Source organism: Equus caballus, chromosome 13 (genome assembly GCF_041296265.1).
Source record: "Equus caballus isolate H_3958 breed thoroughbred chromosome 13, TB-T2T, whole genome shotgun sequence".
NCBI classification, from domain to species: Eukaryota; Metazoa; Chordata; class Mammalia; order Perissodactyla; family Equidae; genus Equus; species Equus caballus.
In genome coordinates, this window is record NC_091696.1 from 11,484,214 (window position 1) to 11,548,840 (window position 64,627).

The 64,627-nt window shown below is 54.7% G+C and overlaps 3 protein-coding genes and 1 long non-coding RNA gene across 10 annotated transcripts; 1 reads left to right on the top strand and 3 right to left on the bottom strand.

Moving 5' to 3' along the window:
- Positions 1-728: 728 nt before the first annotated feature.
- Positions 729-6,745, bottom strand: UPK3B (uroplakin 3B). 2 transcript variants are annotated; one of them, XM_070230818.1, is made up of 7 exons: positions 6,648-6,745; positions 5,669-5,885; positions 5,353-5,502; positions 4,850-5,084; positions 3,636-3,715; positions 2,684-2,813; positions 729-2,226 (listed from the first exon to the last, which is right to left on the bottom strand). In XM_070230818.1, exons 2-7 carry the CDS (start codon positions 5,751-5,753, stop codon positions 2,067-2,069), a joined length of 840 nt encoding a protein of 279 aa, XP_070086919.1. In that variant the 5' UTR covers positions 5,754-5,885; positions 6,648-6,745; the 3' UTR covers positions 729-2,066. The 2 variants fall into 2 exon arrangements, with proteins under 2 accessions (XP_070086919.1, XP_001916169.3); XM_001916134.6 differs by lacking the exon at positions 6,648-6,745 and adding an exon at positions 6,426-6,488.
- Positions 6,746-8,434: 1,689 nt separating this feature from the next.
- DTX2 (deltex E3 ubiquitin ligase 2) lies at positions 8,435-43,166 on the bottom strand. Of its 6 annotated transcripts, none has more exons than XM_014729913.3 (11): positions 42,977-43,147; positions 41,670-41,834; positions 30,182-30,530; positions 27,861-28,500; positions 21,698-21,798; positions 17,004-17,144; positions 14,040-14,113; positions 12,499-12,657; positions 11,662-11,823; positions 10,348-10,437; positions 8,435-9,112 (listed from the first exon to the last, which is right to left on the bottom strand). In XM_014729913.3, the coding sequence occupies exons 3-11, from the start codon at positions 30,447-30,449 to the stop codon at positions 8,885-8,887; spliced, it is 1,863 nt and encodes a 620-aa protein (XP_014585399.3). In that variant the 5' UTR covers positions 30,450-30,530; positions 41,670-41,834; positions 42,977-43,147; the 3' UTR covers positions 8,435-8,884. The 6 variants fall into 6 exon arrangements, with proteins under 6 accessions (XP_014585399.3, XP_005598729.3, XP_014585400.3 ...); XM_005598672.4 differs by having other exon boundaries at positions 41,670-41,756; positions 42,977-43,140; XM_014729914.3 differs by lacking the exon at positions 17,004-17,144 and having other exon boundaries at positions 42,977-43,166.
- LOC111776201 (uncharacterized) lies at positions 17,927-22,879 on the top strand. The gene is made up of 2 exons (XR_011424277.1): positions 17,927-18,512; positions 20,502-22,879. It is a non-coding gene; the product is annotated as an uncharacterized lncRNA (long non-coding RNA).
- Positions 43,167-52,471: 9,305 nt separating the features above from the next.
- Positions 52,472-60,818, bottom strand: ZP3 (zona pellucida glycoprotein 3). Its single transcript, XM_001493044.4, has 8 exons — positions 60,366-60,818; positions 58,585-58,703; positions 56,675-56,778; positions 56,421-56,598; positions 56,205-56,322; positions 53,327-53,418; positions 53,055-53,191; positions 52,472-52,705 (listed from the first exon to the last, which is right to left on the bottom strand). Exons 1-8 carry the CDS (start codon positions 60,747-60,749, stop codon positions 52,485-52,487), a joined length of 1,353 nt encoding a protein of 450 aa, XP_001493094.2. The 5' UTR covers positions 60,750-60,818; the 3' UTR covers positions 52,472-52,484.
- Between the last annotated feature and the right edge of the window lie 3,809 nt (positions 60,819-64,627).

Genomic DNA, 64,627 nt, shown 5'->3' on the forward strand with positions numbered 1-64,627 from the left:
CCTGGGGCAACTTCTGGTCCTGGCTGATCCTTTGGCCCAGGGTGGGTTCATTCATGTTTTCACCCAGCAAATGCCAGTGGACCCCTCTTCCTCTTGTCATACCCCTCCTGGGCAAGCCCCAGGCTGGGCGTCCGGGCCTCGAGGGCCTTCCTGTGTGGTGTTGGAGCCAGGCCTGGACAGGACAGTATGAGACAGGCTCTACCAGGGGTAGTCAGTGAGAGTGGGGGGCACTTTTAACTCTCCTCGGATTCCAAGATGCCAAGAGGGACCTGGGCTCACAGTGGCAGAATTTCAAAAGTGGTACCCAAAGGGGCTGGCTCCCATGGCCAGATGTCATGCAGGATTGTGGGGGTCTGAGCTCCTGATTGCATTTGAGTCTGCTTGTGTCTGCACCTGGAGTAGGTCTTGTGGCTGGTGGCGGTGCAGGCAGGATGGCAGAGACCATCAGGGACTAGGGGGTTGACCGGTTTTGAAAGCAAAGACTCCCCCGGAGCGTTTGCCTGGGAGGTAGTCCTGCTAAATCCACCTTAGTGGCCGGCTTCCTGACCAGCAGCACACGGGTGGGTTTCCCCGGCTCCCCTCTTCCAAAGTACAAGTCGGGATAGCAATCAAGGGGACAGCTCAGGGCAGCCCCGGGGGTGGTGGCGGGCCGGCTGGGCACAGTGAGGCCGGGCTGGGTCCACGCGCAAATGCTCCTCTCCCCATACCACGCGGGCACCGCTCGGAGGTGATGGAAGAGGCGGACCGTATTTATTTAGCTCCAAAGACGGGGCACCCCTACTGGCCACCGCCGGGCCCTCCGCGAAGGTCTGAGTGCTGGGAGCCCCGGTCACACTGGGAGACCGGGACCCGCCCAGGGACACGAGGTGGGCAGCCCGTGGAAGAGCGCGGGGGCAGGTCACGGAGCCTCAGTTTCTCCATCTAGACCGTGGCGTCTGCGAGGACTGGACGGCACAAGAGGCTCTCAGGCGGGAGCGCTGATCCCTCCGGCTTGATCCGCTCTGCGACGTCAGGTCACCAAACCTGAACCCGCGGCCAACAGCCCTGCGGGTCCGTGGAGAGGAGTGCGCATGCGCAGGGCCGTGCGGCTGCGGTGCACTCGCTCCCCCGTGTGGCCACGGCGGGCACCAGCGGCCTTGGGGCAGACGGATGCGCGGGGGCGCGTCTGAAGCGGGAACTCCCCGGTGATGGGGAGGGGGCGGGGCGCGCTCCTAAGCCTGAGAGAGCCCACTGGGGTGGTTGTCTGAGGGAGTGTGAGCCCCAGGGTATGTGACAATCTGAGGGCGTGACAGCCCCCCAGCAGTAACAGGTCACATCTGGACCGGTGGTAATCTGATGCCCAGAGCAGAGTGAATCGACCGACTGTGCCTGAGGTCCCATGTCTAACACTGCGTGGCATACAGCAGGCGCTCAATAAATGTTTGTGGAGTGACTGGATGAGCGTGAGTGGACAAGCAGTGAGCCATCTGTGTGCAAGGGGGTTGGAAGCAGTGCCCGGATGGTCATAATGGACAGACGTCTACACTCTGTCCACCTTCCAGCCGGGGAGGGCCACCCTCAGCAAGGGCTCACTCCCAGTGACAATGGAGGGGCCTCTAAAGGCTTGACTGCAGCCCCAGCCGCTGGGCGGTGGGACACAGGGACAGAGGGTGGCTCAGACCCCACACACCCCATGACGGGCCCGGCCAGCCCCCTGCCCAGGGCAGAGAAGGGCCCTGCAGGCGTCCTCCTGGGCCTGGAAGCTTCGGGTCAGGGCAGCCTCTCCACATCACCTCCAGTCTCGCACTCGCAGGAGGCCAGGCAGAACAGAGGCAGAGGTGGAAGAGGGGGCTGGACGCCCAGCCGGACCGTGGCCCTCCCCTCAACTCCCCTAAAGGCAACTTCAATTGCCTGGAGAAGGTGGGGAATGGGAAAGCCAAGGGCAGGGCTGCTATCGGTGACTCCAGGCCCTGGGGGGGGGGGGGGTGTGATGGGGTAGGGAGCATGTGGATGCAGAGGCTGGCAAGGAGCCTGGTGCACTGTCGCCCCTCACCCCCACTGCCCCAGGCCCAGCCACACAGGCCAGGCTAGGGGCTGAGGCTGGGGAGGGAGTCCAGGCTAGGCTCACAGCCCACAGGCAGGGTGGCGGCCTCGCTGGGCGGGATGTGGTGGGTCATGTAGCGCTTGCCCATGAAGGAGCCGATCCGCAGCTGTTCCGGGGCCTCCTCGGGCCACCACAGGCTGGAACTGGATGGGGAGAGGAGGGGAGCTGTGTCCCTGCTGGGTGGAGCCGGCTGCCAAGTCAGGGCCTCCTCCCCACTCCCAGATCCTCCCCCTGCAGCCTCTGATAGCCCTCTCCTCCCGGGTAGAACCAGCTGGAGGCACACCTCCTCCAGGTGGCTCCCTGACTACCCTGGTGTCGGTTCACTGACATCACGGAGGGCTCACTGGAAGGAAAACAAGGCCCAGGAGGACAGGGGCAGAGCGAGGTGGCTCCTTCTCTGAACCTGTCGTCAGAGGAGCTGCTCACCACCTCTCTGACGTCCCAGGTGAGAGACACTCAGTGGCAAGTCCCTGCACATGCCTGGAAGGGACACTGCCCGACTCCAGCCCACAGAGTTCGCAAAGGGCTTCCAAGATCTGGGGCCCGTGAGAGAGGAGGAGTTCTGGGTAGAAGAGGGGCCCACGGGATGTCACCACTCACAAGCGCACAGTGGAGGCAGCCAGGAAGGCCAGGAGTAGGAGGCAGGCCAGAGAAGAGAGGATGGAGGTGATGATGATCATGTCACCACTCCGCCGCCCTGGCCACGTGTCGATGGAGCCTGGGGACTTCCCTGCACACACAGCGGCTGCTCAGAGGCTGCCCCTCAACCCCAGGGCAGTCACCTCCCCACCCATGTCACACCCAAGGCCTGGCTGCTCACATCCCCAGACAGCCTCTGGAGCCCACCCATCAGTCCATCTCAGCATCTGTGCTCTGCCAGCCTGGACCACCCACAGCTCCGGCCTCCACCCTGGTCTCACTGGGCTGTTCCCACGAGTGCGCCGCCCACTGCGCAGCCCATAGCAGGCAGAGTGGTGGCAGACCTCAGAACTGATCGTGTGGCTCCCTGCTATCTGGAGCCTGGCATTCAAGGCCTTCAGACAACAAGGCCCCCCACCACCACCCCTGACCTCCAGTTTGTCTTCTGAGCATCCCACACACCAGACACTCTGGCCTTCCCACATGCAGTTTCCTCGGCCTGGTGAATCCCTAGCCCCTTGGGGTCCTGCTGAGGGAAGCCCCCCAAAACCCATGGCCCTGACTCTGACCCCGGCCTCCTTTCTGCCCTGGCCCTTCTCCTGACCGCTGGCCATGGGGCTGGCTCCCCATGAGAGGCTGTTGCTGCCCACAACTGGGCTGGAGCCTAGCACCCAAGGGTTGGCAAACATTTAGAGGTGGACAGAGCTGGTGCCTCTGCCGACGGGGCTGACCGGTGCCCTACCCTCCAGCGCTAGGTTCTTTTTCGGGGGTGGGCCTGATTTGGACACTGCCTCCAGGCCCCCAGTCCCATAGCAGCAGGGGGATGGACTGGCCAACGATGACCATTTTGTAGGGGTGACCAGTCCACACAGGCCAGACTGGAGCCAGACACCCCCTCCCCCACCAGCACTACCTTGGTGGAGAGCGATGGGGTCGGACCACCTGGTCTCGGCCTGGGGTGAGCCCCTGGCATCCGTCAGAAGGAACTTCACCCTGGGGAGAGGAGGAGGGTGAGGCTCAGAGCCTCAACTGCCCCAGGCAGGGCACCCACCGAGGCCAGGCTCCAGGCAGCTCTCTGTGCCAAGCTGTGGGCCTTTCCCATGGGGAAGCGTGGGAGCACACCAGGACCAGCCATGAACTGGCCCAGCCCTGACCTCTCCGGCCATGGTGACTTCTGCCAGCAGACACCCTGTCTGGTTTAGGGGCCCCAGTCACCAAATGTTCCATAAGGGGTGCTGCAGAGTGGCTTATGGGGCTGGGGCCCCCAGGCCTCCTGGAGAAGAATCGCTGGCCGTGTGGAGTCATGAGGCTGTGGAAGGCCCCCCAGTAGGGGCGGGCACCCCGGGCAAAGGCCCAGGGAGGGGTGTGGTCAGGGCGTACTCAGAGCCCAGGATCACAGGCAGGGGCGGGCTGAGCATAGAGGGCGCCAAGAGTTGTATCTTTGAGCAGGGTGGGGAGCTCTGGAGGGTTTCTGAGCATCGAGGGAGCTGGTCTGAAGGGGAGCGGCTCTGGTGGCTGCTAGGGTTGGGGCGGGAGGTGAGACTGGAGGCCAAGCTGGGGAGTGGCCACGGGGCGGGGAAGGTGGACCTGGCAGGGCTGGGGGAGAGGGCAGAGGGAGGCGGCGGGTGGAGGAGCTGGTCCAGCCCACACCTTGCCTGGCCTTCCCTGCGCCCCTGCCGGTTCTCCCAGCTGGACCTGGTCCCCCTGAGGACACTGGCCTCCTCCTGTGGTGGGGGCAGCCCTGGTCTGGACACCGGCTCTCCTACCCTGGCTCCACCCTGACCTTGACAAGCCACTTGGTGCTCTGTGCCTGTTTTGTCACCTGTGGAAGTGAGTGGTAGTTTCTCTCTTGCTTCCCCACCTCACACCCCCGGCTGGGTCTCCACCTCCGCCAGCTCTGTGGTGTCCACCTCCTCCTCATGGGCCCCCTGGAAAGGCTGCGTTCTGCCTGCCCCCCCACTCGGATAAGCACCAGCGTGAGACCCCACAGAGCAAGAAACTGAGGCTTGTGTAGGGGAGGGACCAGGACAAGGGCCTGAGGAGAGGCTAAGGAGGGCAGGCTTGGTGCCCCAAATCCCTCCTCTTCCAGCACAGGCCCTGTCCCAGGGTCCGGGCAGGGTGACCCACCTGTACGGCCCAGGGCCGGGGAGGGGGGCGTTGCAGTAAGGCGGCTGGTGGAGGTCAGCAAGGCAGCCAGGGTCATTGCCCACCCGCAGCACGGGGGCGCTGCTGCCATCCACGGGGTCCTCGCAGGGCAGCTGGTCCAGGGACAGGGGCAGCGTCATATAGTGGCCATCGGTCAGCAGCTGTGGGGAGGCTGGGATCTCAGCCAGCGTCTGCGGGTTCTGGAAGTCCCTGGAGGCTGCAGGAGGGAGGGACAGACAGTGGGGCTGGAGGGCATAGCCCCTGGCTGGGTCCAAGGCCTCTGGTCCTGGCCCTCCATGCCTCAGGGCCCAGAGACACAAATCAAGTCCCTTTGTCACCCTCTCAGAGCTGCCTGGGGTAGAGCCCAACTCCCACTGCAGCCCTATTGTAGAAGGTGATGGTGAGGGAGGGAGGGGCTCCCAGGAGCCTGCAACTCTCCTTGGCCCCACCCTCACCCCAGGCCCCAGACTTGCACCAGGACACACCATTGCTGAAGGCCACCACCAGCCAGACGGTGTCGGCACCACCGGCACGCCCGTCCAGGACACAGCGCGGCTGCTCCAGGGAGAACGTGGTGGCCGTGACCTTTCCTTCCAGGTCCCAGGCTGTTATCCGCGGCGTGTAGGGGATCAGCTCTGTGGCCATGGAGAGAGGCGTGAGGGTCCCAGGCTGCCGCCCCACCCCCGCCCCTGGGCTGCCTCTCCCAGTCGGAGGGCATGGGCTCCCAGGGTCCAATCTCTCCAGCAGGTCCCCCAGCCCCAGCGTCTGGCCAGGCGCATTCATCCTGGGACCCCCACTCACCCAGGCTCATGCAGGGCTGGGGCCAGACCAGCGCCACCACGAGGAGCAGCAGCCGAGGGTGAGGCTGTCTCTGGAGGAGCCCCATGATGGCCGCCTGACCACAGGCCTTCTTCCACTTCCACAGCCTGGGGCTGGTCTGGCTGCCTCCTGCTGCAGCCCCCACCCTCTCCTTGGGCCTGGAGGAGCTGGTTAGTCAGGCTGCCAGGCTGGCCGAGAGCTGGAAAGACCTGAAAATGTAAATGAACCCCCCCACCCCTCCCACCAGGCCAGCCCACCGCGGGGAGGGGGCTGGGTAGCGATCTAGTGCAGGGCAGGCCAGTGCCAGGCCCCACAGCCAGGGCTGAGGGAGAGGCCGCCGAACCCCTAGATGCCAGCCCAGCCACCCCAGAGTCCCAAGTCTGAATTTGGGCTCTATGCAACCTCCCAGCCCTGGGGAGGACGCCAATCTCCAGAATACGGGCTCAGGGCCACATGCCTGAAATTCTTGCACCCCAGGTGCCAGGAGCCTCCCCCGGACTTCCATCCCCGCCCAGGGAGCAGGCGCAGGCCCAGGAGCAGGGCGGCCCCAACCTGCTGGGCTCCAGCCCCATCACAGCCCCTGGCCCTGATGCCCTCCCTCCACATTGTCCCTCACTCCTCAGCTCCCCTGTCCAAAGAAGCTAGAGTCAGAGAACTGCAGAGCCCTTGACAGCTGACAGGCCCCCCACTTACATTACTGCCGTGCTTGTATTTTTTTATCAAGATGTAATTTACATACCATAAAATCCATCCTTTTAAAGTATACGGCTCAGTGGTTTTTAGCATATTCACAAGGTTGTGCAATCACCACCACTAATTTCAGAATATTTTCATCACTCCGAAAGGAAACACCATACCCTTGAAAAGTCACTCCCATCCCTCCCTGCCCCCCGCAACCACTAATCTACTGTCAGCCTCTATGGATTTGCCTATTCTGGACATTTTGTATGAATGGACTCACAAGATACGTGGCCTTTTCTGTCTGGCTTCTAGGATGTTTTCAAGGTTCATCCAAGTTGTAGCGTGTATTGGGGCTTCATTCCTTTTTTATGGCTGAATGATATTGCAGTGTGTGGAGGGTTTTGTTTTTTTTTTTTTTGGAGGAAGATCAGCCCTAACATCTGCTGCCAATCCTCCTCTTTTTGCTGAGGAAGCCTGGCCCTGAGCTAACATCCGTGCCCATCTTCCTCTACTTTATACGTGGGATGCCTACCACAGCATGGCTTGCTGAGTGGTGCCATGTCCGCACCTGGTATCTGAACTGGCGAACCCTGGGCCACCAAAGCAGAACGTGTGCACTTAACCACTGCGCCACCGGGCCAGCCCCAGAGGGACTGTCTCATGGGTACTTGGGTTGTGGCCCTTTTTTGGCTATTATGAGTAAGGTTGCCGGGAACATTCACATACAAGCCTTGGGTGGACACGTTTTCAGTTCTTGGATATACACCTAGGGTGGAACTGCTGAGTCAAACGGTAACTACTTTTTGAGGAACCACCTGAGTGCTCTCTGAAGCGGCTGCTTTGCATTCCCACCAGCAGCGGATGAGGGCTCCCATTTCTCCACATCCTCACCAGTGTTCCCCATTTCTCGTTTTTTTGGTAAGAGCCATCCTAATGGGTGTGAAGTGGTATCACTTTGTGGGTTTGATCTGTTTCCCTAAGGACGCTGAGCATTTTTTGTGCGCTCGTCAGCCATCTATCTTGGAGAAATGTCAAGTCCTTCAATCATTTTTTAACCTGAGCATCTGCCTTTTCCTTCTTGAGCTGTAAGGGTTCTGTATATGTTCTGGAGACTAGACTCTTACCAGACAGATGACTTGGGAACATTTCCTCCCCTCTGATTCTCACGTCACTCCCAGGGTGGGAGCCAACAGGGCGGCACTCAGATGCCCCCCCGACTCCTGTGCTCTAAGCCAGCGGAGCGAGCCTCACTGTGGAACCTGACGGGTCTGGGGTCCAGCCAGGTCTCCCCGCCGTCCCCAGGACCAGCTCCTCTGCGAGGCACAGTGGGCTCGGGGCCCAGGGCCCACAATACTCTTAGGGACCCACAAAAATGTTTTATTTCAAACTCGGAAGGAAACCCGCCCCCCCACTTAGGTTAAAAAAAATGCTCTTATATATAATGTATTCATCTTTATACCAAACACACCGTAAAACAGAATTTTCTTACACAGAAAGGGGGCTTATAAAGGCAGAAGTGCCCCTGGCCACTTCTAACAGGCCCTGTGAGTCCCTCCAGCCCCAGGCCACAACCACACTCCCTTGGCAGACAAGTCTGGGAAGATCTGATCCTCCTAAGAGGGTTGAGAAGAATTAGAACTTTGAGGACAGCGTCAGATGAACCCTGCCCCGGGTTCCAGCCCCGGCTCGAGCACTAGCTGGTAACCTTGGGCCATCACTGCATCCTTGAACCTCATCTTCCTCATCTGTAAAATGGAGACAGTGGCACCCACCCCAGGGGAGAAGCGTTAGTAAACCCGAAGCCTGGGGCAGTCAACGGGACCGTGGGCTCTGAGGGGCTGGACCGCACAGTGCAAGGAGACCGGAGTGGGCTGTGGGCTCTCCGGCCCTCACCGCAGCCTCAGTGTCTTCCTCTGGGAGACGGGGGTGAATGGGCAGCCTGTAAGGTCCCTACCTGCTCTGATGCAGCAGGACGTGCCTGCTGGCCTTCACACATCAGATCTCACATGCACACTCACACACAGACACAACCAGAACCTCTGCACTGACAAACATTCCCAGGCCTGATGACTTTGGCTATAGGGCATTTATTGCAAACAGAACATGTGAGGTATGAGAAGCTGACCCAGAACCCATGCCTGCCCCTGGCTGGGGACGAGGCGGTCTCTCCTCACCCTATGCCAGGCCCCAGGCACTAGGGCCCCGAAGCAGCCTGCTGAGGACAGAGGGCCCCGTGCACTGAGGTAGCTGCAACTTAAGCCCCCACGAGGACAACTCCCCAGCTTGTCCACTTCCCACGCAGGTCCAGGCCCAGGAGGGGAGGAGGAGGGGGAAAGGCAGGCAGGAGAAGCTCTGGCTCCCAGAGGAGCACACCCGTGCCCCCAACAATGCTGCAGCCTGAGCAAAGGCACCTGCCGCCTGCCCACCCCAGGAGCAGCCCCACCGGCAGGGGGCGAGGAGCAGCTGGTGCCAGAGGCAGGTGTGGCGGGGCAGGGAAGGGGCCAGGCAGGCTGGTGGTCACTGCTGCTCCAGGCAGTCCTCGGTCACCCCCTGGGCGGCCAGCTCGGCCAGCACGTTCTGCAGGTAGTTGGGGTCAGGGTAGCCGTGGCCTGTCACATTGCGGTCCATCTCTGTCTTGTGGTGGATCTCGTTCCACACCACTGTGTCGGTCTCGCCCGTGGTGCTGGACGTTCCTACTGTGAAGATAAGTCGCCTCTTCCAGGCCACCTTCAGCAGCTCCAGGACCTGCCCGCAGAGGGGAGGGGGAGGGCAGCCTGGTGAACAAGCACTGGCCCGTGCCTTCTGTTTTCCACCCTAGGGCAGAGGTGGTGAGGCCACAGGGTGGGAACGTCCACTGCCCTGCCTTCCCCCCGCTGCCGGTTTGATGTGCCCCAGCGATGGGGACAGGACAGCAGCAGCAGCCATCCACCAAACGCCAGGTGTGAGTCAGGCACCTTGCCGGTGCTGCGGGACGGGGGTCCTCCTCTCTGTTCCATTCCACTCCCTCCTGAGTGATCTCATCCAGTCCTGGGGCGTGAAACTCCATCTGTGGGGGTCTCTGTCTCCAGCTCCAACCCTGACCCCCTGAACTCCAACTGCCAACCCACTGCCCAGGACCTCACACTGGGCACCGCCAGAAGCCTTGCCCCACCGCTCGCCTGGCCCTCCCCGTCGGAGAGGCTGCCCTTTACTCAGCTGCCGGCAGGTATCCTGACCCTTCCCTACTTCCAAGTGCATCCTGGACGAGCCCCCTCCCCTCCGCCCTCCGGAATCCAGGCCTCCCTGCTCTCTCCCAGCCCTGCTGCCCTCCACACTGGGACCTCAGTCCATCCTCTCACAGCAGCCGGAGGGGGCCTTTTCAAACCTAAACCCAGCGGCTCTCACTCCTCTGCTGGCGTGCCTGCCTTCCCCACCCCTCGCTGCCTCACTCCCCCACCCCGGGGGCTGCTACGGTCCTCGCTCAGGCTCTTCACACTCTCCCACCTGTTCCCACCTCAACGCCAGTGCACTAGCTGTTCCATCTGCCTGGAATGCTCTTCCCCGGCCTTCTCAGAGCTGGAAAATCCCAACTCAGGTCTCAATGCAGAGGTAGCGCCACATGCTGCGTGGTCACCCAGGCTAAGGTGGCCTCAGTCTCTCCTGTCGCATTACAATAGCCTGACTGAAGAACACATAACCTGGCCCAACAGCCTGCTGGAAGACGGCCTGTCCTCCCCGCTCTAGCATCTGTGAAGTCTGGGACATCTCCCCCTGTAACCCGGCACCCAAAGATGTCTACCCCACAGTGGGTCCCTGGGAAGGAGCAGCTACCACCCCAGCCAGGTCTCGGCCCTCCTCCGGTCACAGTAAGGTGAGCGCAGGCAGAGCTGGTGTGGCCACCAGACTGGGCCCTCCCTGCCCCACCCTGCCCTGCACCCGAGCAGCTGCGGTGAGACCCTCGGGCCACGGGCCCTCCGCAGGCACGGTGGCCAGGCCCTCACCTTGCGGCCCTGGGCGTTGTCCGGGAGGTAACACTGACGGGGAAACCCTCTGGCGGTGAACGGCTTCCCGGGGTTGGGGTGTTCGGGGCCCTGCAGGAGGAACACAGACCTGGGGAGTGAGAGTGGCCAGGAAGGGCCTGCCGCGGCACAGCGCACAGGGCACACAAGCCTAGCCTGCCCCTTCGCCTTCCTGGCTGGGGCAGTTCCTGCGCTCCAGTGACCAAATAAATCACCGTCTCATAATCCTACCGCCTGAAGACCCACCGTGACCATGGCCTTCTACCCACGGCTGCCCTCCCTGAACCCGTGCCGCCCACTCTGCCTGGCATCAGACACTCCTGCTAATGTCCCCTTTTCCTGATGAGACTGGACCCGTCCAAGATTGGGATGGATGCTCCTCCAGGCACGGGGCTCTCTGGACTGGGTGGCAGGGCCCTCCATGACGCACGTCCTCCGGCACCCAATGCCCTCCACTCCTCCCTCTAGAAGTGGCTAGGGAGGGACCCTGAGACACTGGCAGGGTGGGGGGCCGGGACAGCAGACGGCCCTTGCTCCCACCCTCTGCGACACAGTGACACACCCATGTACAGCTCCAAATCCCCCTCCCACTCTGGGGCCCTAATGCTGTCTAGAATGTTTTTAAATTGTACTTTGAGCCACAGAGAAGTGGAAGAAAACCAGGGGAAAGTACGTGATTAAAGCAAACAAAGGGAGCCCCCCACCCCCATCCCCACCTGTGACAGATGGGCCCCATCGGCTCCTGGTCCCTACTGCCCTGCATCTTCCCAACTTGCCCAAGGCAGGAGGTCTAAAGAGACCCTGGGGCTCTCTGCTTGGGTTCTTGTCTTGTTCCTGACATCTAGATCCAGCCCTGCCATTCTCAATGGATCTGGGCACTGGGCCAGTCTCTCGAGAACCATCAGTCCCCACTGCCAGCACCTCTCCACCTCACACTGCCCCTGGGAGGGGTCCTGCCCATGGGCTCCCCAGTTATCCAGCCCCTCAAAACAAGTGTTCTTCCTGCTTATATGCTTGGCCTTTGCCCAGTACAAGTCCAGCTAAGATGTCTCCACTTCCAGGAAGCCCTCCTGGGCTCAGGAAAGGGCTGAAGGCCATTTCTTTGCTTCCACGGCCCTAAGAGCTTGCTCTAACCCCAGCACTAGCACCTCCTGGTTCCTGGGGGCCTCAGCTTGGCAGCATGAGCATTCTCACAGTGCCCGGGGCAGACTGGTGGGAGAGGGGTGAGGCAGGAAGAAGGGCGCCCGAATGATTCTGGAAAGGTCTGAGGAGCACCACCCCGACTCCCTGCCTCACCTGAATGCCATGGGGAATGTTGTAAACGATGAGTATTGTCCCGCAGTCCTCATGACCTGGGAGGGACACCTGGAACTTGAACACCTCCATCTTCCCCCGGGGCTGGGTCCCTGTTTTCTCTCCGTAGATGGTTTTGCAGGAAGGACACTGTAAACTTCCGTCCTGAGACAGGGCAGACCAGCATAGACTGAGTTGGCGGCCCTGGGAGAGCCCCTGAGCACAGCCACCCCGCTGTCTAGCTGTCTAGACAGGAAAGAGGCCCACAGGGGCCCGGGTCGGCCACTGTCGCAGAGGGTTCCGGGCAGACTGCCCCACTCCCAGCAGCCTCCTCGCACAGAAACTCGATTCCAACAGACTGCTTGGAAGGGCAACTTTTGCACCAGAAACTCATGATGCAATTCCCACTAAAGAGGCGAGGTACCGAGAGACTGGCGTCAAGGAGGACAATTAGGTTTAGGAGCAGAAGCCTCCACAGTCCAATCACGTTTAAAATGGAACAAAATCCTGCAACTGATCAACTGTTGGTGCTGGCACCCTGGCTGGTACATGATGGCACAGGGAGAGCACGGAGAGGCCACCCCAGGCGGGAAGGTCTGCCCGTGATCAGTTCTCTCTGTCCTCCCAACCTCTGTCCACGCTGGCTAAACTCCACTGGAGGAAGAGAGGCCAGGCACCTGCCACCCTCAGCCCCCAGGTGTCAACCCCATCCTGCTGCAGGGCGAGGGCTGCTCCGAGCCTGGGTCCTTCACAGGACAGCTGGTCCTGCTCAGATGCAGCGGGACTGCGACGGGGCTGTGGCAGGGCCCCTGACCCCACCCGGGGCCTGCTGTGGGGCACCTTGTTCCCGTTGCAGTACATGGCCAGCAGGCAGAGCAGGTGGAAGGCATGGTTGCACTTGGCCAAGCGGCCCACGGCCACGGGCCCGATGGTCTTGCTGTCGGTCACGTCGCTGTACCCAGATACCACAGAGAGCTTCTCCATACAGATGATGCAGTCCTGGAGGAAGACCAAACACAGGGCATGCTCAGCAACGACCCGCCGCAGCCGAGGAGGCGAGTCTCACAGGAAAAGCCCTTCATCTGCAGTCAAAGGCAATTTGACAGTCATTTGCTCCAGAGGCTGGGGACACAGAAGAGTCACGGGGATCTGTGTCCTCAGAGGGCTCACGGCAGCGGAGGGGACGACAGGCAGCGTGGAGCATGGGCCCAGCGTAATAAGAGAACCACAGGCCAAGAGGGCAGCAAGAACAGCCAAATCAGGAGGAGAGAAGAGCGGAGGCCCTCAACACGGGGCTTTGCCAGGGAAAAGGGAACTTGTCAGATGGACAAGCACGAGAATGGGCATCCCAGGGAGAAGGAAGAGAGTGTTCTGGAGCATGAACCAGCATACAGTTTGGGAAGGCTGGTGACACCTGCAGGGGCCTATGGCAGAAGAGGGAGTAGGAGATGAGGTGGGAGAGGACCAGATCCTGGAAGGTTCTGATCACTGTGCTCAGGCGTTGGAGCTTTATCTTACACGTCAGCGGCCCCGCTGACGGCTTTTAAGCAGGGGGTTCCATCATGACCACGGCCGTGTAGACCGCAGCATGGAGGGGAGGAGCCTGGGGACAGAAAGCAGCCCAGTGGGGCTGGATGAGCACAAAGAGACAGAGAGAGTGATGCTGCGAAGCAGGAGTAGAGAGGGCAGGAGGGACAGGTTTCTGCCCAAACCTTTACCAACCAGGTGTGTCTCACATGCCTGACTTGCACGAGAAAGAGGCAGGTGAAGACAGTCCTCAGATCTGTCTGGCACCACTGACCTTTGACCCAGCCCACTAACCCCCTCCAGATTCTCCAGAATCTTCCATTCAAATCGGAGAAAAGTGGCACTGGAGCTCCAAAAATGTGGCTTGGGAAAGAGTTTCAGGTCATACCAAAGCTGTGACAGGGGTCTGGCAGGCCCCATTAATTACGGGAACGCTAACCAGCTCCCCCAACAGCCAGAGGGCAGGACCGCTCCCTGAACAAGGCTGCTGGCTTCCACACAGCATCAGCCCTCGGGGATGGGGGCAGGCTCTCCCATGCCTCGTCTCCAGGAAGCCTGGCCCCCAGGGTGGCCCAGGGAGGAGGATACACAGAGGCCTGGGTGCGGAAGGAGCTTTGCTCAGGATCACAGCCCGTTTGCGGCAAACCTAAGATCGGGATCCAGGTCTCAGAGGCTGAGTCCTCCTCCTGTTAAGGCCTCTTAACAGGTTAACCCAAGTGCCAGGAGCTTGGCACCTGGCACCCAGAGCCACCTTGGGAAGTGTCCTTCCAGCAGAGAACAGGCTGCATCCTTCGTCTGGAGCTGCCCCTAGTTTCCAAACAAAACCAAAGCAGCGTGGCTCCTGTGACACCCACCTCATCCGGGGCTGTTTTCAGCTCTTCAGTATAGTTTCTTATCACCTGCTCTGGCTCTGGCTTTGGAGTCCCTCCTAGAAGAGAGAAGAACATAAGCAGGATCCTGAGGAACACTAACTGGAGATGCTGAAGCCAGAGAGGAAGGAGGACAAGGGAGAGGTCCAAGCTGCCAGGAGGGATGTTAGAGGGGCGAAGACACGAAGGTTAGCGTGCAAGGGAGGAGAGAGCTGGTGCCGGGCGCAGAACACGCCAGAGCGCTGCCTGGACGAGCCCTATCCAGCCCACCACTGGGGGCCCAGACCCAGGAGCCCCGCTGGAGGTGGAAGAGGGGCAGAGACAGCAGCTGGTCACGACCCTCAAGAGCCACAACCCTGTGCACTCTGGGTCAGGAGACTGGACTCAGGCTCCTCGGAGGATGCACGGAAGACTCAAATAGCAGCTTCTAAAACGAACTACTCTTGTGTGAAAGTCTTGGTAAGAAAAGTAAGTTTGGGGGCTGGCCCCATGGCATAGTGGTTAAGTTCAGCACACTCTGCTTCAGGGGCCTGGGTTCCCAGGTTGAGATAACGGGCATGGACCTACACCATGCATCACCCATGCTATGGTGGTGACCCACGTATAAAGTGGAGGAAGATTGGCACAGATGTTAGCTCAGGGCAAATCTCCCTCAGGGAAAAAAAGAAGTTTTGTAAGTCGAGCATGTAGCGGGTGCCTACTCTGTGCAAGCATCTGTGTGCATGCCAACTGCAGACAATGGCCACACTGACTCTACCACGATAAACCGCAGACTTCTTGCACCTGTGCCTGGACTGTGGGGTCTCAGTGACACACCTACTCGGTTCCTAAGCTGAGCAGATCTGGGAAGCTGCTGAGATGCAGCAGGAAGGGTGCCTCACCCACCCCACTCCTCTCGAAACCTCTCATCTTCTGTGCACACAAGTGCCTGAAGATGGGAGGGGCCACCCTGCACCAACGGGACCCACCCCAAGGACAAGAAACTCCCCCGCTAGCAAGAGAGAATCAGCATGGCCCCGAGGCTTCTCCAGGCAGCACCAGAGAACAATAGCCAAGCCCATGGGGGAGCAGAAAGGAGGGGCCGGGGAGGCCAGTGCGGCCTGGGTAAGCAACCCTGGCAGCGCGCCTCACCCCGCCTCCAGGTCTCTGGGGAGCTCCTGGGCTTGGCCTCTGTCCGAGACCAAGGCCTCTGCTCTGAACCCAAGCTCATGGCCAACAGCCTGTGGCTGAAAAGACTCACAAGTCTGAGGGCTCAACAGCTCAGCTCCCTCTAGACCAGAGAAGGCAGGTAACAGTTATGAGGGGAGCAGAGAGGCTGGGACCAGGTGACATCAGGTTTGATTCTGGCTCTCAAGCTGTGACCAAATCATGTCACCTCTGAGTCTCAGTTCCGTCATCTAAAAAGAGACCTAATACTAACCAAAGCTGTGGTGGTTGTAAAAGCTTAGCTGCTATGACCTGAATGGCAGCTACAGGCAAAGGAACACCACACACACTCATATACACACGTTCCCAATACACACCCACACACGCCCCATACCCACAGACTTCCAGGACCCCGACTCTGGTCACTGTGCTGAGAAAGCCAGGTCAAAGCACAGGCCAGCTCAGGGTGGCCGTCCTGGTAGCTGGAACTCTACTCAGATTGAGGCGAGGGGCCTTTTAGAAAAGCCTGGTGGCTACAGGCCAGTTTCCAGATGAACCCCAGGACCCGCCATCTGCCAGGACCAGCTCCTGGCCCACGTCGAGAGGCCCAGCTCAGCATGCCACTGCCCCCTACTTGCCTACACCCAGGCAGCCTTTCAGAACTGAAGGGAGCTCTCCACGAGCCACATTTCTCCAAGGGCGACAGCCAGCGGACTAGACTAGACCTCAGAGACTAGGAAGGCCTGGGGGTCTGCTGAGAGCCTGTGCACTCCCCGGGCAAAGCCGAGTGCCTCAGAAAGTGGCCAGCCTGCCCTGCCCACAGATCCGTCTCCACCCCTAAGGAAGTGAAAACGGGAACGGAGCCAGCCCCCAGGCCCGCCCTGATTGCTGGCAATGGGGTGGGGGGCTGTGCAGTTGGAGCCCTGCCTCTCCCCAGGCCTCCCTCCCACCCTGAGGGGATGATGTCAGCCCAGGTGATGGACACGATCGGAGCAGCAACCATTACGGCGTGCCATGCGCTTCACGTGTGTATTTCCTATTCCTCCCACAACCAATCTGCTAAGTAGGAGGCAGCCGGCTGGTGAATGGAGATGACTGTGTGAGATCACAAAGTGACACGAAGCCAGTGAACGCTGGAGCCGAGACCGACACCCAGGACTGGCCAAGCCAGGGCCTTGCTCCCTGCTCCCCACACCACCCTGAAGGTCTCTGGGCTTTCAGAAATCCGTGCTTCTCCGGCCTAGTGATGAAGGCAAAGGCACAATCGGCTTTAGAAATGGCAAGTTTAGAACTTACTACCCACAGGCCCCTCCACACAAGTCTTGTTAAACCTCACAGCACCTTCCACGGTCCTGACACACCTTCTTCCCTGGCCACACGATGGGCAGGGCAGGGGTCAGCAAGGGACCCCTTGGAAGTAGCCCCACATTCGTGGCCAGACAGGGCCAGGAGGCTTTCCTGAGACACAAGCTGGCCCCAGTGGAAGGGACCGAGTTGTCCCGCATCCTGAGCCAGGACTCACCCCACACCTGTGCTTAAAGTCACAGAGTGGTCAAGAATGGGCCCCTCGTGCTCTAACTGCCAGGAAAACACGACCTGAACTCTGGAGCGAAAGCAGATTCCCAGGGGCCACTTCTGCTGCTGAGGGTGGGGCGAAGGGCCACTGAGCCCATCCCCCAGCGGAGTACGGGAAGCAGAGAAGAGCCAGGGGAGTCAGAGAAGAGCGATTGATGCGGGAGTCAGAGGCAGCAAGACTCGAGGATGCTTAGCAGAGGCCAGAGAGTATTGGCGAGCAGGAACTACCTTTCACGGACATTTTCCTCAATCTCTTAACTGAGCTGTGACTTTTAGAGGCCAGACAGGAGGCGGGAGGGCTGGCGGGCTGGGGTGCGCGGCTAAGACACACAGGGAGTCCAATGGCTGACATCAGAATACTCGTCATGCCTACACGGGGTACGAGATCAGACATGCAGAGAGGGGAGAAACGTTAGAAGGAGTCATTCAGCATGTGACGTCCACAAACCCCGGCTGGGTCCAGGTGGCACTGTGAACAGCCATCAGGACCCACCGATCTCCCCAGGGAACCCAGCTGCTGGATTCCTGGGCCTACCCAGGTGGGCAGGGCTAAGCCCCGGGCCAGGAACCAGTGAAACACTCAGCTCATCAGAGCCCTGGGCCCGAGTTCCACAGGTGTCAAGCAACCAATCAGCCCGTGCTGGGAGCAGGCGGGGCTAGAGGGCAGAATGCCTGCCCAGGAAGCCGCCTGAGCAGTTGTGGGTGGCGTCTCCCTGTGCCAGGCACAGGAAGGAGAGCCATGAAGGGTACAGCCAAACTACAGGAAGGTGGACAGGTCTCAAGCTCACAGTCCTCCCTGTGTGCTCCCCTTGGCTGTGCTCCTTTGGCTCCCAGTTGCCTTGCCTCCAGTGGGGTGCTTGCTGCCTGCTTTCCACGCCCCACCTGGCTGTCTCAGTGCCTTCAGCGCCCTCACCAGGGTGGGTGAGCAGGCATGTGTCCCCAGGTCTGCTCCAACACGGAGGCATCCCACGGCCCCTGTGACTGCTCCTCTGGAGCAGCAGAGGTCCCGGGCTGTGGCTTTCTTCTCTGGTGCCCTCAGCCGAGGCTCAGACAGCTCGTCTGCCCTGGGCGGTAGCATGGCGGGCACACCCACAGGGGGAGGGAGTGGCGTCAGGCAGTGTGCCAAGGACTGTCCGTTCTTGTCACTCCTTTCCGATGCCTGCTGGGGGAAGCCTCACTCCCCAGCCAGGAGCTCCACACCCGTCCTAGTGGGATGCTCACCCCACAATGCTCCTTTCTCACTCCCTGAGGACCCGACATACACTTCCTGGAACACAGGACGTCCTCCTGCTGGAGCCCCTGTTACTGCCACACCCTCCATCTACCCTGCTGACTGCAGCACCACCTACCCAACCCTCCCTGTCCTCAGTCTGGCTCAAAAGCACCTCCTGCCCAGCTCAGGATCTGGCTGGAAGGCTGGGCACAACAGTCAGCCTGGGGTAGGAAGTGGAGGGCCTGGCCCCGCTGGGCCCCATTCTTGGCCCAGGACAGATAGACAGCACTACCCCTCCGGAGGGGTGAGGGGAAACCTGGCCTAGAGATCCACCAGGGCCAGCCACTGTGACCTCTACCCAAAGAACGGCTCTCAATGCAGCATACGCGCCCAGTCGGGCAGAAGCGAGGCCAGTCGGAGCAGCACAGCCAAGATGGACAGGGTGTGGTGCGTGGCCGCTCAGCAGGAGACGCTGAAGCGCACATCAGAAGACCAAGGCTGGACCCTGAGCGCCCGTTCATCAGGTAATGCAGCACCAGCAGCATCCCAAGGTTGCTCCCAAGCGTCCCAAGGGGCTCAAAGGTGGGTTCCCCTGGGAACTAACGGTCAGCAGACCGAATGACAAGCAGGCACAGGGGGCGGAAAGATGGAGAGAATGGGAACAATTCCTTAGGAGATCCTGGGCCTTTGTACTGACCATGACCTCTTCCCCCAACATCTACTAGCTCCCTCCCTTCGACCAGACCGCTCTTTAAACATCACCTCTGCAGGCAGCCCTTCCCTGACCACCCCATCTAAGAGGGCCACGTCCTCTCCAACTGTCCCCTTTACTCTGCTGAGCATTCTGACCACTGGAAGGGACTCGCCTATCTGTTCTGTGACTGTCTCCCATTTCCACTGAGCACCTAGAGCAAAGCCTGGTCACAGGAGGTGCACAGTACCCGTCTGCTGGGAACAAACACATCCCTGAGGCCACCACATCAGCCCCCAAGAGGCCGGCATGAACACAGCTCCTGCCTTTTTCAACGCAGGACACATTTCCATGAATCCAAGGCACTGATGGAGAAGTCTCAACTTAGAAGGCTACAGAGCAGCAGGTCAGCCCTCTTAGGAAAAGTGTGAGTCTCCCACGCCCAACACTCTACAAAAGCAGAGTCCAGTGGCCAGGATGTGAGGGACAGTAAGAGTGGGCCATCACATCTTCCCCAACAGCAAGGGTTCAGGGACAGCCCCCTAAACTCCTAACATCCCCAAGTAACTCTGACAGCTCAGACAGCTACGGCCTTTCCTTCGTTCCCGAGAGGATTCCCACGTGATCTGTCAGAGCTCCCAGAGTCCCTGTACAGTCAGCTGCGCAAACAGCCCCTCCCTGACACCAAGGCTCGGCCTTCTGTCTAGCGACCAGGGTTCGGGTCCAAGCTGACCCTCCTTCGGTTCTGGCCTTACCAAGCTGGCTTCACGACCAGCACACTCCTCCCCGGCTGACTGGTCTGGTCTGGGCAGCAGCGGCATAAAGCACAGAGACTCCTCCTCCCGCGTGGGGTGGGAACCTGGTGCCAGCCTCAGCAGCCATTCCACCACACTCTCATAAAGGAGAGGGTGGGCCACGCCGCCGCTGGCAAAGCTGTCACCTGAGACACTCTGGGCCTGACCTGGAGGTGGCTCCCCTGTGGATCTCCTCCTCCGCCAGTGCAGAAGGGCACACAGTCCCTCCCCGGCACAACCACTTGTTTGTAAGCCCACCTGCAAAACCCTGTGCCCCAGCGCTCTGCCCACTGTGGCCGTGTGTATTCCTCGATTCATAAACATGGTCCAGGCTGAGCAGACACTCTCCAGACACCACTTCTCAGCGGTGCCCCAGCCAATGGGCCCACCCACAGGTACCAGCCAGAGCCTTGCATTCAGGGAGGCGGTGTCTGGCCACAGGCTCCCATCCCTTGTCTTTCCTAGCTGGGACCAAACCCTGAACCTCTGCAATCTGTTTCCCCAATGAGTAAAATGGAGGTTAAAATACGTGGTGACCTCCAGGATTGCTGAGAGCCAAGGCGACAGGGACACTGAGGACAACCTGGACGCAGCTTGGACAGGGTCCTCAGCCTCAAGAGCGGAGGAAAGGGAGCCAGAGCTGCTCAATAGCAGACCACTTGTGTGATGCACTGAGAGAGGATGTTATAACATTTGTGTTAAAGCCGTAGTGATCACAGAGCTGCATGGATCATGTGTGGCCGGGCCTACTCACCCACAACCCTTCACCAACAAGATCACCACCGCACACACGCGCATACACACACAGGTCCCACTCACCTATGGCACGAGAAGACCTACACTGGGCAGGAGCTTTCTAGTCACCATATCTTTGCCCACTGTTCTCTCTGCCCCAGCAGAGGGCTGATGGCCGAGCAGCTGAAGCAGGCTCCACAGAGCCCGCTGGGCAGGGGCTCCCCTCTGGGCTTTCCCGCCCCACTCCCACACCTTCCACCACCTCTCTAACTGGTCCTTCCATTTCCTCCAAGGGCTCTTTTTCCCGGCGGCCCACTGCGGCCTCTGAGTTCACACGCTCCCCGGGGGGCAGAGGCCACCCCAGCCTGCTCCTCTGAGCTGCACATCTGAACTCCCACTGCCCCAGGACAGCTCTGCCTGTCTACAACCACAGCCAGCACCCCACCAGACTCAGGAGTATCCACGAAGAGCCCAGATTCTGAGGCCAAGAGGACCTGGGGCTGAATCCTAGCTCTGCCACCGACTGGCTGGCTGACCTTGGGAAGTTTGTGGAATTCTTTGAGCCTCATTTCTTCAAACGTAAAATGGGAATAAAAGCTCTTACCTGACACAGTTGTTATTGGGATGAAAGAATTCACACACATGTGAAGGCCCTAGTGATCCCCATCAGTGATGGTGACCGGTTACAGCAGCGCCATGGGCAGCTGCGCACCAGGCCTCATTCTACTCCTCCTCGCTCAGAACCAATCCAAGCACCAGGTCACAAGCTCTCACCTCTGGCCCCCGGCCCCAGCCCCACCAGGCCTCAGCTGGCTCACCTGAGCATGGAGTCAGGCTCCACATCGGTCTCCCTGCCCTGGGCCTGGTCCCTCCTGTGCCCTGTGCTAGCACAGTGACCCACCTGACACACAGACTCTGGTTACCTTGCTCCCTTTAAAGGATGGAGGTTCACCACACTCCTCAGTCTATCTTTCTACATACTGTATATTTCCTACAAGTTAAAAAGTAACTTTCAGTGGCTCCCTAACACCTGTAAAAGGAATTCTGAAAACAGTTCAAAGACGTATGGTTAACAAAACACCTAGCTGGATACAAAAGCCACTATCTGAAGCATAACTCTAGCCAAAATAGTCCTCTGCGTCCCCCAAAGGGCCCCTTAAGGGAAACGCCTAAAGCATTTCAGGACAGAAAAGTAATTCTGGAACCCTAATTCAAGGTGACGCAAAAATTTAAAGGATGGGGAGAGGTCCACACCAGGGCACCCACAGTCATCAGGCATGACTCCTCTTGAGAGACAAAGTAGGGGGCACCACAGGCTCACTCACTAGGGGTACATCATCACCAAAAAGAGGTACTGCCCCCCATGGAGCCCTTTTGGGTTTCCATGAGAACACAGAGGATAACAAGACCCCCGCCCACAACGTCCTCCCCACCCTACCAGGCCCTGCTGGACACAGTCTGTTCCGGAAGCCAGGAGCAGCGTGCCTACCTGCGAGGGCTTGCTGGACCCTGCTGGGCTTCGGCATCTGCACGGGCACAGTGGTGGGGACGTTCCCAGGGCTGCGCAAGGGACCGCTGGGGAGGGAGGCACTGGGGGAAAAGAGAGCAGAACTTAATATGCACAGCCAACTCGGCAGGAACAAGAGTCAGAGAAATACAGCAAGTCAGGAATAACTCGGTGCTGCCGAGGCAGCTCACAGCCTCACTTTCTATGGCTTCTGTGAGTGAGGGCTTTTCTTTTCTTTTTTTAAATTAAAGACCCTGAAGAAAAGGATCTAGAAAGAGGAGCAAAGAAATGTGAATTTCACCACTCTTAGACCCAAACTACCTTAGAGAATCTGAATACTTAAGATGTTAAGCCCAGAGCCTGGCCCATCACTTGCTCTGGGAAAATTAAGTGATGAAAGTCACATTCCAGGCCAGGTGTTGGGGAGGGGAAGGAAGGGCAGGCGGGGACAAGACAGTGACAGGAAGAACACTGCGGGGCACGAGTCTCTTCCTTGTAAAAAGAAGGAAGCTTTAACTGTCAAACAAGGTTGCCCTGGGCAATTCCGAGACCCTGCAGACAATCCCGGAAGAATTTTGAGCTCGCTAACTTCATCCAAATAAGGGCTCCACGGTACCCATAGAGGGGAAACCGGCAGGAGTCACTCTAACAAGTGATCAGGACCAACACCACCAGTAATATGACCCGTCAGCATCAGGAAGCCCAAGAAACGATGCTCCGAGAAGGACAAGCGCCATGTTTGTGGTTCCTGCCACGGCTGCGTAACCTCACTCCAATCGTGAGAAAACACCGACAAGCCCAAATTAAGGAACATTCGACAAAGCAACTGTTCAAAGGTGTCAAGGTTATGGAAGATGAAGCAAAAGTGAGGAACTGTTACTGACAGAAGGAGGAGGAGAAATGACAACCAGATGCAAAGTGGGATCCTGGAACAGACAGAGAACCGTAGCGGGAAAACTGGTGAGAATCGAAAGAAGTCTTTGGTTCAGCTAATCGTATCGCACCGATGGCAGTTCTCTGGCTCTGACCACTGCATTGTGTTTATTATGAAAGATGTTAACAGGTGAGAAGTCGAGGGAGGGAGACAGGGAAACTGTACTATTTTTGTAACCTTTTAGTAAACCTAAAATTAGTTCAAAATAAAGGGAACTATTTTTTATTGAGGGTCTTGCTTCCCACAGTGACTATGTTTGAGTCACTCGTTTGGTTTTAAGCCATTATATTTTTAAGATGGTAACAAATCCTTGCCGTTATGGCTGGGGGGAGCTCCACACTGGAGAACAGTTGGTGTAGACTGCCCGAGATGCCTGCCACCTCCTCCCCCTGCCAATTCCTGTGTCCTCCAATGCATCCCTACCCACGTGACAGATGATGAAATGGGAAAGGTTAGGGAACCCTCCCACAGAGTCCCTACACTGCAGCTCCCCAAGGACAGGGCCTGGGCGCGTTCACCTCTGTTCCACTGGGCCCAGGCTGGAGCCAGGAACTGGGAAGGTGCTCAGGAAATAAAGGATGGCTCCAGTCCACTGTGCCACTCTTCCAGCTGCCAGCAACCCGACAACCTGCCTGGGTACAGCAACTGCTTCTGGAAGCTGCCCCAGATCCTTCCCTACGACCAGCCATGGGTCACAGAGCCCACGGGTGGAAACTACAGGGAGCTGGCTGGTTCTGATCCAAACCAGAAAACCTCATACCCTGCTGGTGCTGAAGCCGCCAGGGCCTCACACAGGGTCTGGAGCACAGCGAGTGCTCCGGTATTCGTCCGAGTGAAGAAAGAGGTTGTTCTGTTTTTATTTCTGTGAACAACCTGAAAGAGAATAACCTGTGTGGCCAGGTCACTCAAATAGCAGCTTCTCGCCCTCCTCAACTATTCTCAACACCAGGAGAAGGATGGAACTGGATCTGGAGTGCTGAAAATGCAGTGGAAGGCAGGCTGGGCCTTCACCCCTGGGCTAAGGTTTCAGCCCCACTAAACTACTTAATCTGGAGCAAGTCCCTCCACCTGCTGAGCCTGTTTCTCCATTTCATTTTCTTAAAGGAAGATAATCTCTGATGGTCTTTCCAATTCTCAGGTTCTATAAGTGAAGGAATTCGAGAAGCTACAGCCCTTGCCGGCACGCTTCCTCTCCCAAGCCAACCCTACAGGGAGCACTGAGCTTGAGCCTTTAGCTAGGAAGCTGGGAAGCCGAAGCCTGGCTCTACAACTCCCCAAAACTAGGTGGCTACTCAGTGAGCTAGCCATCACCGGAGGGGGCCACGAAGTGGGGTCTTCTTTCGCCAGGGAAAGGCATGCATCTGAGGCAGAAGGCCTAGTTTCAGGTTCCACCACCAAGAACTGGAGCAGAAAGCAGACAGGGAGTGAGGCTTCCAAATGGCAGCCCGGCCTGGAACTGGGACCAGGAACCAGTATGCTCTGCACAGGAGTCTCACAATGCTGCCACTTCCTCCGTGACTTATCCCGGGTTCCTCCTCCATATGTTCCTGGATCAGAAGGAATGAGCAGTAAAAGCATCCAGCAGTTCCTAAGACAGGGCCTCTCAGGGGTGGACAGAACCTCAGAGGTTACCAAGCCCCCTCCACCGTCCTCAAAGGCTCAGACTAGCACAGTGTTCCCCGATGTAGGCACCATTTGCCCCATGAAGTGCCCTGCTTTGAGAATTTCTCCAGTCACTGCCTCAGGCACCCCCGCCCACCTCCAGCTTCTGGGTCTACCTAGTAGGCCCTACCTAGCTTTCCTGTCTGGGAGCATTTGGAGGAGCTTCCAAACGGAGCTGAGAACATGAGACAGGAGGATGTCTGGGCCTCTCTGAAGACAGGATTTGACAGCCCCAGGCAAGGGGCAGAGCTGGGAGGCTGGGCAGTAAGGAAATGCAAAGCCTTCCTCAGCCGCCCCCAGTTTCTGGTTCAGGTTGGCCCTGGGGAACCTGTGACAGCTTGTGCAATACAAGAAGCAGAAGGTGTGAAGCCTGGAGACCCCACTTCTAGTGCCCGTTCCACACAAGGCTGTGTGCCCTCAGGGCGGGCATGAGGCTCAATCTGCAGCCTGACACAAATGTGCATTGTTTCCCAGGTCTCAGAGGAGCAAAGTGGGTACAGGAGAGCTGAAGGGCCCTCACTACATCCTGAAAGGCACAGTGATATTAGAGCAAAAGGAAACTTCAGGAACTGTTCGGCCCACTCCTCAGTCTTACGAGGGGAAGAGAGACGTAGACCAGGAACAGAGCTGACCCGGGGCCCCACCTGAAGCCCAGGTCTCCAATCACTCCAGCCTAAAGAGCCAGGCTGACGGCAGGCGGTGGGGGGGGGGGGGGGGGGGGGGGAGGTGGGGGCACTTTTAGAGGCTAGAGAGCAGCAGCAGCAAGAACATGGCCGAAGAAAGCAACCTGGGAGAGGCACTTCTAGTGCAGAGCAAAGTGCCTTGAGGCTCAGCCACAGCAAAACTGCAACAGGCCGCTGGTCATAACCATCACCCCAAGTCATCGAAATACTCGACAAGCCGGCACACCCTCTATTAAAGACAAGAGTGTGCGTGACACATTTTGGAAAGTTTTCCACCTAACATCATCAAAACAAATATTGGTGCTTAAAGGGATAAAACTTCAGCTACCAGGAATTTACTTAAGCCCTGCAGCTGTGTGACAAATGACGCACCTTCTTGATGTATTACTGTCTACCGAGAGAGCCTCCCGGGGCCCAAGGAAATCAGTCAGCCAGAATTTTACCCAGATTGAGCAAGAAGCCATTTGAAACCACAACACTTCCACAAATTTTGATTTCGCTCGCTCCAGTGTTATTTCAAGAGGCTACCAGCAAATACAGTCAGTTACTGGGCCTCCCCAGCCCATGGCGTTGCCCGCCCCACTGCGTTCCCACATGGCAACTTTCACCTAATGCTCCTGCCGTTCATCTGGCTTGGAGAACTCTATCACAGCCTCCAGGGAGACCAAAGTGTCAAGTGTTGTCAATCCTCCCAGCCCTGCTGGGTTAAGAGGTCAGGTATTTACTAAGCCCCCTCTGGCTCTACAACACCCATCAGAGACAGGTTAACTCAGGATGGCCCCACTACAAATTAGATAGGGGAAAACCCTGTTTTTCAAAGCAAGGATAGGCCCATGCAAGTGAGGGCCACCCCTCCCAGCTCCTGAAAAACTGGAGGAGATGCAGATGAACACCCACCTTAGGAGGCAGGCCCCTTTGAGGCTGTTTCGACTAGCACAGCCAGCTGGCCTGGTTCCCTCCTGGCTTACAACACAGGGCAAGCAGCAACACGCATGGCCCAGCAGCAAAGGCAACACCGCCTGGCCCACCCGCCCTCCCTTCTGTAACTTGCCTGGCCTGAGCCAGGAGAGCCCACATCAGCAGTCTCTCAGGCCCTCAGGGTGGGGAGGGGAGACCCCAGAGAAATATCAGGGGAGACCAAGGAGAGCCCCACACCAGAAGAAAACAACAAAGCCCATTAAGTCGCCTGGCTCAATCCCAGAACCCCAGCTCTAGAACTATCTAGAAATTTGCCTCAAGATAATTTGTAAGCCCTTAAGAAGCCCCAGGAGGCGAGGCAAAGCCCACCTAGGAGAAGCAGCTCCAGCCCTGCTGAGCAGCACTCTGGGCAGAAAGCCACAGCACACCTCTCTCAGAGAGGCCTCGTGGAGCACTGGGGGCCCGGACAGCGCAGACTGCTCAGGCCCACATGAGGGTCCACAGGGAAGGCCCGAGGGAGACCTCCTGTGCTCCCAGTTCCCAGAAAGATCGCCGATCCACACGCCTCGACTCCCAGAAGACGCCCGCCCCAGCCTGGCCCGTGCCCCTCGGTCTACGGGACTCCTCCACACTCAGCCCCAGGACGCCTGCTGCCTCCCTCCCACCCTGACTCTGAGAGAGCTTCAAGAACTCTATTGTCCCCCACAGCCCACTCTGGGGCCTAGGTTTAATTCCAGCTCTGCCACTTGTTGGCTGTGCTGCCAACCTCCAGCCTCAGTGTGTTCACCTGCAAGCTGAAGACAACACCCACCACACGGCCGTCGTGAGGATTCATGAAATCACTCACGCAGCCTGCTCAACAGGGCCCAGCTATAATATGTGCTCAGTGAATGGCAGCTGTCACTGTGTCCTACAGAAGCTGGCAGGGTCCTCTGAAACCTAGCTTGAAAAAATGCTAGAGGCCCAAGAAGCTGCTGAGAATGGTCTTGGCCACACTGGGCAGCTTCAGCCCTCACTGTGGTCAAGCAGGCAGGGTTGGGGCTGGGTGAGCGAGGCGGCACCATGATGCCGACTGGCCGATGTTGGTTCAAATCAACAAGACATGACTGACTCCCTAGGGATCAGGGCAGCCACAGGCCGACATGTCCCATCACCTGCTGCCCAGGTCACCCTCTCTCAGAAATCAGCCCGATCCCAGCTAACACTCTGAATTCTCAGAATGTTCTCCTGGCCCAAGACTCCCAGTAATGATCAGTGATGAGGCACCTCATCAGTGACGGGCCTCTGAGCACCTGGGAGCAGCCCACTACACACACATGCTGGCCATGCCAGGGGCTTTCTCACTTCAAAGTGCCATGTGGTCTGGAGGGGGCCTATTTTATCATCCTTCTCAAAGTGCAGAGGGCTCTGGGCTGGACTGCACCAACACAGGGGCTGTCCCGTGTCACCTGTTGCCACTGCCCCTAACTCGGCATTTTGTTTTCTCTTCAACCAACTTTTAAGCACCAAAACTGGGTTCACAGCCTTCCTAACCGTGGGCTTAGGGAGTGGGCTGAATCTTTCATGTCTGTGTCTTCAGGGCCTGGCACACAGGAGGAGCCAATGAAATGTGCTCAGGTACACGGCACCAGCTATGCGGCACACAGGCACAGCCACAAGGCCATGAACTGCTCCACACAGAGGGCCTGATTCTCCTGAGCGAATGAAGGCATTACCGGGTTTAAGCCCTACGGCAACTACCAACCCTCAAGTACAAAGGTCAGCTAGGCTCTGTGGGACGCAAGGCTGTGGACGGCCTTTGAACACACAAGGAGACGCAGGAGGGACGACCAAGGAGGCAGGTTGACTGACAGGTATTTGGGCAAGAATTTCCAGCTAAGTAACAGCAGAAACCCAAACCTGCTAAGGCATGCGGGTGGACAAAACAACCCTCCATAAGGCAAGATACCTGGCTCCACTGGCAGTGGACGGTGCTGGGGGCTGGTGCTGCGCTCCCAGGTGGGAGAGGCTGGAGCGGTAGAGGGGCTGGTTCCCCAGGGAGGGCGGCGGCACCCCACCCCAGGGGTTGGTGGTGTTCAGCCTGGGCGCAGACCTGGCCCCAGAGAGTGAGGGCTTGTTGTATGGGGCAAAGGCCTGGTGGGCCCCAAAGGCAATGGCGGTCCTGTGGGGATGCTGGGAGACAGGGTACGCGGGGAGGTTGGTCATGGAGTGGCGGTAGCGGCCCGACACGGGGCCAGTTCTGCCGCTGTTGAGGCACTGATGGCAAGAGCAGGCGACTCCTGTGTGGCCTGGTGGAGCAATGATGGTGGTCACCGGGTAAGGGGGCCCTGCCTGGCGCCGCACGCTACGGCAGAAGCTCGAAGTCTTGTTGGTCTGTGTGTGGGTGCTGTAGTTGACAGTATAGTTGTACCCCAGGGGGGCCAAGTCCACAAGCTGGTTGCCCCTGGCCACCTGCTGCTCCAGATAGTCACAGACGCTGGCTTCATACGCTGTCCAGGAGCCGTCGTCACTCAGCCACTCCCAGATGATGCCCCGACCAGGGGCTGAGTGCTGGGGAAACAGGTGTCTCCGCACAGACCGCATGGTGCCTGTTTTAAAAGGAATATTTACACATAAATGGTTAATCTGCAAGCCCCCCAAAACCAAGAGAGTTTAAAAATTCATTTTCCCACAACCAAAATAAACCAGTATGATCACAGTGCATCTATGGTCATGTTGTTATTTGACCTAAAGGCTGGCATTGGTTATTTTTCCCAAATTTTGGGTGAAGGGTAGACAGCTCTCGAGGTAAAGAAACTGGGGCCCAAAGAGATCAAACAGCAGAAGGGTAGCCGCGATCCTCGCCAGGAGGCAGGGATGCTGGAAGCTTAGGACAAAGAACAGCTGTGGCTCAGACTCCAGGAAGCTCCTCAGATTTCTAATGCTGAAACCTATACAGCCCCACTTAAAAAACTGAAAACAAAAGAGAACAAAGAAAATTAAATCACCTGTAACCCAACCACCAAAAGGAAGGCACACAGTTTATATGGCAAGGCCTTTCTTCCCATCCAGTCTTTCAAGCATGTGCACTTAGGTGGCTGCTGACCACACTGGAAACTTCCTGCCGTTTTCATGTATCATGCCTTAAGGACTTCCTATGTCTCTACCACCTCGTAAAACTCAATAATTGTTACATAATTCTTTTATATGGATCTGCCATTCCCTTCGACTTCTCAAGTAGCAACTACTGGGAAGCACCCCATGGGTAGCTATTATTCTTAATAAACCAAACCTGAAGATTGAGGAAAAAAAGAAAAAAGACCACTTTGGGCCATGCTTCCAACAGCACTTGCCAAAAGCTGATCCCTGCAAACTTAACCACTCGGCCATGGGGCCAGCCCCTGGGCCAATAATTCTTTGTCATGGGGCCAGTCCTGTACATTGTAGGATGTTTAGTAGCATCCCTGGCCTCCACCCCTAGATGCCAGTAGCACCTCTCCCCACCATAGTCACGATAATCAAAAATGCTTCCAAACATTGTCAAACGCCCTGGGAGACAAAAATCACTCCCAGTTGAGAACCACTGAGTTAGACGGACAGGGTATAGCACCGGGAGGAAGCCGGTGGCCCCATTCACAGTAACACTGACCAAAACACAAAGTGGGGCCAGCCTCATGGCCGAGCGGTTAAGTTCACGCACTCCACTTTGGCGGTCCAGGGTTTCACCGGTTCGGATCCTGGGTGCGGACCTAGCACCGCTTGTCGAGCCATGCTGAGATGGCATCCAACAGCACAACTAGAAGGACCTACAACTAGAATATACAACTATGCACTGGGGGGCTTTGGGGACAAGAAGACGAAAAACACACACACACACAAAACAAACACAGGTACACAGGAGAGTGAAGCAACCTGCCCAGGACACAGAGTTACAGTGCAGTGGAGCAGTATTCAGCACCAGGCCCTCCTAATCAGCATGGCATACTACCTTCATGCCAGCCTGCTTGCCTTCGAATCTCTGCAGGTAGAGAGAGGCATCTTTGGTTTGGAAGACAAGGGAAAAGGGGCTGGGAAGGCCTCTAACTGTGCTCCCAAGGCATGCTCTCCTACTAAGGGGGACATTGCATACAGTGTGGTACCTGCCATCACTCACAGCACCCGCCTCCCGATCGCCTGCATTTCAGGGACAGGACGAAGCTCTGAGAGTCACTTCTATAACCCCGACACGTAGCATGGCACCCACCCCAAAGCAGGTGCTCAGACATGTACTAGAGGCAAGAAGTGTCTTACCCGTGTCCTGGCGGAACTGGGTCCAGCTGGGGAGGTCGATGATGTACGGGGCCAGTGAGGGGTCAGCTTGGCCTAAGGGGATGCTGTGGGCCAGGCTCCCTAGGCCAAAGCGCTGGCCCTTCTGCTGGACAAATTGCTGCTCGATGTAGCTGCAGACAGTGGCACTGTAGGGATGCCAGGTGCCCAGCCCGTCCTGCCATTCCCACACGGCCACTGCCACGGGGCTGGCATACACCTGAGCCAGGGAAGAGCTTGGGGCCATGGCCATCTTCCCCAGGACTCCTCCCAAAAAGCTTTAGACCACTCTGGGCTGGAGTCTTGGGTTCATCGCCCAGTGCTTCCAGCAGACCTGCAAACAGGACAGACAAGCAGTTACCGAAACACACAGTGGCCCTGCCAGAGATGGCCTCAGAGCAGGGAAAAAATCATGCTCTTCCACAGTCGGTTTTTTCCAAACACCTTAAGGGCATCGTGAAGCAAGTACCTGATCCTGCTTTTTGCTCAGTCAGCCACGAAGAATTCAGAGTCAACCAAGCAGCCTACCTACCTCTGCGGATGTTCAGGAAGATACAGTAGAGTGAATTTTGGGTCCTAATCATCAGCCCAGCTTGTCTTTTTACCAATAATTTCCCTCTGACCCAACTACTACATGTGTATCCTTTTATACTGTATGTATTTTCATGAGTCACCCCAAATCCTTCGTGGGCCAAGGCCATGATGACCCCTGAGATCTGTGTGAGGGCTCTACGGTTCCCAAAGCTGGTTTGTTTATTAACACCTGCTAGGCTACAGATGGGAACAAACTGTGTCAGAAAGAACCAGAGGCTCAAGGACACCCAGGGGGTCAGTGGCAGAGCTGGGACTCAAAGCATGGGTCCTAGCTCCACCCAGGTCTCCAGGCTGCCCCTTGCGGCATCATTAACCACAAAGGATGCCCTAGGCGGACATTAAAATCTCAGCATGCCAAAGCCCTCCCTCCCTGGCCTCTCTGCATCCCTCTCCCTGTGCCTGTGCCTCACTGGCCAGCAGGCAGGTCCAGAGAGCTTACATTCATCTCCCGAGACTTTCTCCCAGTCACTCCACCCCTCCCTCTTCCCTTGGAAACTCTACCGTCCTTCAAGCCCAGCCTGCGCCATTCAGGGAGCCCTTCCCCGGCCACTCGGCACATGAACTTCTCCTTGGCCGCACCAACCAGAAGGCTAATGCCCATCCACACATAAGTACAATGACGTTCCATGTCTCTCTGCCCCCCCAGATGGCAGCCACCCAGGAGACTGCCTTGTCCACAGCCGTATCGCCAAGCCCAGCACAAGCCCTGTCATGTATAAGGGTCACAGTTCAAAACACGGCTGAACGCAAGTGGAGGATGATTCTATGTTCTGCGGCTATCTGCAGGAGCAAAGAGGTCTGTGAACGCATTCCATCGTGTGGTACCCCGGAGCACCAGCTCTAGAGTCAAGAGGAACAGGACCAACATTTAGTGACAGACGCCAAATGTACCCGTCTCATTTCAGCCTAACAGACTGACAGATGGTACTTCTCCCACTTTATGGACAGGAAACCAAGGCTCAAAGAAGTCAAGGTCTTATTGAAGGTCACAGTATTCTGCTAAGTGGCAGCACAGAGAACCAACCCAGATCGATCTAGCTCTAACGCCCATTTTCTTAGAGAGGAAGGCTCAGCCTGAGCTCTGCCTTAGGCTCCACTTACAGGCCCCACTTGGGCAGAAGAAGGAAGGGAGAGAGGAACCCTCATCTCAAGCCCCAAGTCCCCTCAGCTCCTCGCAGGGCCCTGGTGCCAACAGGTTCCTAGTCACACCATCTGCTCTGATTACCACACAACCCCCTTAAGCACACACATCGAATTTTATCCTTTTTGCAGAGGCCCAGGGAGTTGCAATGGCTTGCTTACGTGGCAAGTAACAGGGCTGGGATTGAGCTTGTGCTGCTGTCCCTCGGACTGCAGACACCATCAAGGTTTCAGTGAGAAGCCACAGGCAGCTGCCCCCCAAGGGAGGGAGAGCTGGAGCAGCGGCGAAGAGGAGCAGGCACGGGCTCTGGCGTCACCTCGCCGCTTCCTTGCTCCGCTTGCTGTGGCATCATCTTGAGGATGGTATTTAAGCTCAGCAAGCACCTTGGCCTCCCTCCCTTTCCCTGCCCTCACCCCCCACACCTACCCACCCTTCGAGCCTGGGTGAGGAGTGGCGGCCCCGGGCGGCCCCAGGCTACACAGTATGAGAACGCAGGCCATGAGTCAGGCCTGCAATCACCCTGAGCACACCTGTGGGTGGCAGGCCTGCCACTGAGCTGCCAATTGATCCAACAAAAGCCCATATCCAGCCCTGGAAGATTAGACCTGGGATGCCCTCAGGATGGCTGGTTGGCTTATTAACTCAGTGCCTGCAATTAGGAGTCTCTGTAGCCACATCCAAGAACAAATCACAGGACTGGCTTCGGAGCCAACTACTCCTGAGTCCGGACTTTCCTCCTGGCAGCGTCACTCATCCCTCAAGCAGCAGGGACCTCCCACACACCAGCGCATGTAGATGTCCCAGCATGCCCACACATCCCCAGATGAACCAACTCGCAGAGCTCTGCCAAACAGCCTGCGAAACACAGTCAAGAACTTCAGCTAAAGCTTTTCATGAAAGCGTTCAGCCCCCAGACTCTGGGCCCACCATGGTCCAGGCCCTGTCGGGGTCCTGGAGACCCAGAGATGAGGAGGTCATGGTGTACAAGCCCCCCCATGACTGGCCACGGTCCCCACTCATACCAAGGCCTCCACCCTTGGTACCTATATCCAGCCCTGTCAAAATCCAGCAAATGCCAGAAGATTAGGAGCCATTTCTCGCCTCCCAGCCATTGATCCTGCTGGTATATGTGTCCAGACTCCTGTCCTCTCTCCACCTGAGCCCCCAAGCAAACAGCCATTTTTTCAGACTCAGCCACCTCCTCTCCTGAGCCCTCTGACCCACCAGAAAGGGCTGACTCCACCCTCCAGTGCGTCTTCACTGCATAACCTGCTCACCCAAACACGACTGTATTTACTGGTTTCAGTATGTCTCCCCATTGGAGCAGGAACTTCCTGAGGGCAGAGCTGCGGCAGACCTAAGCTGGGGCCGCGGCTCTTCAAATGCCCAATATCCCAGAGGGTCTGAACCCCCAGAGGACGAAAGCAAGGAGAACCTTCCGCTCTGGGGGCCTGGGGCACGTTTGGTGCAATGCCCAGAAACACCCACTGGTGTTCCACTTGAACACAGCAATTATGCACACACAGCAGTTGTGTCAATGCGCCCATTCTCTGCAAAACCTCTGCCATCACGAAGCTGCAGTTCAAAAACCTAATTTGTCTTGGCTCCTAAGAATGGCGGCTATTTAGGGTGTTCTTAATTATGACAATTATATTATAATCGGCCAGGGAGAAAAGCCTCAATTAGGAGACAACCTAAACATCTTACAATAAGAGAATTCTTCATAAATTATGGTACATCCTAATGAGGAGATACAAGCCCTGCAAAATGTTTAGCAAAAGGCTTACAGACCTGAGATCATGCTCACAAGTTAACACAGAATGCGTAACTGGACACACTATGCTCTCAGGCAGGTGAGTGTGCCATTTACTGAGCACCTACCATGTGGCACACACTGGTGCTTTTGTCATCCAGTTCTCTCAACCCTCAACTGCCCTCGCAGGTAGGGACTATCCCCATTCTACAAACGAGGGAGCTGAGGCCAAAAGAAATTCAGAACTTACCCAAGGCCAGGCGGCCAGTCTGTGGAACCATGAAGCCTGTGTTGTTTCGATCTTATATAAAAAAATTTTTAAACGGCTGGGAGGTACACTCTTAATAGGAGTGATTAAATTCTAGGATCATTTTTCTTTAGCTCTTTCTGTACTTGCAAATGTTCTACAACGATCATATGACCTTTCATGATCAGAACAAAGTTATTTTTTTTAAAATATCAACAACTTTGACCACGAGAAAACCATCCTGCTTTCCCCTGCATTCTCCTGTCAGACATAGCTGCAAAGCCCTGTGCCCAGCGCTGTGGCTCTGAGGCACAGAGGAAGGCCGCCAGCCAACCATTTTCACACAGAAGAAAAAAGTTGCACGTGCCCACCAAGAGCCCTTCTATTTGCAGAGGATTTAGAAAAGCTTTAGAACAAGGTCTGAGCTGGCACAAGAATCTCAGCGAAAATCATCCTGCCTAACTGTGGGCCTCGGGGAGGGAGAACCACCCAAACGGGTCCCGGTGCAGTTGCGGCCTCCGGGAAGAAGGCCCCAGGTGTGGTTTCTAAACCGGTGCTCAGATCAAGAGATTATCAACTTGCCAACAAGTGAGAAGCCCGTTTCAACACTCCCGAGCCCACCAAAATATGTAACAACCTGGACTCCGCCTGGGCCCGGCCATTTACCTTCAGTCCCCACTGCTGCCGCAGTGTGCTCCCCAGCTGTCCTGAGCAGAGAGGAGCCCAGCTCACCCCTGTGCCGCAGCGAGGGGCACCTCCACTCGGCCTCCCCCATGCTCGGTGACCTCAGGACAGTCACCTCCCCTTCTCCACGCTCTACTACTCAGGCAGTGGGATGGGCTTTCCAGCCTTGTATGAGCAGAACTTTCCTCCAAATGTGTTCACACGCCACCCACTGATATGTAAGACGCAGAAATGTGCGGGTGCTCTTTTCGACACAAAAGTGGCCTCCATTCCTAATCTTTGCAGAACAGAGACGTCTTGAGGAGCATGGATTGGAAACCAGTGAGACCAGGAGGTGACTTCAAGTCCTATTTCCTGAGCTGCCTCTTTCGGGCGCTTTCCTGGGCCTGAAACTCCACACCCCATGCCAAGCAGGTGACACGGTGAGCATGACCTTAACTACAGCACGGCCTGCGAGGACTCCTGACAGTGCAGGCGGCCCCCGGCACCGTCAGGAAGCCTCCCCACGGACCTGGGAAAGAGGAAGGCCGCACAGGAACATCCAAGAAACCATCTCCTTTACTGAAATCGCTTTTTAATACAAATTTAAAACAATGAAATATTATTTTTTGCCTATCAAAATAGTAAAAATAACTTAATTTCAACACTCAGCGCTGGGAAGAGTACACTGAGACTTCACACGGCTGGGAAGGATAAAACCTTTCCAGAGAACAGTTTGGTAATGTACCAAAAGGTTTAAAAATGTTCACTTCCTTTGACCCAGTAAAGAATCTAACTTAAGGAGATTACAGAAAAACTTTGACATACAGACATATTCACCACGGCACTATTTTATCCAGGTAGAAGAGAAGCACAGAGGAAACTCAATAGAAATGTACCAAAACGTTAACAACGGCTGCCTTTGAGTGGAGAAACGATAGGAGACCTTTTGTTCAACTTTCTTATATATCTGAACTTTTCACATTTTCTAAAGTGAGAAAGTATCACTTCTGTTATCGGAAACAAACCTCTTTAAAATGCCCAACACTTTTAAAAGATCATAAATATAAACCCGACCACCACCACTGTTACCTACCATTGTCACTTTATTATTTTTTATTAATTTTTGGGGGTAAGCTAACATCCACTGCCAATCCTTTTTTTTTTTCCTTCTCCCTTTTTTTTTTTTTGCTGAGGAAGACTGGCCCTGAGCTAACATCCATGCCCATCTTCCTCTCCTTTCTATGTGTGATGCCTGCCACAGCATGGCTTGACAAGTGGTGTGTAGGTCTGCACCCAGGATCCAAACCAGCAAACCCCGGGCCGCTGAAATGGAACATGTGAACTTAACTGCTGCACCACTGGGCCGGCTCCACCATCATTACTTTAAGCGGCTGCTACTACCCCAGGGGAGTTTCACTAATAACAGGACTTGTCAAAGTACCACAGCATCTCCCTGCCAAGAGACGCATCCCCCATCCCTGGGCTCCAAGAAAATGCGTAAAACAGACCATGCAGGTGCCTAAACCATTGCAAGGTTGAGCACTGCAAGATGGGCCTTTTGTCTTGAGAGAACTGGCTCAAGCCCACGCCACCCAGGACTTACTAGGTCTCTGAGACGGAAGGAAACTAACACACGACTTGTCCCTTGCACACTGGGCTGCTGGAAGGGAACTGACAACTCGTCTTCTAGCTGGTGCCCGCCTTGAGCCCCCCAGGGGCAGGTCAGGGCAGAACCTTCCAAATGGGGCTCAGGAAGCCACAGGGTGGCCGGGGGCGGGCTCCAGCAACCTACAATTCCCTTGTGGGCACATCCTCCACCAGCACCAAGAACCTGCAGCTCCTTCTCCGCCAGGAGCAACCCGACCACCCACATGTAGTCCGAGGGCAGAGCCCCCTTCCCAGGTCTATGCATGGGCCAAAAGGGGGACTGTGGCAGCAGTGGCAGGTGCACTGGCAGTGAGCACAGCAACGGCTACCAACAAAGAGCTTACTATGCACCAGTCAGCGTGCTAAGTACCTCATACATGTTCTCATTTAATCCTCACGATCCCAGGGGGCGGGTGTTAATCTCTAATTTTATAAATGAGAAAAGTGAGGCAAAAGAAGATAAGCAACTTGCCCAAGAATAAGCTGTATATGTAAATGCGAATCAGTTTCCAGAGTCCACCAAGACAGAAGGGGTGAACTGATACTGGGCAGATCAGCAGGCCAGATGTGTGTCTGCCAACATAATTTCAGTTTTTTAAAATTGAGCCAATGTTTAAAACTTGGAATATTTGCCATTAAAAAAAAACAAAAAACAAAGTCCAGATCTCCAGCTTCTCTTGAAAACCAGAAAAGTTGGCAACATTTGCTGGCCTGACCTAGATTCATTACCCAGCCAGCAACAACGAGCTGAACCACCACGAGGACAGGGACGTCCTCTGCAGGTTGCCACAGTTACCATGACTCCTCGTGGCAGGGGTCAGTCAGCAAACACTTCCTGTAAAGGGCCAGAAAGTCCACACTCACGACGGGGATCCGTTCTGAGAAACACATGCACTGTTAGGCGATTTTGTGGTTGTGCGAACACCACAGAGCGTACTTACACAAACCTAGATGGTACAGCCGACTACACACCTAGGATCCACTACAATCTTAGGGAACCCTGTCTTATATGCGGTCTGTTGTTGACTGAAACATCATTATGTGGCACGTGACCGTATTTTAAGCTTTGCAGGACAAAAAGCGTCTGTCGCAACTACGCGACTCTGCCATTATAGTGTGAAAACAGCCATAGACAACATGTAAACTAACCAGAGTAGTTGTGTTCCAATAAAATTTTATTAACAAAAACAGGCTGGGGGCGGGATTTGGCCCACAGCACATGGTGTGCCAACCCTGCCCTACTGCCTCTCCACAGCTATCACAGCGCGCCCACTGCCATCGAGTTGAGAAATCCTTCTCTCAACCCATTTCTCTATCACAAAGTGGGCGAGCGCTTACGCCTCCGGCTAGCCTCCCCAACAACACGCCCTGCCCTCTGCAGACATGCCAGTCTTTGCCCAGCACCTGAGGATGAAACATAGCATGTTGTCAGGGCCACCCCCAGGCACCCCAACTGCTTCCCAGAGCCAGACCAGGCCTCGACACCTCCCCCTGTATGGGGAAATCGGGCCCTGGCCTACCTCTCTAGCTCTGCACACTTCCCCTGGACCCTTTTCCCTGTTCCCACAGCTTCCATAATCCCGTGCATGCAGATCACCCAAATCTTTCTTCAGATACCTGCCTGAGTCCCTCGACTCTCTGCTCCAGCCATCAGCAACTCCATGAAGGGCCCCGAACTGGCCAGGCTTCTTCATGCCCCTCACCCCCACTGAGAGTGTCCATCCCACCTGTCCACTTACTTATTTCTTAATTCCCAGCTTGAGCCTCTCTGCCCTGTGAAATGTTTCCTACACCCACAGGGAGAAGTGGCACTTGTAACAACCAACAACCAAGTGACTTCTGAGTGCAATGATCTACCGTCCCCTCCACTAGGACATAGGTTCCTGAAAGGCAAGCATTATGGCCAGGAAAAGATTTTTTTTTTTTTTTTTTGCTGGGAAAGATTCACTCTGAGCTAACATCTGTTGCCAATCTTCCTCTCTACTTTTTTTTTCCCCAATGCCCCAGCCCATAGTTGTATATTTTAATTGCAAGTCCTTCTGGTTCTTCTACGGGAGCTGCCGCCACATCACAGCTACTGACACACAGGTGGTGTGGCTCCACGCCCAGGAACCGAACCCAGGGTGCCGAAGCGGAGTGTGCCGAACTTTAACCGCTAGGCCATCAGGGAAAGATTTTTCGAACAAGACACACAACACTGACCATAAATGAAAAAATACATTTCATCATGTTAAAATTAAGTATGGTTGTTCAACAAAACATGCCTTAAAGAAAGTATAAAGATAAGTTACAAGCTGGAAGCAGATATTTACAATAAGCACAAAGGATTAAAATCAAGAATATATAAAGAACTCCTACAGGGCTGGCCCCGTGGCCGAGTGGTTAAGTTCACGCGCTCTGCTTTGGCAGCCCAGGGTTTCGTCGGTTCGGATCCTGGGCGTGGACACGGCATCGCTCGTCAGGCCACGCTGAGACGGTGTCCCACACAGCACAACCAGAGGCACCCACAACTAGAATATACAACTATGTACGGGGGCGGGGGGTGGGGGAGACACTTTAGGGAGAACAAGAGAAAAAAAAGAAGATTGGCAACAGATGTTAGCTCAGGTGCCAATCTTTAAAAAAAAAAAAAAAAAAAAGAGGGACCCGGCCGAGTGGTCAAGTTTGGGCACTCTGCTTCGGCCAAGGTTTCGCCGGTTCAGGTCCTGGGCGCAGCCATGCTGAGGTGGCATCCCACATGCCACAACTAGAAAGACACACAACTAAAAATACACAACTGTGTACCAGGGGGCCTTGGGGAGAAAAAGGAAAAAAAAATACAATCCTAAAAAAAAAACTCCTACAAACCAATTTTTTTAAAAAAGCACCAGGAAACCCACAGAAAATTTGGTGAAAGACATGAACAAATATTTCACAGGAAACACATATGCCAATAAACTTATGAAGAGATGTTCAATGTCAGGGCTCGGGGACATAGAAATCAAGATTCCAAAGAATCCATTCTATACCCACTTGATTGGCAAAAATTTTAAAAGCTTACATACAGCAAATTTTGGGAAGAATGTGGAGCAACTGGAAGTCCCAAACTCTGCTGGTGGTGGAGTGGAAATTGGTACGACCACCTCAGAAAAGTCTGGCAACATCTACAAACATTATTTACCCTATGACCCAGCAAAATAACACCCCGAAGTTCAGACCCAAGCACACTTCTGCACACGTACAAGAGGAACCATGGATGCAAATGTCCACAGCAACACGCTCGCAATAGCAAAAACCCAGAAAGCACCAAGTGCCCGTGGACCGAGGATCAGACGCATAAACCATGTGCACACCATGGAATATTCCTCAGTAGTCAATACAAATGAACCAGATGCCATGCAATAACATGGATAAATCTTACCTATATATTTTTTTACTTTCCTTAGAATACACAGGTACCAAACTATATATAAATGAAAGCAAGGAGACCATGGTTATCTCAGGTGGGAACAGGGGAAAGATGAAATGATTAGATGTAAATTTTGTTTCAAGACCCTAGCTTTTGTTTTGGGTGGATGGAATGCAGGAGCTTAATACATTCACTAAAAATAACTTAGTAAATAAGTAAAAGCAAGCCACACGTGACCACCGATGAGTGTGTATTAATCTATTTCTGTCTACCTGAGGTAAAAATGAAAACAAACACACAAAAGAGACCGTTTCCTTCATCTTTGTACTCCTAGGCCTGGCCCCCGATTTCTGCAGGCGCGTGTGGAATGAATGAGGACTTTTCTCCCTAGTCCACGGCCCCACCCCTGTTGGTGCCCTGAGCACCATGTGCGTGTCTGAAGCCAAACACCCTCCCTTCCTAACTCTCCTTTTCCTCCGAGATTCCCTGGCTCCACTCTGCCCCAAGCAGTTAGGAGAAAACCTGGGATTCCCGCTCCTCAGCTTCTCCCCTACAGCCCCACAGCTGCCTCGGCTTCCTCTCTGCTCCCGCCTCACCTCGTCAGCCCCAGCGGCCAGCATCTGGCTGCGACCTTGCTCAGTCCTCTCTCCCACTGGCCTCTCTAATTCTTGTCTCTCCTAGTCCACCTCAGAGGCGGGTGCAAGACTGAGCTTCCTGAAGTATTGCTCTGACCCTGTCTCCTCCACACCTGTGCTGGACTTCGGGGACAAAGTTCAAGTTCCTTGGGTTGACACTCAAAGCCCATTGCAATGCCTCCCTATCAAGAGTACTTGCCAGGGCACTTCCCTTCAATACACTCTTGCATCTTCATCTCCCCCTTCTTGATCCCTCCCAGAGTTGAAGTGATGACCCGCTACCCTCACATACATCCGGTTTGCCCACCGCCATCCTCACCTGACCCATACTTCCAAGGCCCAATTTAAACAGCACCTCCACGATGCCTTGAGGTGCCCAGCTGAAAGAACACACCTCTTACTAACTTCCACAGCATTCTGTCGGTCCCTTACAGTTCTCTATATCCATTCTAGCTCTTCAACGAGACTATGAACCTGAGGGCAAAATCTCACGTCCACCCCCGTGTCAGGGGCAGGCTCGATGGAAGGAATAGTCACAAAGAAAACAATCCAATCGAATGCACGCCACTTTCCAGCCGGTGTGCTCACTGAAAATGCCCAGTGTGGAATTCTGCTAAAATCCGCTGCGCCCCAGAGCCTTGGCGTGGGCCGCAAAACCCTCACACTCAGCCCTCGCCTCCCCTTCCAGCCTCCTCCACCCTACACCCAAGCCTTGTTGCTCCAGCCACATGAGCTGCTTACAGGGGCCCACGAGTGCCATGGAGCTTCACGACACCGCGCACGCCAAATCCTCTGCCAGCCTACTCCCCCACTTTCTGGGTCCTACTCTGTCTTCACAACTCACCTTAGTTATCATCTTCCAGAAGCCTTTCTGACCTTCCTAGCTTCCCTCCTACCCCTTCTTGGAGGAATGGGGGCTCTGCCCTGTGAGTCCCCCACCTCCCAACACACATCCCACTGACAACACCTTCTCACTATCTATGGTTCATCTGTCTTTTCCACCAAGCAATGAGCTCCCAGACGACAGAGCTCTGGTTCCTCATCTCTCTACCCCCAGGACTGAGCGTGGGGCTTGACGCAAAGGAGGCATCCTGTTGTGTCCATGTAACAAAAGAAATAAAACTTTCCAGTTCAAATGCAGAAACCATGACCTATGTCCTTCATCCCGAAAAGCATGTGTTAAAGTGGAAACCATGTGGAAAGGATCTTCTAAGACTGGTTAAACAGGAGAAGCCGTTGGCAAGAAGCCACTTGAATTTATTTGAGAGAGTTGGCAATCAACAATCAACTCCCAGGGCTCACCTTTATTCTGGAGACCTCACATTCCCCCCTCATCAGTCCCCACCTTATCTAATGAAAACCAGATTGAGAGGCAGCCGTGTCAGCTCCCCGTGGCTCTCACCTTTTCTCTCTGGAGAGCCGGCACAAACTGTCCCTTCTGGATGGAGACACCAGATCCTTAGGAGGAATGACTTGTTTGAGTTCCCATCTTGATATAAAATGCAAACAACAAAAACTGGGCAAATCTGAAAGTCTTGCTGACTCAGCAACACAAATTCCAAGGCACCTTTGCCAACAAGGAAGAAGATGGTCAGGTTTTAAATTGAGAAACAGCAGTTGGTGAAAACGAATGCACAGATGTTGGGTCCGTGTGCTACGGCTGGGGACTGGAAACCACCAGATTTATTGTTCAACAGCCTGGGCAGAGCAGAAGTACAATAGCCTCCCTCTGCCCACTACAATAATCAAGGGGATAGTTAAAAAAAACCTCAGCCCTTTCACAGAAAGGCCTAAAAGGACTTCATAAGCCAGTCTGCAGTGTAGGTCCCCAGGAAATTAGCAGAGAGGGTAAAAGTCTGACGAAGGTCACACAGCAAATAAAGAAGAGGCCTAGTTACAGTTACCCTGACGGTTTAAGTAAAGCCTGGTTTTGGCTATCAGAAAGTCCACCTCACAGAACTCTAGAGGAGCTAGGATGGCACGCAGAAATACCGAGTTTCTCAAGGGTCTAAGTGTCCGTGCACACACACTTTCCACTGGCACCGGCACTTGGGGAAGTGGAATCAGTGTGGAGGACAGTAGGTGGCTGAGAAAGGCGGGATGAAACGGGAGCTCCAGAAAAAGTCTCCTAGGTTCTCTTCAGCATCCACGACCCCCCAAAAGTGACCCCGGGCCTCAGGAACAGCAGCTTCCTGGAAAGCGGACCCTACTGGAGACGAGGGAAGCAGAGTTCAGAGGCAAACTCCTCTGAAGTACAGCCCCCGGCTCCAGCGAGTCGTCCACCAGGAGGCAGACCCCAGCAGAACCCGCACCCTAACCAGGCAGCCCGGTGGCAAACCTCTCCACCGCCTCCTCCGGGGCCTGTGGGAAGGGTGCACGCCTCCCGACAGACCCAAACTCGGGGTCTGCGCCCCTCCCCTGAGAGCTCTTCGGCTTCCACCCCGGCGCTCACCCTCGCACCCAGCACCCAGTCCTGCCCCGAGCTCCCAGCGCCTCCCAGTTCCCCCAACTCCCGCCTCCGGGACCTCCAGCCTGGAGGCCAGTCCTCACAATCCCCCCCGGACCTCACCCCGGGGCTCCCCTCGGCCCGGCCCAGCCCTCCCTCACTCCCACACCCGCCCCCTTCCGGCCCCAGCTCGGCTCGGTCTCCCCCGAGCCCTCGGGACCCCAGCTCTGGCGACGAGCCCGTGGCCTGCCTGCCCCTCTCACCGAGGCTGAGGACGGCGAGGGGGCAGGCTGAGGAGACCGCCGCGCTCGGGCAGCAGCTCGAGCTTGGCCTGGGCTCCGCTCCGGCTGCCGCTCTGACTCTAAGGAGGAGGCAGCCCGAGTGAAACTCGGCGTCGCAGCTTCCTTGTGCCCCGGTGCGCATGCTCAGGACGCGGGGCCTTCTGGGAAATGTAGTTCCGGTGGCGCGGCGGGGGGCGGGGCTGAACTCGACACATACCTAGTCAGGTGTATCTATTTTTCTTAGCCTGTTCACTCGTTACTTACTCTTTCGTTAATTTGCCGACTCATTTTAAATAGTTTTTACCGTCACAGACATGGTGCCAGGCCGCGTGCTAGGTACTGGGGATTAAAAGGTGAATCAGAAACTTGTTTTCTCTTCTGGGAGAGCTTCGTATCTACTTGACAGACATTTAAACACACAATTACAATATAGTGGGATAAATGTGATCAAGAAGTGGGAGCACGGGGGCCAGCCCTGTGGCCGAGTGGTTAAGTTCCTGTGCTCTGCTTTGGCGGCCCAGGGTTTCGCCCGTTCTGATCTTGGGCGCGGACATGGCACCGCTGGTCAGGCCATGCTGAGGCGGCAACCCACATCCCACAACTAGAAGGACCCACAACTAAAAAAAAAATACACAACTATGTATAGGGCGGGGGCGGGGGGGCCTTTGGGGAGAAAGAGGAAAAATAAAAAAATGAAAAAATTTTTAAAAAGTGGGAGCGCAGAAGGGTGTGCCTAATGGGGGGGCAGGGGTAGTGTCAGAAAGACGTCACAAAGGAGGTGACCCCCGAGTTGGATTTTGAAGCCCATGTAGAGGTTTGACAGATGGAGTACAGGGAAGCCCTTGCAGAGGAAGAGAGCTAGGAAAGTGCCCGAAACATTCAGGAAGCAGTGAAATTGCTGTCCTTGTGGCCAGGACAGAGGGTACATGGAGGGGATGAGGACAGAGAAAATGGATTAGGGTGTGGCAGGATATGAGTATGAGGAGAAGGCTGAGTAAGATTATGATGAACTTTAAATGCCATGCAAGGAATTTAGGCAACTGGAGCCAGTGGAAGGAGTTTAGCAGGGGAATGACAGGGTCAGCATAGCACTCTAGAAGGGTACCCTGTGTGGTGGGGTAGGATAAATTAAAGAGAGAGAAAAGAGCCAGGAAACCAGTTTGGAGGCTATTGCTGTAATCCAGGTCAAAGGTGATAAGACTTGAACGAGGCTGGTGACTAATCTTTTGGGATCACAGACCTCCTTTACAAAGCTCAAGATAGCTACTCCCAGAAAAACGTTTGCTGTAACTATTCACACGTGTACCCACACATTACACACACACACAATCTTTTTTAAAATTAATTAATTAGTTTATTTTTTTGAGGAAGATTAGCTCTGAGCTAACATCTGCTGCCAATCCTCCTCTTTTTGCTGAGAAAGACTGGCCCTGAGTTACCATCCGTGCCCATCTTCCTCTACTTTATATGTGGGACACCTGCCACAACATGGTTTGCCAAGCAGTGCCATGTCCGCACCCGGGATCTGAACTGGTGAACCCCTGGCCACCGAATCGGAATGTGTGAACTTAACTGCTGCGCCACCGGGCCAGCCCCTAACATGCACACAATATTGCATACAGTTTCAGGGGGTTCAGAGTCCTCTGAATCTTGGAGTCTAGGTAAGTATCCTTACGTAATCTAAAGTCACTCATACTTTATCAGGGATTTGAGGAAGATTTAGACTGCTGGAGCTGGAAGAAGAGATCTCCCCCATCATCCAGTTCTAACACTTTGTTTTATAGAAGAGGAAGCTGAGGCCCGAGAGGGGGAGTAACCCGCCCAAAGTTCGTGAAAGGACGAGGGCCTGCATCAGGCCATCTTTAGTGCCCTAGGCCAGGCGTCTGCCGCCCAGGAGCTGACTTAGAGGGCCCAGGCCTGAGTCTAGGACTGCACCAGAGTCACGTTCTCCCACTTACGCCCAGAGCCAGCCCTCCCTCGAGAAATGAAGGGTAGCATTTTACCTGTGATTTATATTAGATGGCTGCAATGCTACAGATTAGGATGGGAACGTTTCCCCTCCCCTCTGAAAGTGGCAGTTTTCTCAGCCATAACCATTGACAAATAGAAATGGCAAGCAATAGGATATATTGGAGTGTATGAAGAAGCCATTCGGTGTAAACCTAATTCGGCCTGACTTTGTTTTTCTAAAAGAACCTGACATGGCCATTGAGCAGGCATTGTATATCTGCTTTAAACATTTCCTATGGCAAGATCAGTGCCCTTAAAATAAAGGTGCACCTTCCCCCCAAATTGGCATTTCCTTAAGGATAAGCATCTTTCCTTAGGCTAGGAACTGATTGCTCTGCCAACCTGTGACCACCCACCTTAATACAACAGAACTGCCACCCTGCTGTGCAGACAGAGCAGTCACGTGACTATTGTAAAAGGGACATTTCAATCATATGTGAAACATCCTCTTTGAGGGTATATAACCTCTCTGTCCACCCCACTTCTTTGGTGCCCTTCCTTCCTCAGGGAAGAAAGGCCCCAGGCCATGGTCCTCACATTTTGGCTCAGAATAAACTCACCCAAATTTTCATTTATAGATTGGTTATGGATTATTTGCACTGACACCATCTGAAACATTCCTCGAGCACCTAATATATGCCATGCACTTGCCATGCATCACCTCATTGAATCCCCTCAAGGAGGTCAGTGCTATCATTATTCCCATTTTATTTTATTTTTCTTTTTTCAATCTTTTTTTTTTTTGAGGAAGATTAGTCCTGAGCTAACTGCTGCCAATCCTCTTTTTGCTGAGGAAGACTGGCCCTGAGCTAACATCTGTGCCCATCTTCCTCTACATTATATGTGAGATGCCTGACACAGCATGGCATGTCAAGCGGTGCCATGTCCACACCCGGGATCCGAACCGGTGAACCCCAGGCCTCCAAAGTGGAATGTGCGAACTTAACTGCTGCACCTCCGGGCTGGCCCAAATTATCCCCATTTTAAAGATGAGGATACTGAGGCCCAGAGCTTAAGCAATGTGTCTAAAGTCACACAGTTGACAACTGGCAGAGTTGGTCTTTAAATCGAGGTGGTGTCTAACTCCAGATTTGAGCACCCTCATGTGACTGGCCTCATTGCTAGGGGGTTGCAGAGGAAATGGTCTGATGCATTAGAGAAACCTCTCAACATCCAAAACATATTTTCTTAAGTGCTTCCTTTTCCCTCAGCCAAACACTGGAGTAATAGTTATTGTCCAAAAACCCCACTGCACACACACCTAGAGCCTCGGAGAGAACAATGGAGGAGGCTGGGCTGGAAAGGCTCTGGAGCCCAGGCTCTTCCGAGGGGAGGACTCTAAGCACAGCGAGCTGGAGGAGCTCCGGGGAAGGCTTCCTGGGGCTGCCAAGGTTGGGGACCAGTGTGGGAGCCAGGGTAAAGGCTGGAGTAGAGAAGTTTCACAGAGGCAGGAAGCAGGACACAACCTGGGTGCATGGGAGTGCCCTTCCACAAGATGGAGAACATTAGAAAAGGGGTGGGTTCATCAACAAGTTGAGCGTGAGGTAGGAGAGCGGGAAGAACATCCAGATGTGAGATTCTCGAGAGATCTGGGCCAGAAACAGGGATTCAGGAGTCACAGGCAATGAATTCATCTGAGAGGACCACAGAGGATGAGAAAGAGAAATCCAGGACTGAGGAACTCTGACTCTCGAAGAACAGGTGAGAGATAGAAGTGTCTGGAGAGAGGCGGGACTGGGGAACATCGGGTGAGCATGATGGCAGAGAACCAAGGAGAATGTCCCAGAAGGCAGTGCTCAGTGCTGACAGACACTTCTGAGAGGCCCAACCAGCTGGTCCCCTGGGAGGGCCTCCCAGTTCTGGGCTCATTTTTTCAGTTAAACAGCTGACTTCAAGAAAGGTCCCAAGGGGCTGGCCCCGTGGTGCAGCAGTTAAGTTTGCACGTTCTGCTTCAGAGGTCCGGGGTTCACCAGTTCAGATCCCAGGTGCGGACATGGCACCGCTCAGCAAGCCATGCTGTGGTAGGTGTCCCACATATAAAGTAGAGGAAGATGGGCACGGATGGTAACTCAGGGCCAGTCTTCCTCAGCAAAAAGAGGATTGGCAGCAGATGTTAGCTCAGGGCTAATCTTCCTCAAAAAAAGAGAAAAAAAAGAAAGGCCTCCAACTTCTGACTTAGGTACAGGGAGGCGATTAGTGACCACAGAGTGGTTTCCATTGAGAGGTAGGGGCTGGAGCAGATGTCTGTGGTTGTGAAGGCTAGGAATGCAGTCTGGGAGTGTAGACAACTTTTTCAAGAACAACTTTTGTGTTCCATACACTGGGGGCCGGGGGGCAGGGGCCAGCAGAGGATACACCCACTCCTGTGGGATGACGCCACTTACATAAGGTTGCCCACAGCTGTGTGTGTCTGAAGCATGCTAGCCCACACGGTAGGTAACAGCTCGGGGTAGGGGGACAGCAGGTGATTTTTCACTTTCTTTATCCTTTTCCTGTATCATTTGAGTGTCCCAATGAATAGTTCCATTTTTATAACCTGAAAAGAAAGACTATTTTTATTTGGGAAAAATAAAGAGTTCTGATCGTGAAAGGGAGCAAAATAGGGCAGCAGCAAGTGGCGGGGGGCGGGGCACGGCCTCTTCGGTTTTAGCCAGGAAAGAGTGAGTGCGCTGTGTTCTGAGGCTGCAGCAGGATGTCCCTCAGGAAGCTGGAAAGGAGGAAAACAGGACTGGCCACTTGCAAACAGAACTTTAAGCCAATATACATAGGAAAAGACCCAAAACCGCTGACCTGCCCTGCAGAGGCGGGCTGGGCAAGTAACCAGGGAACACTGGGTAGAAAGAATGAGGAAGACACAGGTGCTGATGGAACAGGTGGCCAAGATCTATTGTCAAGTAAAAAAGGAACTTTCAGAGCAGAGGGGCACCTATTTGTGTTTTTGGGGTTTGTTTTTAATGCACAGCCAGGCTTGCAGGCATAGAAAGTTTCTGGGAGGAAACCTAAGAAGCTCCGAGAAGGACGGGGATGAGCTGAGAATTTTTTAAAATTTCTTATGTACTCATGCCGTTTTTTTCTACTAGAAAAATGTGAGGTTGCCCCCCCCACACACACACACACAGTAGGGCAGCTTAGGTGTACCTTGTGCAAAGGCATGAAGCCTCGGGGTGCGCAGGGGCTGTGTCCTAAATGGTCTCCCCAGAAGGGGAGCCTTTTTTTTTAATGTCTCAAAGGCTGGAGTCTGTGCCGCCCACAGGCCTTCGAGGCCAAGCGACTGAGAATGAATGACGTGGTCCAAGAAAGAATGTGGCTGTTGGCCGTGGGGAGTGGTGGTGGCCAAAGAAACTTAGATTGAAAAAAAAGTCCTTGAACTCCACTCCAGGTGTCAGGGCTTGCTGCTTCGGGAGGTTCCAATCCTGGAACCAGCCCCGGCTCACCCAGGAGCAAGAAAAGACCAATGTAAAGCTGGGGAAAGGTAAGACGCTGGGGTCCAGTGTCGCTGCGAAGGGGCTCAGCACTTTTGGATGTTTTGCTTGCGAAGGCAGAATTCTGTTGCTTGGTGCCTCTGCTAATTGGCCCCCATCTGACACGCTGGAGGGATTGGCTGATTAGAAGCCACAGCTGCCTTGCTCATTATTTCTGATTAAGAGACAGCACCTGGCATCTCTGGGCAAGGTGCCGGCTCCGGACCCAGGTGTGAGCCACACAGTCAACAAAAGCGTGATGGCTTTGCAGCCCTGAGGAGTGAAGCAGCCTCCTGAAACAGCACTGCCTTGTGTAAGTTCCGGCCCCTTGGAACACATTTGGAACTGGCTCGTCCTTCTTTCGAGTTCCCTTGCTGCAGGTCTGAAATTAACTGACGTGCGCTCAGTTCACTCATCAGAGAAGTTTAACACTCAGCAATCGCACTGGGCCTGTTCCCCTCATCCATAGTTATTGTTCTGGTTGTGAATTAATGCTCTGGCACCCTGGTTGGGATCTAGAATTGCTCAAGGGGTCAGCTGTGGTGTGTGGACAAGCCAGGCTTCCTAGCCTAGGGCTGAGGGCACAATGTTATCTTGGGAGACGCAGTGCTATCTTTCTGCTGGTATTACCTCCCTCTGAAAACTTCCACTAGCCTAGGAGTTGCTTAGAATCTATTACTAAAAATACGTGACAAATCTAACAACTATCAGGAAAAAGTCTGAAATGGGCAAAAAGATTCCTGGCTGTCACCTTCCCAGATTATCTGAGTCCATAAATTGGTGCCTTTCCTAGTATTTGACTAAGGTATTTTGCAATTCTGTGAATTGCAGAAAACTGATAGTCATGCAAATGACTGCAAATGATTCTTTTCTGTATAGAGATGCAATTGACTTCTGCCCTATGGAAGAAGCCATTTTTGCATCTATCGGCAAATTCACTTCTGCCTTTCCTGATTAGCTTTGTAGAAGTCTGGTCTTTGAATTCTCCCTTGAACCAGTTTTTTTCCATCTTACAGTTTCCCTCAGTGAATGAGTTAAAACAAGATGTTTGACACATTTTCATTTTGTATTTATATGATCATGATTTTCCCCCCATTGTCCATTAACATACCTCATTTCCCTTTTTTCCCTGGCTACCAGGAAGCACAAAAGCAAAATTTTAAACCCACAAAGTGTTGATTCACCGAGAGTTGCACAGGATATAATGGGAAGCTCCCCCAAACAACAGGGAGAGGTGATAGAAAGTGGGACAACCCTCGGCTGCCTGCCATCTCCCTCCCTTTCCTGCTCAAGTTCCACCTTGAGGTCGGAAAGCAGGGCCCTGTGACGTTACTGCCGGCGGCTGTCTCTCCTGCCCTGACCGGGGCCAGGTTCAGCCTGAGCTGAGGCCCATCTGGAACTGCCTGGGGCTGACACTCAGGGTCATGTCCTAGTCACACTTCCTCCCCACACCATACACAGCCACTTCCTCTTTCTGCTGAGGACAGCAGAAGCTGAACGAGAGATGAGTTTCCAGAATGTTGCAACACCCGGGAACAGGAGGGCAAATAATGGAGGCGTGTTTGTGGCAGGGACAGTCCCCCAGGATGTCTTGGGAGTAGCCCTAGCTTAGAGAGCAGCTCCAACTGAACACATGTTGGGTACCAAGTATCACATTAGTCCTCACAATAACCCTGAAGTCAAGAACTCCCCCATCTGAAGCAGGACGATGCTAAGAGAGGAAACAGAGTCGGGGTAGAGCTGGTGGGGGGAGGTGAGACAGGCCATCTGGCCCCAAGAGTCCTGTGCATGGACCAGGAGCCCACCAAGTGCCCTGCTCACAACCTCCAGACAGTCCTGTGTCAACAAAAATAATCCATAACCAACCTATAAACGGAAATTTGGGTGACTTTATTCTGAGCCTAAATGTGAGGACCGTGGCCCAGGGCCTTCCTTCCCCAAGGAAGGAAGGGCACCAAAGAAGTGGGGCGACAGAGTGGTTATATACCCCCAAAGAGGATGTTTCACATGATTGAAATGTCCCTTTTACAATAGTCACAAGACTGCTCTGTCTGCACAGCAATTGATGGACGCAGCAGGTAGTGGGTCTGCTGTCTCAGTGGATACAACAGGGTGGCAGGTCTGTCGTCTTGAGCTGGGTGGTCACAGGTGAGCACAGCAATCAGTTCCTAACCTGGGAGAGATGCTTATCCTTAAGGAAACGCCAATGTGTATGTGGGGAGTTGCACTTTTATCTTAAGGGCATTCATTCTTGCCATAGGAAATGCTTAAAGCAGATATACAATGCATGCTCAATGGCCATACCAGGCCCCTTTGGAAAAAGTCAGGCCGAATTAGGTTTACACCAAATGGCTTCCTCATATACTCCTATATATGTGATTGATTTCTATTTGTCACCTGTTACCCCCATCTTACAGATGAGGTGACCTGCAAGCCAGACAAGGGCAGGGAGCCCGGCTGGCTTTCTCTCAGCCTCCAGGCTACCTTCTCTGCTCCTCCAATTCATTTCCCTGACGGGGACGGTCCATCCATGGCAATGAGAGCACTTCAGTGTCCTTTCCACGTTGCCATCGTCAGCCCTGAGGCTTCCCTCTCCCCTCTTTGGACATCGAGGCCCTCCACTGCCCCAGGGCACAGGTTCTCCCCATTCTCACCTCCCTCCATACTCATCTCCCCCATTTTGTCCAGCTAGGACCTGCTAGGTCTTTGAAGATTTGCTCTAAGATCGCCACCTCCAGGAAGCCCACCCTTCCTACCCCTAGTCTTTTACTGCCTCATGCAGCACACCATAACCTGCTTTGGGGGCATGATTCCTTCTTGATGCAAATCCCCTGGCCCAGTACACTTCAACACACGTGTGAGTCACCTGGGGATCTTGTCAAGACATAGAGGCTTAGGTCTGGGGTGGGACCCTCAACTCTGCCCTTCCCACAAATCCCCAGGTCATGCCAATGGTGCTCACAGGCCACACTTGGAGGGGCAAGGACCTAGGTCAAGGGCCTTCCTGCACCTCCCAGACCCAGAATCACACAAAACCTTGCTCTGCGTGTATTTGAGAGCCGTTTGGCTCTGATCAGTTTATGCCTAACCACTGTGCCCAGAAGGTTCCAGCCCTGTTTTGCCTCTGAGGACCCTTGGGCTCACAGCAGGTAACTAGCAAAGCTGGGATTCCACAGCGAAGACGACCTTCACTCAGTAAGAAGTGGGGTCTGGGTGAGGTTGGAGCCAGCTAAGGGCCAGGCCACAGTGAGGGCCTTCACAGCGCTAGCAGAGGGAGCTTGACCACCTGCCCTGCAGTGGGCGCCACAAGCTCCGTGGGCTTCACTCCCTTGCTGAGCACTCCCAGGGGCTGTGGCCAGGACCTGGGGGAGGACAGCAGCCTCTGTGGGGAGACCGACGTGAAGGTGGCAAAGGCCAAGAGGCAGCTCCCCTCGGTGACAGGTAGCCCGAAGCAGGTCCCAGCCCTGCCGAGGCACCCACCTCAGAGTGACTTGGCCACAGCACGCTCACCACCCTCAGAAGTGCTCCTCTGCAAGGTGAGCCCTGCTCAGACCACTACCCTAGACCCGGTCCCCTCTGGCCCTTGGACCTCTGGCATGTGGACATGTGGCTTTCTGCCCGCTGCCCCTAGAGAAGGGGACTAGAAGTTCTTTCCTTCCTTCCACCACCCCCAGAGCCAGATCCACTGGGCCCGGAGATACGCAAGACGCTTGGCCAGCCTAGAAGCTAGGGCAAAAGTTGGGTGGACCCCACCAGCCCCAACAGCTTTCATCTCAGCCCCTTAGAGACACAGGACTATTGTTGCCCCTGGGAAGATGAGCCTTGCCCCCGGGAAGGACGTGTTACCCAAAGCCAGGAAAGTGCTGGCTTGCCTTCACAAGCCAGTCTGGCCTCTCCACTGTGTAGACACTAGAGGCACAGCTGCACTTAGACTGGGTTTCTGAACCCATGGCGCTGTTTTACGGTCTGCCCCCCTCCCAGTAGCCACTACGCTCCACCCCAGAGGTCACTTTCTTCTTTTATTGGGGAGCAGACACAGGGCACAGCACAGGGTGGGAAGCGGCCCGGCGCCTCCTGGCGAGACCCAGGCCAACCGTAGCCAGGGTGAGGGATCCCACTGCCGCCAGGCCTAGGCCCAGCATCACGGAGGCGGGAGAAGAGGTCGACCCCTCCTCAGCACGGTCACTGGCCTTTCCCAGGAAGATCAGCGGCCCCACCGTGACGTCTGCTTCTTCTGTCACTGGAAGACAAGACATCCAGGGCTCACCTTAGTCGCTTAACCAGGAATCGGCTTAGGGGTTTTGCTGGGCCTCTGTGGGCTGGACTGGTAAGGTTTTGTTCTAAGAGCGGCATTCTCCCCTACCCGCAATTGTGGGTCAGAACCCCAGGATGACAGCAGAGCTGCCCTGGCTGACACTTGGGTGGAGGCTTAGGGCCCCCCCACTTAGCCCCAAGACTTTTATGTAGGAAAGCCCCAGCCTGCATCCCCTTAGGGGTGAGCAGCATTAAATAGGCGACAAGGGAGAAGAATGTCCCCCTACCCAAGACTGAGGTGAGAGCAACAGCCCTGCGGCCGTCCTAAGACCTACCGTGCCTGCGATTGCGGGAAGCAGACTTGTGCCACTGTCTCACTGTGCGGGACTGCGTGCCGGAATGGCCCGGAGTGCCACAGCTACCGTTGCCACAGCATTGACAGATGTCAGCAGGGCCTTCTACTGGGGACCAGCTGAGAGGGAAAGACGAGGGTTAGACATCTATGTTGCGTGCAAGAAGCAGTTGCTGATAATGTGCACTTTGAGGGGATAGACACGAGGGTGGCAGATTTGGTTTTCTGCCCCAGCCCTGTCCCATCTGGTCTCACCTATTCGAGGACTTGCTGAAGGAACAGGCTTTGTTTAGTTGGTCTGGGACATGGTCAGCCAGAGTGACCTTCAGATGGCAGGTGATATATACCTGGAAGTAAGAGCAGCTATGACCAGGCAGAGTTCTAGGCTGTGCCACTGACTATAATAAGCCACTTCTTACATAAACCTTAACCTTTGGGGTGGGAAGAGCCATTTTAGGGATTAGACAAGAGAGGTTCAGAGTTTAACCTGCCCCAAACTTCAGAGCAAGTAGCCAGTTGGATTCTAAGTTGGAACCCATCACCTCTATCCCCCCCAGTCTTTTCCAGACTTGTCACTTCACATGCCCAGCCCTGGTCCCACTAAGTCAGAACCTCAGGACAGAGCCAGGGATCAAGCCCATAGGGGCCAATTCCCATCCAGCCCCCTGGGATAGGGGGAACTTTGACAGAGCCAGGGCCTAGGTGGGCCCGGGTCCTCTTAGCAGAGGCATCCCCAGCCAGGGGTTCCCCTTCAAACCCTGGGTAGGGCTTCCACAGGCCCCTACCGACCCTGCCAGGGCATGAAGTTCCACCCCCTTCTCTCTCAAGCCTTCTGCAGAGCCACAAATCTTGGCCACCACCTAGTGGCCAAGTGCACCGGCAGACAGGGAAACCATTTCAGGAACTTGAACAGGCCAGGATACGCTTCTGGCCACCTGCCGTCCATCTGCCCCACCAGAGAAGGGCTTCAGGGTCCTTTAGATTCCCTATTCCAGGAAGGCAACTGCTTTTATCCTCAGCTTCTTCCCATTTTTCTGATGCTAACTGGGGCCTAAGACCCTAGGGTGGTTCCCTGTTAGTTTTTTTTTTTTTGAGGAAGATCAGCCCTGAGCTAACTGCTGCCGATCCTCTTTTTGCTGAGGAAGACTGGCCCTGAGCCAACATCTGTGCTCATCTTCCTCTACTTTATGTGTGGGATGCCTACCACAGCATGGCATGCCAAGCTGTGCCACGTCCGCACCCAGGATCAGAATCGGCAAACCCCGGGCCGCTAAAGCAGAACATGCACACTTAACCGCTGCGCCACTGGGTCGGCCCACCCTGTTAGCTTTTGAATAAGGGCCTTCCTTCTCCCTTGTGCCATGGCAAGAGTCAGCCAGGCCATCCCACCCACCTTTGAAGGAGAACCCTCCCTGAGCTCAGGCTACCTTCCATTGATCAGCAGTGTCCTCTGGTCTCTTGGTTACTCCCCCTACAATCCCTGGACATGCAGATACCAGCTCCAGTTTCACCCATGGTGATGGCCACCACCTGTATGAAACCTCATCCATTCCTCCTCCTCCCCACAGGATTACCCTCTGAAGGCAACGTCAACTCTCTACCCCAACCAGGATCCTCTACCCTAGGACCCAAGGTCATTGATGTGGGGACCAGGGCCCTTTCTTCGAGTCTGTTCTTTTATCCCCAGCCCCATTCAACCCAGGACCTGCCATCTGAAGCTTCAGGACACGTCACCAATAGCTTCAATTCATGCTCCTCCTGCTGTTGACTACCAGTCTATATCAAGCAACTTGTTCTCAGGACAGAACTGCTGGGCGAGGCGAGGCAGCAACGATGTTCTCTTCTACAAATCCAGTTTGTCTCTTAATGCCACCCAGCCGTAGGAGCCTCTGGTTCGGTGGTTTGCAAATCTGGCTGCTTACTAGAGCCACCTGGGAGCTTAAGTGATTTTTGATGCATTTCCAAGTAAAACAAGATAGACTAGCAGATGGATGATAGTAAACAATTAATGGTAGAACCTAGACAGTAGGTGCATAGGTGTTTGCTGTCAAGTTCTTTCAACTTAATGTTTGAAGACTTTCATAAGATGTTGGGAAAAGGTGATGCTAGGCCCTACCCCAACTGAGTGAAAACGTATGGTATTATTATATGCAAGCATCAGTTTTGACCTTTCCAGGTGACTAGTATAGAGCCAGACCTGAAAACGCCTGCTTTAATCATTTTTTCCTGACCAGCGATTCCAGCCTTCAACATCCCCCACTCCTATCTTGGGGAACTTGTTTAAAAGCTACGTTTTATTTGTAAGATTCTACTGGCACTTTCTGGCTAGAGGCCAGTCCTTCGACCTGCCTGTCTGTCCCCGTCTCAGCCATCAGGAACAGGCCACATGGTGGCTCCCTCCTCCTCCACCCCCCTTAGTTTCAACCTGGGCTTTCTAGCTGAGTGGTTCTCAAAGGGTGGCCCCAAACAACATGCACCTGCAGACTTAGGAATGCAGATTCTAGGCTCCACTCCAGACCTACTCAACCAAACCCAGGGGGTGGGGCCCAGCGAGCTCCTTCAACAAGCCCTCCAGGTGGCTGATGCACTCAAGTTTAAAAAAAAAAAAAAAAAAAAAGTCACTGGTCTAGCCTATGGTGAAGTTAGAGAGGCTAGCCTGTGTAAGAGTTCATACCCACTTTCTTGACTTCCAGAAAGCTCCAGGAAGGTGGACACTTGCTTTTGTCAATTCCTTTACTAAACCCATCATCTGGGTTCTGGCCCTACTGACCCTGACAAGGACAGGATGAGTGACCTGGTCCCCAGATGCCATGGTTGTTGGCTCAGATGGGGACCGTCAGCTGAATCTCCTGGGTTCCTCTTCTCCTAGTTTGTTCTATTTCCGGGACTCCTGACACTCCATCCACATGGATTTCCTACTTTCCTAGGGCTCTGAGTCACCTGTGCCTTCTCCTTAAGGATCTCACTAGAGCCCATGGCTTTATCTACTTGGTAAGTTTGTGGAGTTGCTAGGACGGGGCAGAGCTGTCCAGTTGTTAAGGAGACGGCTAGCGAAAGACCGCAGCAGAGAGCAAGCCTGGTGAGCCCTCCCTATGGTTCAGTCTTATTCCCAGCTATCAAAAAGAGCCATTACCATGTTTCTGGAGTCATTAGCAAAGTGGAACACAGCCACCATGAACTGGAGAGTCTCTGGCCCGGGTCTGGGGGCTTTGAAAGCAGAAGAGGCGTCGGAGAGACCATCCACGAGACAACTGTGAAGAGAACAGGTGAAGAATAGGGTTAAAGGCTAAGGAAGGTGGCACGGTCGTGTTGTTACAAAGGTTCTCTAGAAAGGGAGCCCAGCCCTCACCCGTGGAAGTCCACGATGGTGTGATAAGGGGACGCGTTCCGGTCTGGTGTCAGCGTGGCCACACAGTGGTCCACGAACAGTCGCAGTGGCACGTGGCTGCCCGTGTGGACTTCGGCCTGCAGGTGGGCTATTTCTCCCAGCTGGAAGGTGGGGGACCTCTTCTCAGCGCCCCAGTCCTCTGAAAGGCACAGCCAGGGATGCAAGATTGCCAGAACTCTCCCTGCCAGCTCCCCTTGCCAGCCCTCCTTGCTTACCTTCCATCAGGAGCAGAGAGAAAACCAACTTCTCCTCCGAGAACATCGTGGTCTGGAAGGGCACCCACGTGGGCAGGATGGCCTGGCTGCTCACGTTGCCCTGCCTGGGAAGAGAACAGCGGCTGCCCACACTGGCCCGGCTCACCCCATATGACCCCACCTTGGAGGGGGTCTAATTTCTACTTCATTGCAGAGCCTCAGGTGTGGCTTGTCCAGGCAGCTGGTCCAAGCCTGTTGAACACATACCTGAAGCCAGAGCCTGTCCCTTGATCTCCTGAACTCGACATCTATGAGTGGGCCCAACCAACCCAGCCATGACGACACGTGGGTCCAACAAACCCAGCCATGACGACACCTAGGCCCAACCAACCCAGCCATGACGACACCTGGGTCCAACCAACCCAGCCATGACGACACCTGGGCTGCAGTGTGAAGACCGATACATCGAGTTAGTTTCTAGACCCAGATCTGCTCCTCATTAAGGTTAACCTGGAGGCTCAGGTGTGGGGCCTGAGGCAGCAGGCCGTCTCTGCACCACTCAGGATCCTTGAGGCGAGTCCTAGACAAGGTCCTTCAGACATAAATGCAGACAGGCCTCTGGTTCTTGAGAAGCCACTGAGACAGCCTGAGCCGGGGCAGGAAGGTCCTTGGGAGCAGGTGGATGTCTCCAGATGTCTGCCCCGCTGAACCCACCGGGTCCCATGGAAGAGGCTACATCCAAGTGATGCATCTGCTTAGATCCAGACCTTGGGTAGCTGGAGCTTGGTTAAGCCTCCCAGCCCGTGGCAGGCCACCCTGCCCTGTCTGCAGCCATCGGGTGAGCCAGCGTCCTCAGCTCAGTCCCAGGCAGAGCTAGTTCGATGTGAGCGACAGCTGTGGTCCTAGAAGAGCTTCGGCCTCCCCGGCCAGTAAGAGGGCGAGCTGGGCATCTTGCCCTGGGCTCCTCCGTCTCCTCCACCCAACACGGTCAGACACTGAGCTCTTCCAGTTCCCCCTAACTCCCTCAAGTCGGCCCCCTCCAGCCCTGCTGCTGCAGGTCAGAACTCATCTCATCCCAGTCTCCCAGCTGGACCAGCTCTCATCCATCTTCTGCACCAGCTACCAGCTCACCTTCTCAGTTGAGAAACAGTCCTCACCCACTCTGCTTGGTCCTCGGAAGGGGCACTCACTGAAGAGTGAGCCTGAACACCTTCACTGCATCTGATGGGCCTTTAGAACCCACCTGTCCCCCTCCTTGTTGATGAGGCCCTGAGCTCCAGGCCCCCAGGCTGCAGCCCCGATCAGTGACATGCTGTCCTCCTCAGGTGTGAGTGGCTCTGCCCAGACCACCTGTCCCCGAGTCCCCTCCCAGGATCTGTTTGGGAAGCCCTCCCCAGGCATGAGGCTACCCCTTGTGCCCTCATGGTATCAACACCATCTCCCCTACCTCCTCCCGGAGGAGCAGGCAGGGATGGAGGCTTGTGCACTGCCCTCAGCCCAGCACCGGGCCGGGCATTGGGCATAGTCACCCTCCTCCCATCTCAGTGCTCAAGTTCACAGGCACGTGCTTAGTGCTCAGGGCTTGAGGCTCTTCCCCGCCTGCACCTGTGTCTTGGGAGAAGCCATAGGTAAGTTGCTGGTTGCCACAGCCAAGTTCAGAGCCCGGAACGTACCCCTGCACTAGTGAAAGACTCTGAACTCTGGGAGGCCCGGGCTGGACAGCCCTGCAGCCTCCACTCCCAGGCAGCTGAGGCCCTGGTGCATTTCAGAGGCTCCCAGCAGACTCAGCAGGCCCCCGACTCCCACCAGGGGCTGAGGGCAGTGACCACAGCCCTTCCACCTGCTCACAGCCGTTCTGCCAGGAGGCCAACGTGCTGCTGAGGGGCCTCTGCACCACGTGCGGGCAGCAACAGGCCTGGTCCCACACTGACCTGGGGTAGCGACACTCGATGGGAACCTCGGCGCGGTTAGTTCTCAGGATGGACAGGTTTCCCACGGGGCGGGGGTTGTGGAGCAGGAAGGTGCTGTACACAAGGGCGTCCTCAGTCACCTGAAGGGGAGGGGTGGGGTTAACCCTGCCAGCATCACCGGCAGCCCGCTGGGGTGGAGAGAACACAGGCCCTGGAGACAAAGCCTGCTCTGCCGGTGACCCATGGAGAGCCTGACCAGGTACCACCTTCCTCCTCAGTCTGTTCCACCCTGAGGTGTTGACATCGCGGCAGGGGTCTGGACCTGACGAGAGGCTCCTCTTCTCAGGCTGCCACCCCTACCCCAAGACAGTTTCTTTTTTCAGGAGAAGCCTGGGGCTAAGAAGTCCCCAGGAAGAAGCCAGAAAGTTCCAGGACCTTTACTTCATCACCACAGCAGTTAACACTTTAGTTGCCCTCCTTCGGTCTGACTTATCCTCAAGCCATTTCACCGAAGGAGCAGGAAGAGCCCAGGCTGGTGCTATTGGGGCAATTTGCACATTCCAGTCCAGCTTCCCAGGAGGGCACCTGGGCCCTACTAGCTGGGAGGCCTCAACCACTCAATCTTCAGAGGGGAGGTCCTAGCTTTCTATCAGTGAGTGCCCCAGTCGGACTAGCTGCATAATTTGTGGGGCCCAGTGCAAATGAAAATGTGGGGCCCCCTGTCCAAAAGTTAAGAATTTCAGGACAGTGGGCATCAGACAGAGCATGGGCCCCATGGGACTGCACAGGGAGCCAGCCTGGGCCATGCTTATCAGGCAAGACTGGGAAACGCTGCCACCAGAGACAGGAGTGGCCAGGCCGTGCTCCATGCTGGAGTCACCTGGGATCTTAAAGATACTGATGTCTGGGAGCCAGCTGTAGTGGTCAATTCCCACGCTCCACTTCAGTGGCCCGGGATTTGCCGGTTCCGATCCCGGGTGTGGACCTACATACCGCGCATCCTGCCTCATCAAGCCAGGCTGTGGTGGCATCCCACATACAAAACAGAGGAAGATTGGCACAGACTTTAGCTCAGGGCTGATCTTCCTCACACACACGAAAGATACTGATGTCTGGCTCCCACTTCTGTTGCGATTTAGTAGGGGCTATGGGAATCAGGATTTTTAAATGTTCCCCAGGTGACTTTAGTACTCAGCTAGAATAACTCCCTAAAAATAACTCCTGCTGCCCTCTGGCCTCCCTCTCCTCTCCCCAGGGATACAGGGGCCAGGAGGTCACAAGGCGCCCAAGACCAGAGCTCCTTGGAGGGCTCCTGGGCCGAGCTTGTCCCCGTCCCAGCCGAGCTACCGAGACTCCAAGAGTCCAGGGTCAGGGAGGCAGGAGCGGGGGCCTGATGACATGAGGGGAGGCCAGGCTTTCTGTGGGGTGACAGGAGATTGTTCCAGGGGATCATGGACCAGCTGGCAATCTGTGCCCAGCTCTGCCTTGCTGGAGGGCCCCTTCTTGTAGTCTGAATATCTGTGCCTCCCAACCCACTTGAGGAGTGGGGGTGAGCCTGGCCTGGACCCCAACCCACGTACCCAATTTTGGCAAATAGAGGCAAGAGCTCCCCCCCCACTCACCCCCATGAAACCCACAAATGCCCACCTTCAAGCCTCAGGTGCGCTTCCCGCCTCACTCCCGACAAAGTGAAAGGGACCCACCCCAGCCCCACCCTCACTAAGCATCCACACTCCCCATCACTGGCCACCTTCCATATCCTCCCACCAAAGCCAGGGCCACCGAGGGGGCCCAAGCCTCACCTGCACGCTGTTGCCACACTCATGCAGTGCGACCTCAAACCTGACCACATCTTCTGTGTCCATAGAGACCAGTGGCTCACAGTTCTTGGGGCCCAGGGTGAGGTCTGCAGACTGGATGAGCTTCCCGGTACCAAAAAGGTCTTTGCTGACAGTGACCACCAGCTGGGCCTCCAGACACTCCACCACCACCGGCAGCTTAGATGGCATGGGATGGGGATGGTGGGTCCCAGCCTGCTGGATGGGCTGGGGGTAGCACAGCTCTGTGCCTCCCCAGAGCAGAAGGCAGACGAAGAGCCCATAGCTCAGCCCCATGGCATCTACAAAGTTACCTCCACCGGTAACCACCAAGCAGCTGCCACTCAGCCGTCTTATACCCCAGATCATGGCAACTCACACGTGTGCCTCCACCTGCCTCCCTTCCACAGCCAATCCAGTTGGCTAGGCCCTTGCTGCTCCAAGTGGCCCCCCGGGGCCAGCAGCATCTGCAGCACCTGGGAGCTTGTTAGAAATGCAGACTTTCAGCCCCACCCCAGGCTGACTGGGTTAGAGTCTGGTGTTTCGCTTTCTCCCCAAGTGATTTGTATTTGTGTTAAAATTTGCGAGATGTGGGCTGGCAGCCTGCTCAGTCAATTTTTCATCCTTGTCCTACTCCCACCACACGTGTCCGCCCTTTGCTGGCCCTGCCCTCACAGCCCAGCGAGGGAGCCACAAGCTATCCCAGGTCAATGGGGGAGACCAGGAGAAAGGGCTTGACTGAAGAATGGAGAGAATTTGAACAGAGATGGCAGGGAGCTCATTCCATGTGAGAAAACAGGAGGAGGCATCATTAAGAAACCAGAGAATTTTATGGACTACTGCCCAATCTTATGGGAGGTAGGAGGAAAGGTCAGTTCGAGCAGAGGCAGGTGTGTGAACAGAGGTGTAGAAAGGGCACTGGGTGAGCTTAGGGGAAAACCCCAGAAGCTCAGAGGGGCTGGAGCCTCAGGTCCCCAGGTATGAGACTGGAAGTTTAGGAGGCTGGGGAGGTGGGTGGGACAGGATCATGAAGGTAGCCAGCTGAGATGCTGGACTTTGCTCTCTGGACGAGGAAGGCTGTGGAAGGGTGCTGAAGCAGATGAACGATCTGGCCAGCTCTGTCTGGGAAGAGCTAGGGCTGGAGACAAGAGTCAGGAGGCTACTGCACCAGTCCTGGCGGGAGACAGTGGGGAAAGCCTGACAGGGTCAGCATTTACGCATGGCCTACTCGGCACCAGGCCCGGATGAAACTCCTTCAGGAGGGAAGGAAGAATACCAAAAATTAATGGCACTTAATTCCTAGGGGCAGAAGTGTATCCTTGCTTGCAAATGCTGGCTTCTAAAGTGATTGAACCATAATTTAAGTTGCTTAAATACCCCCTCGGTATTCTTTTGTTTTTGCTTTTTGAAAATACTCTAGTTTGCTTGTGGGAAAATAAATAGAGGGAAGAGATTACCCCCACAACTTCCTTTGACCTGATCAACATGGGTGAGGTGGAGCACAGGCAGCCAGCGGAGAAGCAGGCCAGAGCTCAGAGCTCAGGCTCCCAGCTCCCCTGGGTGGCCTCCCCCTGTGGAAGCCTTCCCCTCTGGGTTTCTTGCCTGCCAGGTCCAGAGGGAGGGAGGCAGCTATGGCCTGAGGCCCCTGAGGGACAGCTAGCTGGAGAGGCTGTCTTAGAAGTGGGGGCCCACTGGGGAAGGGGCCCTCTGTACTTGGTACCCACAGCTGTGTTTGCTGATTGTGCTGGGAGAAGGGTGGGGTGGGCTGGGAAGGAGAGATCAGGGCCTCCCTGAAGCCTCATATCCATCCCCTCTCCCTCTCTGCCTTGGAGCTAAGCCCCCTTAGGAGGCTTCACACACAAAAAAGATATGAAGAAGTTGGTGAGGCGGGGGTGAGGCATATACTGGTGGGGAGAATCTGTATGCACATGGGGTGGTGGTGAGTATGTGGTGGGGGGCCTGTGTTCCCCTTTTCCAGAAAGAGGATTAGAGACATCCCCAGTAGAGAGCGAGGCCAGTGTAGCACCCACCCAAACCAGCTCACATTCTGGGTCTTTCGCATTTTTCTGAGAAGTGCTGCCACCTGGTGGCCAGAATGCACCAAAGGCTCAGCCGTGAGCCCAGAACATTTTCCTTAAAATTCCTTAGAGCCCTGATCCTGGTTTCTAAATACAATTCCTCTCTAAAAGCAGGACCCAGGGCTCCTTGGAGAAATGGCTGGTTCCAGGGCTAGAGTCAGGAAAGTACAAGGTGAATCTGGAACATCATGTTATACCAAAAAAATGCTCCCAAAATGATGAGGATGTGTCAAAAGAACAAAGGTGCCAAATTGAATAGGGGGGAGTCCCACTGACCAAACTGGGGACAATTGTGCATCAAAATGAAAGAGGACAAAGAGCTGGCCCTGAGGCCTAGTGGTTAAGTTCAGCGTGGTCTGCTTTGGTGGCCCTGGTTCTGTTCCTGGGTGCAGACCTACAGCAATCGTTGGCAGCCATGCTGCGGTGGTGACCCACATACAAAATGGAGGAAGACTGGCACGGATGTTAGCTCAGGGCAAATATTCCTCAGCAAAAAAAAAGGAAAAAGAAGAAAAAAGAATGAGGACAATAAGGACTACACATTGAATAAAATAAGAATCTATGAACATTCATGCTGATGAGAAATACTTACCAAAAAACACATAAATGGGAAATGTTTGCCCATAAAAGAGAAACTTCCTTATGGTAGGATGCCACCTAATAATTGTAGAGTGACAGATTTTGAACATATCCATTTGCAATCATCATAGTAGTAAAATAGATTCAGGCCAGAATTATCAGTGCATGTTGCAAATTAGTTGATGTCACGATAGTGACATCAGCTAAGTCTTTCGTGGGAACCATTTTGCAATGTATGAGTATCAAATCAACACGTCGCACACCATAAACTTATACAATGCTATACGTCAATCATTTCTTGATAAAGCCAGGGAAAAGTTCGCAGATGGATGGTGGCAATGTTGCACGACAGTGTGAATGTACTGAATGCCACTCAACCGTACCCTTAAAAGTGGTTAGAATGGTTAATCTTAGGTATATTCTACCACAATGAAAACAATAAAGAAAAACAAAACAAAACTAGCCGATGGAAGTTTGAATACATAGTCTCAAATTTTCTCCCTGAAGATTCTTTATGAATTACAAAGGAATAAGTGGTTACTTTACAGTGGATAAATCTGGGCGGGCATGACTTTAGCCGAGTTATCAAAGTTAACTATTAGTGAAATAAACATTATCCCATTAGTGGGATAAACTGACATTCTGTGCCTCCTGATGTGAGGGATTGATGACCAGTGTTTAGAAAAAAATCTGTATGTGTATATATAGTTTAGATGTATGTATGTGTGTGGATATACACACATGCATGTGCATATATGTATGCGTGTACACATATGTGTGTGATTTATACATATATCTGTGTATATATACACATACATGTACACACATATAAAGAGATACAGAGATAGAGAAAGCATATGTAGCAAAATGTTCATTTCTGATGAATCTGGGTAGAGGGTAAACAGGATTTCAAAATAAAAAGTTAAAAATAAACCCTCTCTAGGTTACATCCAAGTGAAAGAGAAGATAACGAGATCCATTTTCATGAGAAGGCTGTTAACCAGGTTCCAAAAGAAATTGCTGAAACAAAATACCATATTTGTAGGCATATAACAAACGAAAAATGATCTGTAAGATCTTTGAGGAAAAATGTGCAAAACTTTATTGAAAGTCTTCAAAGAACACCTAAATATACAGAGAGATAGACCATATTCATGGACGGTAAGTGCAGTATCATGAAGTATTAATTCTCCCAAAATTAATCTATAATTTCTATCAAAATCCTAACAGGTTTTGTGCGTGTGTATGTGGGCGGAGTTTGACAAATTAATTCTAAAATTTCTATGGAAGGGCTAAGGGCCAAGGAAACCAAGACTTTTGAAACAAAAGAACAATGTGAGAGACACACCCTGACAGATGTTAAGATGTATGATCGAGCATGGAAATTAAAGGACGATGGCATTAGGATGAAAAACACAACAGTGTTGTAGACAAGAGAGCCCAGAAACAGCCGTTTGCGTATGTGGAAATATGATACACGATAGAGGGGACAGATGGATAACTCAGTAAAAGGAGCTGTGACAAATACTATCCATATGGGAAAAAATTGGATTTCTGCTTCATAACATAGAAATAAATTCTAGATAGATT

Excerpts from the sequence above, each read along its gene's own strand:
- UPK3B (XM_070230818.1), bottom strand. The coding sequence starts at position 5,753 with ATGGGGCTCCTCCAGAGACAGCCTCACCCTCGGCTGCTGCTCCTCGTG. Across the intron at positions 5,503-5,668 it reads CCAGCCCTGCATGAGCCTGG|AGCTGATCCCCTACACGCCG; the intron begins GTGAGTGGGGGT and ends CCATGGCCACAG. Across the intron at positions 3,716-4,849 it reads CCCGGCCCTGGGCCGTACAG|GGTGAAGTTCCTTCTGACGG; the intron begins GTGGGTCACCCT and ends TCCTCTCCCCAG.
- DTX2 (XM_014729913.3), bottom strand. The coding sequence starts at position 30,449 with ATGGCCATGGCCCCAAGCTCTTCCCTGGCTCAGGTGTATGCCAGCCCC. Across the intron at positions 17,145-21,697 it reads GGTCCAGCAAGCCCTCGCAG|GCATGACGAGTATTCTGATG; the intron begins GTAGGCACGCTG and ends TACCCCGTGTAG. Across the intron at positions 10,438-11,661 it reads ACATTCCCCATGGCATTCAG|GGCCCCGAACACCCCAACCC; the intron begins GTGAGGCAGGGA and ends TTCCTCCTGCAG.
- ZP3 (XM_001493044.4), bottom strand. The coding sequence starts at position 60,749 with ATGATCTGGGGTATAAGACGGCTGAGTGGCAGCTGCTTGGTGGTTACC. Across the intron at positions 53,419-56,204 it reads CTAATGACTCCAGAAACATG|GTATATATCACCTGCCATCT; the intron begins GTAATGGCTCTT and ends TCTTACTTCCAG. Across the intron at positions 53,192-53,326 it reads TTCAGCAAGTCCTCGAATAG|CTGGTCCCCAGTAGAAGGCC; the intron begins GTGAGACCAGAT and ends TTTCCCTCTCAG.